At 33.7% G+C, this 72,089-nt stretch overlaps 3 protein-coding genes across 3 annotated transcripts; all 3 read left to right on the forward strand.

The window, feature by feature from the left end:
• Positions 1-25,409: 25,409 nt before the first annotated feature.
• On the forward strand, positions 25,410-31,222 carry LOC120080368 (putative fructokinase-6, chloroplastic). Its single transcript, XM_039035042.2, has 7 exons — positions 25,410-25,923; positions 26,750-26,961; positions 27,856-28,068; positions 28,570-28,767; positions 28,920-29,057; positions 29,993-30,109; positions 30,853-31,222. The coding sequence occupies exons 1-7, from the start codon at positions 25,782-25,784 to the stop codon at positions 30,985-30,987; spliced, it is 1,155 nt and encodes a 384-aa protein (XP_038890970.1). The 5' UTR covers positions 25,410-25,781; the 3' UTR covers positions 30,988-31,222.
• An 11,471-nt stretch (positions 31,223-42,693) lies between these two features.
• On the forward strand, positions 42,694-43,527 carry LOC120067308 (polcalcin Bra n 2-like). The gene has a single exon (XM_039018865.2). It carries the CDS (start codon positions 43,122-43,124, stop codon positions 43,371-43,373), a length of 252 nt encoding a protein of 83 aa, XP_038874793.1. The 5' UTR covers positions 42,694-43,121; the 3' UTR covers positions 43,374-43,527.
• A 7,289-nt stretch (positions 43,528-50,816) lies between these two features.
• LOC120077273 (MLP-like protein 34) lies at positions 50,817-52,433 on the forward strand. The gene is made up of 2 exons (XM_039031169.2): positions 50,817-51,037; positions 51,883-52,433. Exons 1-2 carry the CDS (start codon positions 50,851-50,853, stop codon positions 52,161-52,163), a joined length of 468 nt encoding a protein of 155 aa, XP_038887097.1. The 5' UTR covers positions 50,817-50,850; the 3' UTR covers positions 52,164-52,433.
• The last annotated feature ends 19,656 nt before the right edge of the window (positions 52,434-72,089 follow it).

The following is a 72,089-nucleotide window of genomic DNA, read 5'->3' on the forward strand; positions in this document are numbered from 1 at the left end:
ATTGAGATTTGGATTAGAATTTTGAGGGAAGTAGTAGGAGAAAAGAAAAAAATATGTCCATTACCAAATTCATAGTGATGAAGATTTTGTTGATCTCTTTTGTAATTCAAATTATTATATTTATTGTGATTAATTAAGAAAATGAAAAGTTAAAGGTTAAAAGTATAATGAAATTGTGTCTATTTGTAGGTCAGCCTAAAAGAACGAGAAGTGGTTACTTCTATGATCCTAAGGATAATAAGGTGTTTATGTTGCCAAACGCTACCATTTTAGAAGAGAATTACCTAAGAGAGTATAAGCCCCGCGGTAAGAAAGTGTTGAGTGAAATTTCCAATGAAACTACTAAACCTTCAATAGGAGTTGTTGAAGAACCCAACAACTCAACAAGAGTTGTTAAAGTTTGTTCTAAAGGAGCCTAGTTAGGGTTCTTGAGCGTAAAACATGGATCATCCCAATTTTCTCAAATTTCACATAACATAAATTTTACAGAGAAAGAACATAAATTATGCATTTAATTAAGAATTACAGCATGCTTATAAAAAAATACGGAAGAAAAAGAAATGGAGTTCAGAAACCATACCTTTGAAGAGCGATTCTTCAATCGAATTCCCTCGAACTCCAATTGGGTACTACACAAAGGTGACATCGGTATTCTCTAGATGAGAATCCAGGAGGAGTGGGGCTCTAGCTATTTTGGTTAAGAGGGCATTGAGAAAAAGGATGGAAGAGGGGAAAAAAATCTGAGTTCACAGAACTCTCTGTAGTTTTTCAGGAAGAAGAAGACTGAAAACCTACTCCATCCACTCCTGCACATTGTGGAGAGAAAAAGGAGGAGGGAGTTACAACTCCCTTCCTAAAACTATTTTTTCAATTAAAATTAATTTTAATAAACCTTAATATATATATATATATACATGATAACTACTTTATCATATAATATATATTAAAATATATGTTATATCAAATATAACATATAACCTATAGTTTAATATTGTATTTAATACAATATAACTAGTTTAATTCTCTCAACAACGATATTTAATATAAGTCTCATTTATATTAAATTTAGTTATATGAATCCATTTCACATAATTAATATTTGGGTCATATTCAAATATTTAATTTCTCTCAAATAAATACTTAATAATGCATCAAATACATTATGGTAACCATATCATATAGAATTTAAATTTAAATTAATTATCTCATATATAATTAATTAAATCCATCAATGTATTTGAAGAATTCAAATTAATCCAAAATTTGATTCTCATTAAATCTCGTTGAGCTACCGATGAGACCTTATGGACCTATAGCTTGAAGCTCCAACGGTACATGAATAATTAATTAAACTCTTTAATTAAATTATTCATCATCTTTTAACTATCGGGCACTCCATTAAAGATCGACAACTGCACTATTCGCATTACAGATATATTTCAATGTCCATTGGATATAACCAATCAACAGTACAATGACCCTTCACAAATTGCTCGTAAGTATGTGCCAAAATTACCGTTTTGCCCCTATAGTTACATCTAACTCCTTAAGTACCACTGATCCCTCTAATGAACAATAAATCATAGTCCAACTATGACCAAACCACTCTCAAGCCAGGAGAGGGTATGGTGCCACATTGTTCAAGCCCCGAAATCAGAACTTAAGGGAGTAATTTATCTACTTACCCCGACATTGGGAAATGTGTGAATTCCTTCTTGTGTAGCTGTGTTCCCAACTCTCCAATCAGATGAATCCCCAAAATGGTAGGCTTATTGAGTCGACGATCTGGCCACTCTCACCTATACAAATCAAAAGACCGCCTTCATAGTTAGGAGTTCACAACTCACTCAGGATTCAGGTCATGTTACCTATGGTCATCCTGGTGAAATGTAAGTCTCTATTATGAATAATGTTATATAATGAGACTAAACATTTTGTAGTCTGGTCTTATACAAAATCCTTTGTATAGAATACCTCCACTCACATGTCTCTACATGAATGATTAGGATCAAATCATTTGTAGCTCTTTACAACAATTGTAACATCTACAAAACAGATCATACTCGTAGTGTCACTAGGATAATGTATCCAGCCTTATCCATCTACTACAGATCATTTATTTTATCACTTAAACATGATTCACCCGTATGTCTCTACATACATGTTTAAGCTACAAGATAACCTTAGATGTTAGTTTATTGGTTTGTAGTTAATGCAACTAATTTTGAAATAAAACATCATATATATTGAAGGATCTTGATAACTGGCAGAAATACCAGTTATTATAAGCCTTTTTTTTAGAAATATGAGGGTTAACAAGTAGAAAATGCGGTGATAATACTTAGAATTTGTGAAAATTTGAGCTTTGTGTCGATTAACACCTAAATCCTCACTTACCCCAATATTATGCGTTACTCCAAGCCAAAATGTCTATTTTTGTAACTATCGCAGGAGTCAAACGCATGCGTTTGAAATAAGCAATCGCAGACAAACGCATGTGCTAAAGCCAGGCGATCGCAAAGACAAACGCATACGTTGAAAGTTGGATCGCATGCATCCATCACATGGAAGTTGCGGTGATCGAATGCGTCCATCGCATGGAAGTTGCAGTGATCAAATGCGCCCATCGTATGGAAGTTGCGGTGATCGAATGCGTCCATTGCACGAAAGTTGCGGTGATCAAGCAGATGCGGTGATCATTTGGGAATTGCGGCCACGGAGTGACAACCATAATAGAAGGACGATCGCAAGATGGGAAGGATGCGTTGATGCTTCAGCTGAATCAAGCTCGAACACATAACTTGGGAGTATCAACAAGATAAGACGATATGACATTACCTATACCGCGACAAAAGCAGCAGTGAGCCATAATGCAATCATGATAGCTGTCGGCGTTTAAACTCTATAAATAGCCTTTTGGACCTTTATTTCAAGACATCCGAACTTCTGCCTGCGATCACAGATGAGAGCTTAAGCAAGATTTTTAATGAGAATTCTTCACCTCCACAAACCAGACCGAGTGACGACCGGAGCTTACGTCGGAGATAAAGATCAAGAGAGACATCTCCACCATTCATCCATGGCACCACTGGCAGCCTTGACGCAGAGTCCTTCATTTCTCTTCTAATCTCTGTATTGTATTACATTTTAGCTTGAGTTATTAAGACATTTTGTGATCAATGCATATCTTGATTCCTTCATTGCCGTCATCTTCATCACCTTTATCTCTATCATTGTTTATTTCATCGTTTATTTATCAAAGGCGATCGCATGTTTAATCATGTAGCCTAGAGATAGGACGCATATAGCAACCCACCGAGAGGTGTACGTTGTGCGAGTATAGTGAGTTAATCCTCTTTGCTTGATGAAAGGCTATAGCAATGCTTGTCTATGGGATGTCGCAATGCTTGTCTATAAGTTAAATAGTCGCATCTCACTACCTGAGAAAGTAAGAGATGGAACGCACTAAAGAAAAGTATGCATTGTTTCTAGAGATAGGCATAATCTTATGCTCGACCCAACCATGCCCTATAGAGATATAGTCATGTGGCTGACCACCGAGAGGTGTGCAATGCGTTAGTGCAATGAGCTAGGATTACTCAAGCGATTTAAGATAACAAACATTACTATGCATTAATGGTTGTTGTGTATCTATCTATTCTCATCGCAAGTCTTTCATTGCTCAATCTGTTTAGATAGGAGTAAGAGTAGTGTGTAAATCCATTAAACTTCTTCTTTTTTATTTTTCTTTTCATCGCCTCAAACGCATTGCTTCACAAGCATTATTGAGTGACAAGTCCCTGTGTTTGACCTTGGATTATCCGAGAAACTTGCATTCGCATTATACTTGGCGCGAGCATAAGAAAACTTGTGATAGGAACGCATGGTCATTGCATACTAAATTAATGCATTTTCATTCCGACGCATGACCTCAGACGCATAGGCGTAAATGCATAAGCCATGTCTAACGCATGATTGCGTGCACAACCCCATCCGTCCCTAATGAAACTTTCCCGTTTCTTTAATAATATAATTTTTTCTACCCAAAAAATCTCTTACCGAAGAGTTCCATGAGCGCGTTGGGATCACTCCGATCTTACCATGATCGAAATACACAATATACATACAAACATACAGTTATGCAAACAAACAGTAAATTAAAGGCATGCTTTGAACAACAATAAACAAGGGAGAGAGTTACCATACCAGTTGAAGTCAGTCTTCAAACTTCAAAACTCAACGTAGCGGAAACCTCCACCTGATCGTCAATGTAGTAGCACGCACAACCTCAAACTAACGACCGTAATGGGGACGATAGCACCAGAAATGAGCCCCAAGTATTCTCGGAGTGAGAACCCAAAGCGTGGTCTTTGGTGAATTTGGTAGAGGAAGGAGGAAGCATGGATCGTGTAGGCGATAAGCAAATGGGAAGGGAAAAGGCGCTATCGTATAGCAAAATGTTTATCGTTTAGGAGAAGCTACACGATCGTGTAGATTTTACTGAACGGTTGTTTAGGAAATGGTATATGATCGTTTAGCAAACTCGACACACACTACGATTGTTTAAGGAAGCTATCCGATCGTATAGGAACTAGTGTGCGATCGTTTAAGCGCGAGGTGGATGATCGTTTAGGCGAGAAGGACTATCATATAGGCTCTCGAAATACTTAAGCGATCGTTTACTTTTCACCAGCGCGATCTCTCTTTTTCTTTTTGGACGCACGATTAACCGAATGATTCAAAAAGAAACAATTTCATTTTTATTTCATCGGTTACAATAACTAACGCATTCCCACTAACCCACATCTGAACGTGATAAATTGGCTTAATTATCATATAATTAATCAATTATAATAAATATAATCATATTATATTTTTATCTTATAGTTTGATATCACATATCTACTATATTATTTTCTCCTCTACTTGATATAAATCATATTTATATCTAATTTCCTCTAAAATAATGTATCTCATACATTTAGTCTATTATATCATATATAATTAACCTGTCCAATTATATCATATATAATTGAACTTCCTCTTGTCAATTTGAACATTTCAAATTGACCCAAACACTGATTCTCGACTTTATCTAAGCTACCCAGGAGACCAAATGGACTTGTGGCTTGAAGCTCCAATGGTCCGTGAATCGCTAACTAAACTCTTTAGCCACGATATTCACCATCCATTAACTGTCAGGCATTCCACTAAAGACCAACAGCTTAACTCTTTTTACCACAGATATATTTCTGTGTCCATCGGATATAACCAATCATGAGTATGATGACCATTCACAGTGCTCGTAAGTACAGTTGGGCCAAATTACCGTTTTGCTGTAGTTACATCTCACTCCTTAAGTATCATTGATTCATCTAATGAACAATACAACATAGTCCAGCTATATGTGAACACCTCTCGGGCCAAGAGAAGATGTGTGGCGCCACATCGTTCAAGCCCCGGAATCAGCCTTTAAGAGAGCTATCTATCTACTTACCCCTACCTCAGGGAAGGAGTGAATTCCATCTTGTGTAGTTGAGTTCCCAGCTCTCAAATCAGACGAATCCCCAAAATGGTAAGTTTGAATCGGCGACCTGGTCACTTGCACCCATACAAATCAAAGGACCGCCCTCAATGGCAGGAGTTCCCAACTCACTCAGGATTGAGGTCATGTTACCTATGGTCATCCTAGTGAAGTGAAGTCTTTGTCATGCACGGTGTTAAATAATGAGACGTTAACACTTCGTGGTCAGGTCTTATACAAACGCTTTGTATAGGATGCCTTCACTCGCATGTCCCTAACCGAATGATCGGGATCAGACCATCTGTGACAAGTCACAACACTTGTGACCTCCACAAAGCAGGCCGCATCCGTAGTATTATCAGGATAAGGTTTCCCTCCTATATCTATATACTACAAACCATTTTAGTTATCACTCAAGACATGATTCACTTGTATGTCACCACATACATACTTGAGTCACATACAAATAACCAATGATATTTTGTTTATTGGTTTATGGTAAAGCAAATAAAATAATCAACTGAGCAAAACACAAGATGTTAAGTAAATATCATATATCATACAACACAAGTGTTCATACAAATTGTTTACAAACTACATGACACAAGACTTTAGGGTATCAACCCCAACAGTTATTAAATAAATAAAATATTTGTACAATACAATTACAAACTATAGGACTCTATGAGATTTAGGACATTAACCCCAACAATCTCCCACTTTACCTAAAGCTAGTGGTGTGTATAATGTAAAAGTTAATCTAAAATACAAAGTACACAAATTAATAAACTAGGGCATAACACACCCAGTACAAATCTCCCACTTGCTCTAGTCTAAACGTGGCTTGTCCCATGACCCATACTCTGTAGGTGACCCTTAAACACCTTAGCCATGAGGGCCTTAGTAAATGGATCGACAATATTATGCTCCAAAGCTATCTGCGTCGCCCAATACAAATCTCCTACTTGCCCACGTGTCTTGTCCCATAGACTCATACTCTGTAGGTGACCCTCAAACACCTTAATCGTGAGGGCCTTTGTAAATAGATCAGCAACGTTGTGCTCGATCACACCCCCTCGATGCACAATCTCTCTAATGAGATGATACTTCTGCTCTATGTGTTTACCGCGCTTGTGACACCTAGGCTCTCGGGAATTAGCCACAACACCACTATTATCACAATAAAGTGTGATGGGCTTTGACATATCCGGAACAACTTTTAGATCAATCAAGAATTTCCTGAGCCAAACAGCTTCCTTAGCAGCTTCACAAGTCGCTACATACTCAGCCTCCATAATGGAGTCAGCAATGTACCATTTCTTAGTGCTCCTCCAGACTACTGCCCCTCCATTAAGAGTGAACATTGATACCGATATAGATTTCCTAGAATCCTTATCAGTTTGGAAATCAGAGTTCGTGTTTCCTATAAGGATCAGATCCTTATAACCATACACAAACATGATGTCCTTCGTTCTCCTTAGATACTTGAGGATATTTTTAACGGTGGTTCAGTGATCATATCCTGGATTAGACTAATATCTACTGACTATCCTCACCACATAGTAGATGTCAGGTCAAGTACATAACATCGTATATATTAGGCTATCAACAGTGGATGCATAGGGGATTTGTCTTATTTCCTCAACTTCTTAAGGTGTCTTAGGACACTGTTCTTTAGAAAATATAACTTCATGCCTAAAAGGTAATAAACATCTCTTGGAGTTCTGCATCGAATACTTGACAAGCATCTTGTCAATATATGATGTTTGAGACAGAGCTAGCGTTTTGTTCTTTCAATCTATAAAGATCTGAATTCCAAGAACAAACTGAGCCTCTCCCAAATCTTTCATTTGGAAATGGGTCGTTAGCCAATTCTTAACTTCAGTCAGTAGACCTACACCATTCCCAACAAGTAGGATATCGTCTACATATAACAATAGAAAAGCAACTAAACTGTTGATGATCTTCTTGTATACACAAGGCTCATCAACATTCTAAGCAAAGCCATAAGATTTGGTCACAGTATCAAACCTTATGTTTGATAGACACTCCAAAAGTGCGTTCTTTAGGCTTAGAAATTGGTTAGTTTTATGCTTAATATTGATAGAGTAAATTAACATGCAACGGAGAAAAACAGAATCAATAAACACTTTAATTACAGTTCATTTGAGTTCTAAAAGCATGCCTTGACAGAAATCCGAAGAGAGTTTCATGTTTAACATACCTTTGATGAATCCTTTCAATTCCAAGCTGCTTTTCACGTGATTCAACTCCAATTCTTCTCAGTCTTCAATTTGAGTGGTGGAACTCCAAATTGAGTGAATTTGTTAAGGGAATTTTGTGGGTTTCAAGAGAGAAGAAGAAAGTTGCAGAGAACCTTTCTTTAGCCACTCAATCACACAAGACTTAGCAAAATTTGAAGTCTTTTATTCAACCTTTACATGCAAGCATTTTTGAACTCCACAAATGCCAGCTCCAAGTTGCTAAGTCAGTGGGACTTGTGTGTGATTATAAGAAGAACACCTCCAACTAGGTGTGGTTTGTGGGATATTCCCACTTAAACCAAATTTTCATTTTTCAATTCAATTTTTAATCAATTCCAAAATTAACTAAATTTTGATCTAATTAATTCACAATTAATTAAATAAAAAACACCAAATTTCAATTTCTTAAATTCAATTTGAAATTTAAAAAAATTAATTTGCTTTTTAATTAATTAAACATATTTAATTAATTAAATAATTTAATATCAAATATTAAATTAATCACATACCTAATTTTAAACATGAATCCTATTCATGTAATTATTATTTAAATATTATGAACTCTCAAATTTCGTTTAACTTCACCAAATTAAATGTTTAATTATATCAAATATAATTATATAAAACCCTAATTTTGAATTAGAACTTATTCAAATTCAAACCCTAATTTCAATTTGAACATTTTCAAATTAAGATTCAATTTGAACAATTCAAATTGATATCATTCCAAATTCACTCAATTTATTAATTCAAGGTGTTCATATTTTACGAGCTAGTAGAGGGACCTTATGGACCTACAGATCATGAGCTCCAACGATTTAAGATTAATTAGCTAAAACTCTTTAGACCAAATTAATCAGTATTCGTTAACTATCAAGTCATACTACTATAGCTCGATAGTTTCACTCTCCTCACTGTAGATATATTTGTGTCCACTTGATTTAGCCATAATCAGTAAGTCACCCCTCACAGATTGTTCGTAATAATGGCCGGGTCAATATGTTGTTCTGATTTTACTTCTTACTCCTTAAGTTCCACTAATCCTCTAATGAACAATTGGTTTGTAATCCAGTCACTAAACCGGATCCCTCTCGGGCCAATGAGAGGGTGGGGCCCCTTATTCAAGACTTAGATTCAGTACTTAAGAGAACAACCTTTCTCCTATCCCTAAATCGAGTAGGCGTAAATTCTGTCTTGCACCCTATGTCCCCAGCTATCTACCCAATCTTACCCCTGAAATGGGAGGCTTATTAAGCCGGCGCTGTTAAGCCAACCCTTACCTATGCAAATCTAAGGATAATCCCGAATAAACAGGAGTTCATAGTTAATTCAGGATTAAGATCGAGTTACCTAGGTCATCTAAACGAAATAGTCAGTCTTTAACAGTAAACAACATTATAAAGTAAAAGTGACTTATTTCTTAGTCCAATCTTATACAAACTCATTGCACAGGACGCCCTCACTTCTCATGCCAATACACGAACTAATCAGGATCACTTTGTTTATAGCACCTTTACAACAAATTGTAACAACTACAGAGTAGGCCACATCTGATAGTGTTATCAGAATAAGGCACCCAACCTTATTCATATACTATAGACTGTTTTGGCTATTTCCTCGAACTTGATCCATCTTTATGTCTCTACATAAAGTCCAAGTATTCATACAATAGCCATAGATCTTAGTTTATTGGATTTAGACTTTACAAATGCAATTTATAGGTTCAATAACGGAAGGAACTCTTATTCAAAAGTACCTACGAGTGGAAGCGGATCTTTCTAATTCATTAGGCCAGAATTACCACATAGACATTCAAACATACTAATATACATTCATAATGCTAAAGAGATCAAGAGATCATATCAGTTGAAGACTTCTTCTTCACAGCGAGTCTAAAACCCAACCATCTACCTCGAACAATCATCACTTAAACAGAAGGAAACGAAGATGACATCATCACTCAAAGTCCTCAGTATTCTTGGAGTGAGAATCCAAAGTGTGGGTTTTGTTCAGATTTGGTAGAGGAGAGGATGAAGAGAGACCGTACACAATGATCAAACAAGTGGAAGATGAGTTTGTCTATCGCATATACAGAATGCTTGATCGTTTAGATGAAGTATACGATCATGTAGGAAAAAATAAGCGATCGTCTAAATGATCATGTAGGAAAGAGTAAGCAATCGTTTAAACGATCGTGTAGGAAAAGGTGAGCGATCGTCTAAACGATCATGTAGGAAAATGTGAGCGATCGTCTAAACGATCGTGTAGGAAAAGGGTAAGTGATTGTCTAAACGATCGTGTAGAAAAAACTAAGCGATCATCTATACGATCATTTAGTAAATATCTAGAGGTAAACGATCGCTTAGGAAAAGGTAAACGATCATTTAGTAAATAGTGCGCGAAGGTGTAATCGGTAAGTGATCGCTTAGTAATATCGTATAGGTAAGCAATCATGCAGGCGCTATCGTATAGGCACTGATTTTCTAAGCCATGACACACTCTTTAACACAATGTCCACGCGCGTTTCAAGGTGATCTTTCAACTCACTCTCCTGTTATTAAAACACAAAAGACGTTGTCCCATTTCCCTTTTAATCGTCCAATGAATGTGATCTCATCATATTCATAACATACAAATTAATATCATATATTAATTATAGTATTTTTCCTCCACTAGATATAAATCATATTTGTATCTAATTTCCTCCAAATTAATGTGTCTCATACATAAAGTTAATTATATCATATTTAATTAACTTGTTCAATTATATCATATATAATCAAACTCCCTCTTGTCAATTTGAACATTTCAAACTGACACAAAACTGACTCTCAACTTATATCCAAGCTACCAAGGGGACCTTATGGACCTATGGCTCGAAGCTCCAACGGTACGTGAATAGCTGACTAAACTCTTTAGTCACGATATCCACCATCCGTTAACTGCCAGGCATTCCACTAAAGATTGACAGTTGAACTCTTCTTGCCGTAGATATATTTCTATGTCCATTGAATATAACCAATCATCAGTACGATGACCCTTCACAGATGCTCGTAATTACACCCTCTCCTGGCCCAAAAGGGACTAGGTCATAGAAGAACTATGACTTATTGTTCATTAGAGGAATCAGTGGTACTTAAGGAGTTAGATGTAATTATAGGGGCACGGTTATTTTGACATAACTGTACTTACGAGCAATTTGTGAAGGATCGTCGCACTGTTGATTGGTTATATCCAATAGACACAGAAATATATCTGTAGTACGAAGAGTGCAGCTCTCGGTCTTTAATGGAATGATGACATTTAATGAATGTTGAGTAATTTAATTAAAGAATTTAATGAATTATTCAAATACTGTTGGTGCTTCAATCTACAGGTCCATAAGGTCCCCTCTGTAGCTCAACAGAGATTTAATTGAAAATTAATTTTGGATTAATTTGAAGTGTTCAAATTAATTGAGGGAATTAATTATATATGATATAATTAAATAAATAAATTATATATATGATATAATTAATATAATGTATTTGATACATTATAATATAAGGTAATATGAGAGGAATTTGAATATGATTCAAATACTAATTATATGAATGAGATTCATGTAATTAAATTTAATTTATATTAAATACCATAAATAAGTTGAGAAATTAAATATTTAGATATGATCAAAATATCAATTATATGAATGAGATTCATATAAGTGAATTTAATATAAATGTGATTTATATTAAATGTCATGTATTATTGGGAGAAAATAATATAGGTTATATTGTATTTGATGCAATATAAAACTATAGACTATATGTTATATTTGATATAACATATAGTGTATATATAATAAAGTAGTATATATATATATAAAATTAATTAATTAAATTAAATTAATTTTAATTATAACTCCCTCCCTTATTTTCTCTCAGGTTAATATGGGGTTGTGGAAAGAATACAGTCATATTCTTCCATAATTTTTAGAACCTAAAATATCTCCGTGGAATTGACCTAATAGAAATTGTACAGGAAGAAAAGTTCTTCTCCTCCCTCTCTTCCTCTCTTTCTCCTTCCCTCTTCCAAACCTAAAGGTAGAGCCCACACCTCCTGCCCATTCTCAAACCCTAAGGAGAATATAAGAGGTTCCAGTTTGGTGGTGTCCCAATTGGGTTTCCAGATCGTGTTCTTGATCGAGGGAGTTCTTGAAGAAATTCGTTCTTCAAAGGTTTTTTCTTCTTCCCTTTTTTCTTTAGAAAAGCATGCTGTAGGTTTAAATCAAATGAATAATCCTTCTCTTTTAATTCTGTAATTCTTGTAAGTTCTGTTAAAAACGAAAATTGGGATCGATCCCCACATTCCGCTGCGTAAACCTTCAATGGTTTTTCCTTCAAGTGTCATGCTTCATGAAATTTCACTTGAATACTAACATATATAACATTTATATAATTAGGTAATGAAACATATTATAGCATACATCCATACATTCATTAAACGAAATATTATAACAATTATAATTACATGGATATGCTATTAATGCATGCATGCATATAACATTTTATATGATATGATGCATGAGCATGTTATAAAATTAAATCATGCATCTAAAATTATAACATTTATAATATGATGCATGAAATTAAATGCATAAACTATGGTGGGATTTTATACCATATGAGATACATTATGATAAATAATAATAAAATCAAATCATACATCACGTGCATAATATAAAAACAATTAATGGAGCAAGATTGGAGACCTTTTAAAAAAAACTAACTATAACAAGATAATTTTCTATTTGATTCGAAACAGGTGAATCGGGCCTTGAACCGCTCAAACCATACTAGGAACGGGTCTAGATGAACCCAAAACCACTGAACCACTGAACCAAAGAACCCAGGAATCGGACCAGCAGACCAAGAACCGCCCGTGAATCGGAGTAGAACCGGAGCTGAATTGTGTGAAAACTCTATCTCGAAGTGTCGCGATGTCGCGCCCTACTATTGCGACGTTACGGAGTTTTCCTTCGCTCGCCGCATCGCAGCATCGTGATGCTAAGGTACAATGTCATGACACTGCTGTACAGTCACCCATGGTACAATTTCAAACATCTTCGAAACTCCATCATTTTCATTTCATTTTCTCTAAAATCCGGGCAAGAACCGTCACGAACGACTCAAGGACAATCAATATAGACTCGACAGCGAATTATGCCCCAAAACCATGGGCCTTTACAAAACTAATTTTGTAAATAAAGGCGAATCTAAGACATCTAATCTTGAAACCATCCATTAAATGCAAACCATTCAACACAAAATTCATTATATGAATAAATAGAATGAGATACCCACCAACACTATAAAAAATATATTTTGAAAATTAGGATAAAAACCAATGGCTCTGATACCAATTAAAGGAACCTAGTTAGGGTTCTTGAGCGGAACACATGGATCATCCCAATTTTCCTAAATTTCACAGAACATAAAATTTATAGAGAAATAAATTAAATTATGCATTTAATTAAGAACTACAACATGCTTATAAAAAATACAGAAGAAAAAGAAATAGGGTTCAAAACCCATACCTTTGAAGAATGATTCTTCAATCGAATTCCCTCGAATTCTAGTTGGACACTACCACAAAGGTGACCTTGGTATTCTCTGGATGAGAATCCAAGAGTAGTGGGGATCTAACTATTTTGGTTGAGAGGGAATTGAGAGAAAGGATGGAGGAGGAAAAAAAAAAATTTATGAGTTCATAGAACTCTCTCTCTCTTTATCATTTTTCAGAAAGAAGAAAACTGAAAACCTACTCCATCCACCCCTACATGTTGTGGAGAGAAAAAGGGGGAGTTATAACTCCCTCCCAAAAATTGTTTTTTAATTAAAATTAATAAAATTAATTCTAGTTTTAATAATAACCTTGATATATATATATATATATTAACTAGTTTATCATATAATATATATTAAACTATATGTTATATCGAATATAACATATAACCTACAGTTTAATATTGTATCCAATACAATATAACCTATAGTTTAATTCTCTCAACAACGATATTTAATATAAGTCTCATTTATATTAAATTTAATTATATGAATCCAATTCACATAGTTAATATTTGAATCATATTCAACTATTTAATTTCTCCCAAAAAAATACTTAATAATGTATCAAATACATTATAGTAATCATATGATGGGATGACATCTCACCATAGCTGAGACGATGTGCCCGGTGCCTATTTGCATCATCATCTCACCAACCTCAGTTATCGTTAGGATCTAATCCCTTGAAAAGAAGAACAAATGTAATTAGTGGTGCTCGAATCAGTTATCTAGGCAGAATCATCATTCTTCACTAAACAAGTTTCAAGTACGAGTAAATCATATTTACCTTTATCTGCATTAGCCTTAGCCTTGGTGGCCTTCCTTTCCTTCAGCCAACGAGGACAGTTCCTCTTCTAGTCTCCATCCTAGTTGCAGTGGAAACATTTTCCCTTTTCAACCGGCAGCAGATGTCTTCTTGAGGCGACAGGCGGCGGGTTAGCAGGCACCTTATCTTTCCCCTTATTACCCTTCTCCTGCTTCCCCTTGCATAGTTAGAAGTAGAATGTGCAGACTTCGTTTCTGAGGTCGAACCTTTATGGAACATCTTGGAAGATGAAGCAACATTTGCCTCAGCTTTATTCCTCTCCTTACTATTAAGTAAAGATTGGTAGGTCTGCAACTCGTTGAGGAGAGTTGTAAGGTTGTATTTCACTTTGTTAAGAATCATTAATAAAGTGCAGGAAGCTCCTCGGCAAAGAATATAGGATTATGCTAACCTGGCTACCCTCATCGATGGTAGACCCATTCAACTCCGCCACATTGAAGTGGACCATCATGTTAAGCACATGTTCACGTTCAAAGGTGTCTTCTTGCATTTTGGAGTTGAATATATACTTAAGATCCTCGTGCTGGAGCTGTTCAGACGATTGTCCAAACATTTTCCACAAGGACTCCATGATCTCACGCGTTAAGACCATAGGCTCATGCTTCTTGGCCAAGACGTCATTAAGACTTGCCAAGATATAGGCTTGAGCCTTCTCATTCGCCTGTGTCCATCGCTTGTATGCCTCCCGAACATTTTGAGGGGCATTTGGAGCTGGAATAGGAGAACATACCTCCGTAAGGGCAAACATAAGATCCTTGATGATCAGTATCGTCATGATCATATGTTTCCATGTCGAAAAGTTATCGCCAGTTAATTTCTCGGCACTAAGCAAAGCTAATGTGGTTGTGGCCATTTTAAAAAAATATTGCTGAAAAACGAACAAAAGTTTTATTTTTGCTAGACCACATTTTAACCAATTAATTTTGCAAAACAGTTTCAAGTACCCTAGGTGTAAGACTTCTATTTTGCAATGATGCCCCAATAAGGTAGGAAAAACATCACCGGTGGGGTGATCAGATGCCCCTTCATTGGGATGAGACATTCTCAACCATTAGGCAAAACCAACTATTGGAACTGTACCTAACAACCACCATCTATTTAGTCTATAACTGTTAACCTTTAACAATTCTGTGTAAGTGCGATCCCTCGCTTTCGGTGCCAGAGTCCGACCTTAATGAGCCCACCATAGGGAAGAAGCAGATTAGGACAAAAGACTAAGTAACCTTATCCTCTTTCAGGAGATCAAATAAAGAAATGCGCAAAACTGCCATCCTATAGGGGAACACTCCCAGGGTGCCTCAAGGCGATGCGTATAAACTTTATTCAATCCAACGAGGGAGACCGAGGGATATGCAGTCGTACTTCCTGCTTCCGCTTACTATGAACACTTTTTCCATCCACCTTGATATTAACTTACCCAATCACCATCCTTTAAGGGGACACTCCCAGGGTGCCACGAGGCCGAGGGTAAATCTCACACTATGAACTATATAGGAGAAACGTGAAAGGTTTAAGTGAAACATCATATGCCCCAAGTACTTCCCACTGAATGTTTTACCTAGGGGTTCATTAACCTAGACAATCCGGCTATTGATTTTAGTCTAAGTCATCTTTTTAAGTCCGCTCATAAATAACTTTTGTCTATGAGTTATGAATAAGTTCAAGTAGTCACATTTAAATACTTTAATGGACTATCTTTAACTTGCATGCATGCATTAAATCTATCTAATTCACCTTTCCAGGTAGGGGTGTTACGTTTCCGTCAACTTAAATACCCCAGCCTAGACAGAACCTGCCTTAGACAAAAGGTCCCTTATAGATAGATTTATTACACTTTAACTTTTTATTAGTCAATTTAATCCTATTAAACTGATTAAAAGATTAAAGCCTAATGGTTGCTAATCATATTAGAACCGTGATTTTAGGTCTTTGTTATCCAAGTTTTAAACATTTTAAAACCACGAATTAAACTTAACTGAGCATGCATGTTTTTCTTATTGTTTTTAGTTCTAATTTCTCTTTAACCCTTAAAAAGAAATAACTAAAACACATTGCGCACAACTAGGTGTTTATAACGCTTATAAAGAAACCTATGTGTCATGCTTCATGCAATGTCCGGTCATTACTATACATAACTTTTATATATAAGCATAATAACCAAGAAAACATGCTTTCTATATACCCTTATACTATAACAATTATAATATAAAGATGATGCATGCCAATGTTTTTTATGCATGCATAAATATAACTCTTATATTATATGATGCATGAACATGCTCTTACATAATTAAATCATGCTTCTCTAAATTATAACATTTACAGTAAAAAGATGATACATGACCAATGCATAATCTAAGGTGGGATTTACTATATGTGCATACCATATGACATATAAATAACCATACATCTCATGTAATAAACCAAAGATTAATGGACTGGGATGAACCTTTACAAAAACCGGAATGAAATAATTCTATCTATTACATTTTTCATCGAGCAAATCGGTTCATAGGCGAATCGGGTCTGTAATCGCCAGAAGAACCTTCATTGTTTAGTAAACGCCGTAGATAAACGATCGCTTAGCGCACACTAGACGATAACGCAAAAAGCTAAACGATTGCTTAGACAACAACGAGGCTACGAAGCCTGATCATCTAGGCTATCGCTTAACGCGGCGAAAGGTAAATGATTTACCATGCGATACTCCGCAATCATTTAGTCAGTTACTAAGCGATGAAGCTTGCTGAGCTAAACGATCGTCTAGTGTGCGTGCATGTTAAATGACATCCGAGCATCCGATACTCAGCGATTGTTTACCCCATCTTCTACATGACCCGATCAACCCTTGATTGTCTTCTTCCTTGAAGAACAACAACTCTTGCTCCGAACTTCTTCACGAACAACTCAAGACTCAAACTGACTTTGAATTACAGACTCAATAACAATTAATTATGCCCAAAATGTAGGGGCCTTTACAGTTAACCGAAAATGCAAAAGAATGAATCAAATCAAGGTTACATCCTAGAAAACTCCATTAATCCACACATCCACAAACAATTTAACAATTAAGCAGAGAGCAGATATGCACCCACCGCGAATGTGTATGCAATTCGTTGCATCAATGAAATTGGAATATCAACAACCTGGCTCTGATACAATTGAAGGAACTCTTAAACAAGAGTATCCATGAGTGGGTTCGGATCTTTCCTATTTCATTGTGACCTAATTACCACACACACATTCTAACAAATAGATATGCATTGTACCACTAATTATAGGCATGCTTTAATAATTAAAATACAATAGATTGAGTAATCATACCAGTTGAAGGCAATCTTCACTCGAACTCAATCCAACGGAAGCAACTCCTCTACAGTTCTTGTCACCCAACAACCAGTCGCTTAACAGCACCACGATCGTCTACACGAACGGCAACGCACGGATAAGCAGCAACCGAAGATGACACCACCACTCGAAGCCCTTGGTATTCTCAGAGTGAGAATCCAAAGAGTGGACTTTGATGGAATTGGTAGAGGGAAGAGGAAAGGACGATCGTGTAGTACGAACAAGCAAGTGGGGGATAGTATATGACTATCGTATAGTTGGGTGCTTGCCATTTAGGAAAAGGTACACGATCGTGTAAGTTTTACTAAGCGATCGTCTAGTAAATAGTAAGCGATCGTTTAGATCAACTCAGCGCGCTAAGCGATCGTTTAGAAAAGGTGAGCGATCGTTTAGGCGATGGCACTATATTATAAGCTCTCAACTAAGCGATCGTGAAGTTTCCACATCATGAGCAAATTTTTCGAACTCTTTACAAAATGAAAATAATTTTCATTTTATTCTTTAGTTACAATAACCGAAATCAATCTTCCCACTTTTGCACAATTTAGGAGAAATTCTCGACCATCTATCTTATAACGGCCTATTTAAATAAATAATGAATATAATCATATTATATTCTTAACCTATAGTTTAATATCATATATCTACTATAGTAATTTATCCTCTACTTGATATAAATCATATTTATATCTAATTTCCTCCAAAATAATGTATCTCATACATTTAGTCAATTATATCATATATAATTAACCAGTTCAATTATATCATATATAATCAAACTCCCTCTTGTCAATTTGAACATTTCAAACTAACCCAAAAACTGATTCTCGACTTTATCCAAGCTACCAATGGGACCTTATGAACCTGTGACTCGAAGCTTCAACGGTACATGAATAGCTGACTAAATTCTTTAGCCACGAGATCCACCATTCGTTAACTGCCAGCATTCCACTAAAGTTCAATAGTTGAGCTCTTCTTACCATAGATATATTTCTAGTCCATCAGATATAACCAATCATGAGTACGATGACCCTTCACAGATGCTCGTAAGTACAACTGGATGATGCGTTATTTTATGAGGTGAAATTATGAAATGAATTACGGTGATGGAAATGTGTTAAGCAACAAGTTTTCTTAGCAGAATCCAAGTATAAATTCCGCTGAGTTTCTTGGCAAGTCCAGGGTCGAACTCAGGGACTTGGGAAAATGGTATGCGGTGATAATTTTTAAGAAGACTTTGCGGTAACCAATAAATCAAGAGTTGTTTTTGGGTTGTTGTATGCAGTAATAAAAGTATGCGGCAGAGTTAAGAAAAGAGTTAATAGTACGAAAGATGGGATGAGTATGTGGAGAATGGATTGAGAAGGGGTTCAACTAACACTTCCTAGGATTGCGTTCATGTTATGCGATCATGCAACATACATACAATAGCAAATCATCTCTCAACGCAAATGCTACGGCTTCTAGTTTTAGAATGCATGCGATATATGCGATAAGTCTATAGGGCCTACGCATAAACCTCTATTCTTGTCTATGCAATGACAAATGACACACACACAAATAAGGCGACCACATAATATCATAATCTATCTCTAGGGTGCATGCGATGCATGTCGGCAAACAGAGCTTATCTCTAAGTCCCTATCTCTTGCTTATGAAGATCTAATCTTGCCCTCTCGAGTCTAGATTCTAACCTAGCTCTCTAAAGTCTTAGGTTCTTTCTTTAGACTCTCTCTCGAGTAGCTCTAAAGGGGTGTTGAGCACAACATAAGACAAGACAATCGTATGCAATGAAGATCCTAGGTCATGTTAGCTTAGTTCTTCTCAACCCATTCGATAAATTTAACTACTCATGCGTGCTTCTAAGAGAGTGAACAGATGTAGATAAGCAAGTTACATTTTATAGATATAGATTTGAAATACAAAATAACAATGCGGAATGAGAATAAAGAGCCTGGTAGCAATCTCTTGCTTCCCAAGGCTTTTTACACTGTTTTTCTCTACTCTGCTCCAAAGATAGTCTTGCTCTCGCGAGAGTCGGCCCTCTCTCCACTTTTCCACGCCTTTGGATTCTCTCTCGAGCTGACCAGAGCGATCTTCCGGTGTCTCTTCCCTTCTCTTGCTCCGCCTTAAAAGCAAAACTATTTCTTTCTAAGGGAAAATTGTCTAACTATCCCCCCATTTCACTGAAGGCTGCCTTCGGTATTTATAGAGCTTCGGGGTGAAAGACTGCTTCTCTCTTATGATTGCACTGATGGGATGACATTAATTCTCTGTCTGATGCGCCAAATATTTGTCACCGAAAAGTTGAGTGTACTTGCTACAGTAGTTCATTAGTGGCTTGTCAACTTAATTCGGAATCGACCGTCATCAGCTTTCTGTCCCATTGTGATTTATTATGCTTTTCACCCAAATACGCCCACCAAGTTGCGGCGACTCTGTGTGGTAATCCTTCTTGAGTAGATATTTGTGAGCACAAATCACCGTAAAGCCTTGTGGTAACGCTGCGCTCGACCGTTGCTTTCTTGTGATTGCATTTTACGCTTTGCGTCAACGCATCTTCTGCACAAAAATACAAAAGTTAACTATTTTCATGCAATGGACGCATGCGACCGCAATATTACAAACTTAATACTTTTTGGACGCAATCTTATATATTTTATCAACGCAAACCTTCATTGTTTAATAACTTAGCACTGTAATAACGTGCATTTCTGCCCGTTATCAATGGACAAATTTACCATTTTGCCCCTGTAGTTACATCTCACTCCTTATGTACCACTGATTCTTTTAATGAAAAATACAACATAGTCCAACTATGTATGAACACCTCTCGGGACAAGAAAAGGTGTGTGGTGCTACATCGTTCAAGCCCTGGAATCAGCCCTTAAGAGAGCTATCTATCTACTTGCCCCTGCTTCAGGGAAGGAGTGAATTCCATCTTGTGTAGCTGAGTTCCCAACTCCCAAATTAGACGAATCCCCATAGTGGTAGGTTTACGTCGGCGACCTGGCCACTTGCACCCATACAAATCAAAGGACCGCTCTCAATGGTAGGAGCTCTCAACTCCTCAGGATTGAAGTCATGTTACCTATGGTCATTCTAGTGAAGTGAAGTCTCTGTCATGAACGGTGTTGTATAATGAGACGTTAACACTTCATGGTCAGGTTTTATACAAACTCTTTGTATAGGACGCCCCCGCTCGCTTGTCTCCTACACGAATGATCAGGATCAGACCATCTGTGACAAGTCACAACACTTGTGACCATTCCACAAAGCGGGTCACATCCGTAGCATTATCTCTATATGAATGGTTTGGATCAAATTATTTGTAACAATTATAAAGTGGGTTGTATCCATAATGTCACCAAGATAAGACATACAACTTTATCCATGTACCATAGACCTTTAAGTTATTATTTGAATATGATCCACCTGTATGTCAACTACCTACTATTCAAAATTACATAACCCTAAATTTTTATTGTTTTAATATTGCAATTTTTAAAATAAATTATTATTTAAATAACTAATTAACTATGATGCTTTAGAGAAAAAATCCCAATAGTCATCTAAATAGCAGGTGTGTTTCCATGTCTAAATTTTGGTATAAACACTTAATAATGATTTTGGATTGAATCTGAAAAAAACTATTCATGATTCCTATGTATTTTAAATCAATTTTAAAACTGGTTCTTTAAAATTTTGGGCAAATATCAATCTATACTCATAAACTTTGGGTGTTGTCAATTAAAACTTCAAACTAATAATTGTATCAATTTAAACCCTAAAGTTTCATAAGTGAATAAATTTGGACTATCTATTAGAATTTCACTTTAAAATCGTAAGTTCATAACTTTCACGGTGTATAAGGCTTCTTTAAATAAAATGATTAATGTAAATTAGAGAAATGCAAATAGATATAATCAAATTTTCAATACATTTGAATGACTTTTCATTTGCTCATCTTCCTCTAGCTTTGTCTACTTATTTAGAAATAATTACATGAAAATTTATCTTACACTTTTGTTGGATTTTTTAGAATAAAATTAAGGGGGATTTTCAAAAACGAAAAAAATACAGGAAACTATTTACATAAAATAACAAAATTTAATCATCTTCTTCCTTCTTCCTTCTTCTTCCTCCTCCTCTTCTTTGGTCTGATCTTGATCTCTCTCTCTAACTTACACACTCTAACATCCTAGCAGTCACTACACTCGTGCCCAACCATTGATTCACCGCCGTTTAGGTCTACATCATAGATCTGGTTGTACATCATCGTCAGTGAGCCGATTTTTCTCCCTTTACCCAATTCACTCTCTCTCTTCCTCTAACTCTTAGATTTGTGCAACCCAATCATCGTTGCCGCTATCTTGTCGCCGTTAACGCTAGTGTTTACCAGATTTTTGGCTGTTAGGGGTAAGATTTTGGGCGTTTTGAATTAATTTTGTTTGGTTTTTGAACACCCGTTAAGTTTTAGTGTTAAGATTGATTTACCCATGAAATCAGATGCTAGATTTGAGTTTTGTTGCTTTTAAATAGTGTTATGAATGTCTATCATAGATAGATGTTGATAGAATCAGTGATAGACTTCTATCAGCTTCTATCACTGATAGAAGCTTATAGAAATCTATCATCGATATTATCGGTTATAGAAATTGATATAAGTATATTACTGATAAACACTAATAGAAGTCTATCATTGAAACTATTAGTGATAGATACTGATAGAAGTCTATCATTGATAGAGGTTGATAGAAGTTTATCACTGGTAGAGGCTAACTGAAGTCCACCAGTGTCTATCAGTGATAGAAATTGATAGAAGTGTGTATCATTGGTAGAGGTTGATAGAATTCTAACAGTGTCTATTAGTGGAAGAAATTGATAGAAGTCTATCATTGATAATATAGTGATAGAAACTAAGACAAATCTATCGCTAATAGACGCTGATAGAAGTTTATTAGTGTCTATCAATGTTTTTTTTTCTTGCTATTTCTGTAAATAGTATGACATTTTTTCTATTTGTGAAAATTTTCTTAAAATTAATTTGTCCATAATCATTTTATTTAGGTGATTTAAGCTATTTTTAGATAAATAAATTGATGTGAAAATAACTCCACTAACAAATGGTCTAAATTTGTGTATTCGTAAAACTTTAGGGTTCATATTGATACAATTATTAGTTTAGAGCTTTAATTGATAAAACTCCAAAGTTTCATTTTAATTTTAGTTAAATTACAAATTTAGTACATTCAGTTTTGTGTATATATTATATTTGGTCCATGAACTTTAAAAAGTGCCCAATGGATTTCTAAACTTTTAATTTTATGTAATTATTGAATGAGAAAATTTGAACCAATCATAAATTGCCATGTTATTTCTTAAATTAACGATGAAATAACCAATCATCAAATTTGAGACTAGTTACAAGTTGACATGTATCTCAAATTAAAATAGAAGACAATAAATCGTTTGATTCTAATAATATCACGTGTCTTCGTCACAACTATTGGATTGTGAGGTGGTCACCCTTCATTTGGGACATTCGGTCAGGGAGTCAACAATCAAACATCTATTGAGTCATTTTCATTCACTTAAAGGTTGACTAGGTCAATCAACAGGGTAGAGGTCGATCAACAAGCTAGAGGTTGACCTAAAGTAATCAACAAGCTATAGGTTGATCCAAGTCAATCAACAAGCCAGAGACCGATCCAAACTAATCAACAAGATCAATAAGCTTAAAGATCGATCTTCCAAGAATATCTTCAAACCTAAAAGGCGACAATTCAAGAAGATCAACAAGTTTAAGGATTAAAGTTTATGCAATTGAAATAAAAAATTAAAAGACAAAATTTAACACTTATACTACAAATCAAGAAAATCAAGCTCATTTAGACGTATTAAATTTTATCATCGTTGTAGGTAATACTATTTTGGTCCCTATACTTTGAAGTTTGTTTAATTTTTAATCCTTGTATTTTTAATTGTCCAATTTAGTTCATGTACTTTTAATAAATGGAAAAATTGTACAGATGACCCATGTACCTAAATGAAAATTAAACTCAAGTTTCAAAACCAAAGAATTTTGACCTTCTGCTTATGTCATCATCATGTGAAATTACCACAGTAATCCCGAATGCATCCTTTTTCCTTCTTCGTTTTGCAGCATTTCTTCCATTTTTCTGCGTTTCTTCTTCTTCCATTTTTTGATTTTTTTTGCATTTCTTCTTCCGTTTTTGTTGCGTTTCTTCTTCTATTTATTTATTTTTTTGCATTTCTTCTTCCATTTTTTCACATTTCTTCTTCTTCCTTTTTTTTCCTTTTAGATTATACGTTCTTTTGAGCATCGAGCATTGAGTGCGATCATAGAGCATAGAGCGCAGAGCATCAAGCATCGAGCATAGAATGAGCTTTTGAGTTGAGCATAAAATATAGAGCATGGAGCATAGAAAATTGAGTATCGAGCATTGAGCATCGAGTAGAGAGCATATAATATATAGCATAGAACATAAAGCATTGGGTATCGAGTATCGAGTACTGAGTATCAAGTGAACTTTTGAATCCGTAGCACGTAGGTTCTCAGGGTCGAATGGGTAAATTCACAACATGTTGACGCAAGCAAAAGATCATTTTCCCTTCATATCTCAACTTTGGGCTATTTTTCATTTGGGCCCTACAAAAGATTTATAAAAAAAAACCTTAATAAATCTTATATTTAGTCCTCACTACTAGTTTATATTTAATTTTAAAAAAAAAAATTATTTGTTATCTATTAACTTTTTAACTATAAATTATAAAAACATATTCATAAATGGTATTTTCTTGTATGAAAATTATTATTATCTAAAGGCTAAATTATACAAAATACCCTTAAACTTTGGACTTTGTGTAAAAAAAATACTTTTGAACTTTCAAAAATTTAAAAAATATCCTTAAACTTTTAAAAACAATTCAAAATACCCTTGCCGTTATTTTTTAATGGAAATCATTATTGTTTTGTTTAAAAAATACCATTGAACTTTCAAAAAGTTTCAAATATATCCTCACACCTTAAAAATTCATCAATACCTTTATTGATAATATATGAATACAAACGGTTAATACCTATTTCTAAAATATCCTTGAACTTTTAAAAATTGCATTAATACCCTTAACCTTACAAAAAAAAAAGTTTATAAAAATACTCCTATTAGTATAGTGATCAGTTTGTTTGAAGTTTTCTATAGTACAAAAAGAATCAAATTTAGAACAAGTTATATATATATATATATCAATCTCCTCTGATTTAACCTATTTTTACTGATTTTGTCAACAAAATACAACCAAACTTCACGTAAAAGCATAAAATCCTATAAAAATAAAAATAAAAATCTTTCCTTAAAGTTCACCAAAACAATAAATAACCAAATACAAAAAGAACGTATTTAACTATTAACACACACTTAATACTAACGAACGGTCTTGTGAAAACATATTCTCCTTCTTTTTGTTATAACTGATATACCTTAATTGAATAAGACAGTTTTTTTTAATGAGATAAATAAAAGGTCAAATAGTTAACAAGAAGGAGAGTAGGGGTATATTAGAAATGGGTATTAACGATTTTTGTTCATATACTAACAATAAAGATATTTTTTATTTGTTTTAGGTTTAAAGGTATTTTTGAAATTTTTTGAAAATTCAAAGACATTTTTGAAATAAAACACTAACGGTTTCAATTCAAAACTAACTATAAATATATTTTTTGATCTATTTTTGAAAGTTTAAAGGTGGTATAATTTAACCTTATTGACGAAATTAGGATGGTTAAAAGAACACTAAAATGGATTAAATAGTATTTTACCTAACAACCTTCTGGTCCATTGTGTCACCTGAAACAAAGCTTAATTCTGCTGTCCCAAAATGCACCCACACAGTTAACGACAACCGATACACAACGCAATTTCCCCATCGCTTTTTCCGCTGAACAGTCCCGTTGCTTCTCTGCAACTACTTCTTCCTCACTCCAAACCACAATTTCACCTTCTTTTTCAATTTTCCCCCCGACCCATTTCGTAATCAGCCAATTCTGACCCCCCAGCTGTTTTTTTGAACCCCTTAACGGGGAATTAGGTGGGAATCGCTCTGTTCTAAGTTTCACTGATCCACTGTTTTATACTTCATTTCAAGTTCTCTCAGTTGGGTCGAGCTTGTTTTACATCTGTTTTGGGTCAATGGCCCTTCATTCTGGCGCATTCTGCTTCCATGGTGTTCCTACCGTTACTCATGAATCTTTAAGACACAAGCAATGGGCGGTGAAATCTTCTGGGTTTTCGCGGCCCCGTGTAGTTTCCAAGTCCCAGTTGAAAGTGAAAGGTAAGTTTCACTGTAATAGGTTGTTGGGTTTGATCTGGAGTGGCTTTTGTTTTTTCCTCTCTTTAGTTGTAATTTCAAACTAAGCTTGTGTGTTATGTTAATCTGTGAAGTTAATTCATGAGAATTTGATGTACTTCTGAAGCGTAAATGTCGTGTTCAAATTATGTTATGTTTTCTTTATATGGGATTTCTTCTTAATTGTCATTTGGGAAATGAGTTCACAAGTAACGACATGGGAACAGTGTCGAGAATTAGTGAAATGGAATAAACGAGATGGAAGTTTGTTTTTGTAAATTTGGATATTGAAGACCAAGTGAAATTTGCTTAGAAGCCTTATAATTATTCTGTGGAATGTGAAAGGCATTACAAATGCCGTGGCATTATATTGGGAAAGCGAACTATTTACTTACCAGTGTCAAATGGTAAACGGATGAGAACTGCTAATGTTAATTTGACTTTTCATGTTTTTTCTACCTCGATGGGGTAGAGCATATTGTTATTGTTCTACAACAATTTGGTAGAACAACGGATGAGAACCATCGATCTTTGGGATGACAATAGGTGTCTTAGCTGCTTGGATTGACGACTTTCTTTGGTCTCTCGCATGTTAAAAATTTATTACAAAGCTTAAATGTACCCTAACCTATTAGTTTAAGTGTTATGGTTGGTGATTTAATGCTATATCAAAACAAGAGGTACTGTGTCTATAGGTTTGGCGTGTCAAGAATATTGAAAAGATTAAATATATGCTCACGTATTGACTTAATTTTTGAGCTCAGTGACATTGCATGAGCTAAAACCTTCTATTCTATTTACTTGCTTTTAGTGAAGGCATTTTCTGGAGATGGCGGTTTGGTGGAGTCAAATGATTCATCTCTTGTAGTTTGTTTTGGAGAAATGTTGATTGATTTTGTCCCTACTATTAGTGGACTATCTTTAGCTGAGGCACCTGCATTCAAAAAGGCTCCAGGTGGTGCACCTGCAAATGTTGCTGTTGGCATAGCTCGTCTTGGAGGCTCATCTGCTTTTATAGGCAAGGTAATATAAAAAATCTATAGAAACAGTTAAATTGTAAATTGTCAATCATGATCTATTAAAATAAATGTTTCCTCTAGTGTTTTAGATGAGTACAACTCTCAACTAATCTTATAAGATAACCTCTTGATCCTCAATATTTTATTTGAATTTATGGTGCGTTTTTAATCACGATACAGACTTATGGCTGCCTATTGACTTAAAAAAAAGGAAGTATAATATTGCAATCTCAATATTAGGGGCATATTGCTGCATATGAGTCATGACACATTGAAGATGTCACAACAGCTCATTGTGGTTACTCTAATAATAATCATCTGATATTCTTTACCATGTTTTATTAGTCTCGGGGTTTAGTTGGATTTCCGCCCATATGTTGCTAGCTTTAAAGGAGGCACCCCCTTTCAATGCCCTGCTCAACTGAAAAATATGATATTCCATAGTAAAGCTGCTCAATGTGGTCGTTCCCCACGAGTTTGTCCATTTTCTTTTGCTCAATGGTTTTGACTTAACACAATGGGTTCTTATGTCTATTCATCTTCTTGTTACGAATATGGAAAGAGAGCTGTTAATTAGTATGTAAAACATTATCAGCATTGATATGAAGAGTAAAGTATCATGTATATTTTCATCCAAAAGAATCATACATGACTGAAATATGATGGTTTTAAATCTATATTTTGGAAGCTTATTTACAATGTAAATAGGAGGTATAATTTATTTTTCGAGGAGCGACAAAGCTTTTAATATTTTGCTTCCAAACGATTTTATTACAGTTTTCCATATTGATGCTCACTTTTAGCCATACTTCAACATTTGGAGAAAATAAATGCACTAAATAAAGGGAGATACTTTTCCCGAGCACAGTTTCACAGGTTTTCTTAACAACATTCACAGGTTGGTGCAGATGAATTTGGTTACATGCTTGCTGATATATTAAAGGAAAACAATGTGTGCAATGAAGGGATGCTGTTTGATCCTGGCGCACGAACTGCTTTAGCATTTGTTACGTTGAGGAATGATGGGGAACGTGAGTTCATGTTTTATCGTAACCCCAGTGCTGACATGTTACTTCAGGAATCTGAAATCAATTATGATTTAATCAGGAAGGTAAGAATAATTTAAGGTACAGTTTCCAGAGCACAGCAGGAAATCTAGTAGTTTGTATGGATCATACAAGTGTAATTATAGTTTGTTTAATATTCAAACCTCTATATCCTAAACTACCAATAACCTCAAAAGCCCGAGTTGATAGGTTAGGGTATATTTAATCTTTTATACATATTTTCAATGCTCCCCTCACTAGTCAATTGTAAGCTTGAAAATTTACATAAGACTCAACAAGTGACTATCAATATTCATTGGTCAAAAAATGACATTGCAAGGGTTTGCATGTAGGACTTTATGCTTTGATACAATGTTAAACTATCACAAACTCTAAAAGTTAAAGCCAGTAGATTAGGGTGTATTAATCTTTTATAATCTTGTACGCATATTTTTACTTTACCTTTTATTTCAATTTCCCCCCTTTTTAGCGTATCTGTTGGGGGAGGGGAGCGGGGGGATGTCACTGAGCTTATATTTGATCTTCCTTACCATCTCCCTTCACAGGCAAAGATCTTCCATTATGGTTCTATCAGTCTTATCACTGAACCATGCAAGTCTGCTCACATTGCTGCCGCTAAAGCTGCAAAAGATGCTGGTGCTGTTCTTTCCTATGATCCTAATTTGAGGCTCCCTCTGTGGCCTTCTGCAGATAGTGCAATTGAAGGGATTCTAAGCATATGGGATATCGCTGATATTATTAAGGTAGATTTCATACTTTTCCCATGAAAGCATCAAGATAAAAATTGTAGATCTGTGGGCATAACTAACCTGTCTAGTCAATCTGAAATTTTAAATCAGATATCAAATAAGGAAAAAAGGAAAGCTGACACATATATTCTACTATAAATTTGCAGATAAGTGAAGAAGAGATTAATTTTCTGACAAGAGGAGAAGATCCATTTGATGATGCTGTTGTTCGTAAACTGTTTCATCCAAATCTTAAATTGCTTCTGGTCACTGAAGGTCCTGGTGGTTGTAGATACTATACCAAGGTAAGCACCTCGTACATTGTGCTCATATTTTGCGTACAACAAACTACCATATAAAGAAAAACAATTTTAAAAAAGAAACTAGACAGCTGAGGTTAAAATCTTGAGATGATGGTGCAGTGCAGATTGTTTCCATTATGGTAGTTTAATTTGGTTATTTACTTCCAAAATTGATATTGATTGATTTGGTTTGAAAAGAAAATGATACTCTTCATTGATAAAATGAAAAAAGACTAATGCTCAAAAATACAAAATTTCAAAGGAGGAAGATAAAGAAAATAACAACAAGAGATATAAGAAACAATAACATCTGAAAGTGAGTGGAAGCCAAATAAGGAGAAAAGTCGGAATCTAAAAAATTGAAAACCACAAAAAACTTGGAAAGAGAGCACAATAAAGGAACCAAAACAAACTAAGTCAATGTAGCAAACATCTAACCAAAAAACTGCAAGAGGGAGGTCAGCGTAGTACACCATAAAACTCTAAAAAGATGCTCATCCCTTGGCCATTTCTTCTCTGCTGGGTTTGAATGCAGCGGCTAGGGTTGGGTAATTGATTTGGTTCATTAACCAAGAAACATGCTCATAGCAAAGACTGTTGATGAGAGGCTTGATAATTCTTTTGTTGAGGGGAGGTTGAAAAGGAGTTCTCTTTCTTTTTTTTCCTCAGTACAATAGAGAAATTCAAACCACGGACCTTTTAGTCGCTAGCACATTCATATGCCAGTTGAGCTATACTCGCTTTGGCGAAAATGAGTTTTCAGTATCCGATATCCTATCGTATTGTACTCTAGTCGTCATGACTCATTATTCTATCATACTCTAGTGCTAGTGACTAGTGAGGGCCTAACAAGTGCCCTCATCCCTACTCAGAAAGATAGTCAGTAACTGATCACATAATGCGTGAATTGAAAGTACATGGTGATATGTGTTATGCAGGAATTCAGTGGAAGAGTGAAGGGTCTAAAGGTGGATGCAGTTGACACCACTGGTGCAGGGGATGCTTTTGTTGCTGGCATTTTGTCTCAGCTAGCAACTGACCTCTCTTTGCTTCAGGTACCTTTTCTGAATTGATAAGCTGTGCATATTTTAAAGAGGTCATGACCACCTCCCACTGTTTTTAAAATGCTGAAGGTGCTTTTGGTGCACTTTTCTTTTAACATGATAAATGTTAAACTATTGCTGCTGATGTCGACAACTGCTTATTAATAATTCGGAAGCAAATGACTTTGAAGAGGGCGTTGTGCTTTGAAACCAAGTAAAACTACCTTTAAACCCTAAAGCTTAAGCCCGATGATTTAGGATATATTCATTTATATATATATCATTGTAATGGCAGGGATGCATAGAACTGTAACCCTAAAAGGCAAGGAAAATATTCAGAAATGTAAAAATTGATGGATTATATTATTTTAAAAGACGACAGTTGAATGGTCAGCATCTAAGTGGTTCATAACATAGAGAGGATGCCATGGATCAGATGCTAGATTATTATACTTACTATTATTAATTTGTAAATTTGGAGAAACAATTAGACTTCTTTGTTCAGTGTAAAATACTTCAAACAGATCAAACTTACTCAAGTTTTTCGGTTTTAGCTTACACCCTTAGATTTCACTATACGAACTATGGAAATCAATTTGAAACATCATGAAGACAAGAAATTTGTGCTTATTGAGAGGCTTTGTTTTGTATCTCATTTTCTGCAGTTTTCAATGCTTCGTAGTCATGTTACTGAGTCTTGTCAGAAGGGTGACAAGTGAAATAACAGTTTGTGTGTCTGTTTTTGAACCTTGTAGAAAGAGGACAAACTTAGAGAAGCTCTCCTATTTGCTAATGCTTGTGGTGCATTGACTGTTATGGAGAGAGGGGCCATCCCTGCTTTACCAAACAAAGATGCTGTTCTGAATGCAATCTTCAAAACTGTGCCCTAAGCCATTGTTTTTCTGTCTAGATCTGTATGTATAATAATTAATAACCAAGACTTGATTTCCACAAATTTTGGGCAGATTTTAGTTTCTCTCCCAATTGTTGCTGCTGTATGATATGATTTAGCAGCTTGTGAAGTTGTTTAATTCTGTAGATTGGATCTTCCATTGCATTGAAATGATCATGTCTATGCCATTTATGGCAATGAAACAACGATTGATTTGGCCCTTGTTGCTGAAATGTTCCTTCAGATTTTGATTCTAGCAAATGTTAAGCAATTAAGGTGGAGCAAAGAAGGGAAGAAGGGTAATAGCTTCTCTTTAATTTGTCTTAGATTAAAAAACATTATGTAAATGATAAAAGATCCCATTTTCAAGGTTATAGAAGGTAAAATATTTGATGTCATGCTTCAGATGCCCCATTTGAGACGATCAAAGACTAGATTTATGCTACCAACTTGAGCGTAGCTTGACTGGTTGAGACAAGTTGTCATATATCTTCAATCAAATAAACGTTCATATATTTACTCCACATGTTTGTTGTTCTTGTAAAAGACTTGACTTTCCTCTTTTCTCTTTTATTTTTTAGAGAAAGAAAACCAAGACCCATTTGATTGGACAAATTTTTTTGGGTTCGGTAGATTTTACCTTTTGTGTGAAAAATAGTGACCAATTTGTTGGTGTATGCTGTAACTTGTAACTGATTTTTTATCACTTGAGAGCCTACCTCTCACTTTATTTGTTGTTGAACTAAAAAACAGAAAAATATCAATTTTACCTTCCATTATGTTTTGTTTGAAAAAACCTTGTTTGAAGCATATAATTTTGTATAAACGAAATTCCTAAACTTTCATAAATGAAGCAAAGTAGGTTATGAAATAAAATTTCCTTTGAAAATTATTTATGCATTTCTAATCGTCCATTTTGTAAAGCCGACATTTAAAGAAATCTACACACGTTTGAGAACTAATGCAGACATGATTTTCAAAAGCAATTGTAATGAAGAGTCTAAATTGGTTGAGTTATGAAAATTTAGGAGTTTAATTGACATAAATTATAAGTTTCACACAAATACATGATATTGGTTTAATAAAATTTGAAAAATGGTGTAAATTAATACATTTATAAAAATTTAGAGTTTAAATTGATACTATTATTAGTTTATAGTTTTAATTGATACAACTCTAAAATTTAGGACTATGAATCGATAAAAAAAGTCAGGAAGTGAAATGCACAAAAAAAGCAAAAGAGGGTGGAGATGAGCACAGATATTTTGAACTTTTTGGTTAAGAAAAAGATTGATTACAAAATTTTGTTTAGACGTTTTGATCATTGTGTCCAAATTTTCACAAAGTATAAATTATAATTAAAATTAATGCATGTTTTTTTTTTAAATTCAACATATATATGGGAGGACTCAAGTAGGTAACCACTCGATTTATGATATATACTTAGAGATGTCTATAGAGTAGGGCAGAGACGGGGAAGCATTCCCTGTCTCCATCCCCACACTATATTTTAATCCCCATCTCCGTGAAATTTTTCATGGAGACCGAGTTCTCCGTAGAGAAAAATTTTCCGCTTATTTTTTTATGTAATTTATTTATTTTTAATAATTTTTAAATCTACTCTCAACCAAATAAAATATCATATATAAAATGAGTTATTTTCAATACACTTTTATTCAAATAAAATACTATAGCATTTTATTATAAAATTAATAATATTTTATATAATTAAAATATTTAATTCCACAATTTGTAAAAGGTAAAATTTAAGTATTACAATATTATAGTCTAGCCTTCAATTTATATATTACAAATTTAAATATTACAACATTCTTGATCTTAAAAATAATATTAAAGAAATATTTTAGAAATGTATCAAACTATGAACAAGTTATGAAAATTAGAAAATAACTATATTACTCTACTATGATTTTTTTTAAAGAAAATAATAAAAAAACAAAAGAAATATATATATATATATATATTATAAACTCACATTCTGTAACGTATGACTATTATTATTATTACTATTATTATGTGTGTATGTATATATGTATTTATGTGTGATACTCACCGGGGCAGGGCGGGGACGAGGGAGGTTCCTGTTTAGTCAACGGGGAGAAAATTCTCCCCTCTCCTTACCCCATTTCTCGTCCAATCAGGGATTTCCCATCCTGTCGGCCCTGCAGGGAGAATGGACATCTCTATATATACTTTATACTAGTTAGATTATGTTCATATTAGCAATTAATATATGTGTTTTCACATAGTAATTAATGTAGGTTAATAGTATTTCTTCTTAAGAGTAATGATTACACCTAATCTCATACTCACCCTCACCCTTACACACAATATTTTTTTTTTAAATAAAAAAATGTCACATGACACATTTTTATTGGGTGCTAGCAAGGTAACACAGATGATGAGTGCAACCCCAGTGCAGTTAAATTTCCCTTCTTCTTAATATATTGTTGAGTGACATTTTATAACTTTCTTGTTTTTTTGAAACATGATATTTAATTAATTAATCATACATATTTAAAATGAGATGATGCGACCTAGTTAAATAAATTACAAATAATTGAAATTAACTAAATACAATCTTCGGAAGTATATAAAAAAATTGAAAAGTTTGGTCTATGAGATTTGAGTTTGGTAACATCCATCTTTGAATTTCTAAACTTGAAGTTTTAACTACTAAGGTTTGAAAAAATGGTTTCTTTGGATCTTGCTATCAGTTTTTCGTTATTGTAGTTGATGGAAAGTTGATGTGATATTTGTTTATAAAAAACAATATTATTTTTTAAAATAAAATTATTTTAAGACATTTTTTCTTTCTCCTCCATAGGCATCTCATTGGTTAACTTTCTTTTTGAACAATACTTAGGTACAAAATAGGACACCTAAGTTCCATGCAACCCTTCTTCAAACGACATAAAAAAAGATATATATTTTTTTCAATATTTTTTAAAAAACAAAAAAATTGACACATGTCAGTTTTTAACGGGATGTAACAGGGATTGCATAAAAGATGGGTGCAACCCAACTGCGTCTAAACTTTTTTCCTTTCTTTTTCCCAAAAGGGAACACCCAAATCTGGCATCGTCCACCTTGACACTATTAACTAATAGTTGGTTAGTCTAGTTTTAGTTATTTTTTTAAGTACAACAAATATAGGGTATGAAGATTTGAATCTTCAACCAAAAGAGTATGCTATCTATAAAAATGATCAAAATACCCTTCACTACTTCATTTCCCCATGGGTGCTACTACGTGTCACAATCACACTTTCGGAAGCTTCACTTAGCGATTGTGGCACTTGCTTCCGCTCACGAATAAGTTAGCCAATTCGAATTTGGATCGCTAATGCACACTGGTTTTAGAAAACGGGTTTAGAGGAAAAGGTTTTCGCAAGCATTTGAAAGTATGAGTTGAGAGAAGAAAGATTGTAGTAGGCTAGAAAGCAATAAGCAACAACAACTTTATAGCATATCACTACGAGTATGAGGATATGATAGTTAGTTTTATCCCTATGTAGTGCATTATAACAAATTTGTGATTGTCACTCTTGCATATAGACACAGGCGAGTGGTCACTTACAATAAGACGAATTAACAAAGCAAACTAACTTACAGAATGAAATACATAAGATGAAAGCATGATAAAAAGGGGTTGAGATGGGCATGCGACCATGGGCAACAGGCCCTGGACAAGCATGACCGTGACATTCTCCCCCACTTAATTTGTTGGCGTCCCCATCAACCAACTCTGCTTGAACTCAGTGATTGTTGGAGTAGCATTCTTCAGGTCTTCCGAGTGCTCTCAACTGATTTCATCATCAGAGAGGCCTTTCCACTTCACCAAGAATTCTGTCGGCTCCCGTCTTGGTCTTCCAATACGGCGTGTACGTTTGTCTAGAATCCGTTTGACTTTCTTCTTAGTTGGATTCTTCATCATGACGGGTGGATGTGTCAGCATGTTATATTGCTCATCATCGGGGTTGGGGTGATAGGGCTTTAGTATACTCACGTGGATGATAAGATGCATCTTTATCCATGAGGGTAATTGAACCCTATATGATGTTTTCCTGACTTTCTTAATCACTTCAATTGGTCCTTCATATTTTTGTACGAGGCATTGGTCCTCTGGCCCTGAAAATGGAATTGTTTTGGTCGTAGCTTGATTAGAACCTTGTCCCCAGCTTGGAACTCGAATCTATGCTTCATATTAGCCCACTTTTTCATTCTCGTAAATGCTTTCTCTAAGTAGGTGCGTGCTATCCCAGAGGTTTGACTCCACTTTGTGGTGAAGTTATGCGTTTGAGGGCTCTTGCTTGCGTAAGGGTGGTCCACCAGGTGTGCCATGAGTGGCTATCTGACATATACTATCTCGAAGGGTGTCTTTTCAGTTGAGGAGCTTTATTGACTGTTAAAGCTGAATTGGGCAACATCTAACAATTGAATCCAATTCTTCTGTCTGGCGTCAATAAATTGATGCATATATTCTTCGAGTATGCTGTTAAAGCGTCGGTCTAGTTTTCTATTTGAGGATGATAACTGGAAGAAATATTCAGCGCAGATCCCAATATCTTAACCAATTTTGTCGAAAGGTTCCAGTAAATCTCCCGTCACGATCACTAATAATGCTTGCGGGAACACCCCATAATTTCACGATATACTTAAAGAACAGGTAGTCATCATGGTCGTACACATCTTCGATGTTAGGATGAATGTGGCATATTTTGAGAATTGGTCGATAATAACAAGCATTAATTCAAATCCCTAACCTTGTGTAGATGGGTGATGAAGTAGAGGGATACACTCTTCTATGGTCTAAAGGGCACAGGTAGAGGTTTCAACAGACCCGCTAATTTCGCCCTTTCGATTTTATCTTACTAGTAAACAAGGAAAGTCTTGGTTAATTGCACGACATCATCTCAGAGACTCGGTTAATAGTAACCTTGTTTTAACAGCGCATAGGTCCTCTACCAACCATTGTATCCTACCCACGATGTGTCATGACACTCTTTCATTAGTAATGTTCATAGCTCATTGGATTGGGGAATGTAAAGGCGATTACCCTTGGCATAAAGTAAGTCATCTTCGACCCAAAATTGATGCGTCTTCCCTTCTTTGGCTAACTGCATAATGACTTGAGCCGATGTGTCATTTGTCAAATGTGTCTTGATAGTTTCACACACAGTTTCACACAATGTGCTTGCTTTCAGATGCGCAAACATGCACATGGCTGCATGCTCGCTCTTTCGACTAAGAGCGTCTACCGCTTGGTTGTATTTACCCAATCTATGCTTAAACTGGAAATCAAATTCTGCCCAACATTTTTGCCATCATGCCTACTTTGACGACAATTTTGACTGGTTGAAAAAGTAGCCGATGAAACTGTTGTCTGTCTTGACCATGAATTTGGCCACTAAGAGATATTATCTCTAGGCCATCAGACAATGTACTACTGCCAACATTTTCTTTTTAGAGGCTGCATATCTCCTTTCCGCATCATTCAGATTTCTGCTCTCATAAATGATGAGGTGGTTGTCTTGAAGGAGAACACCACCCAATGAAAAATTAGAAGCATCTATCTCAACTTCGAAAGGTTTGGTTAAGTCGGCAATTTCGAGGATTGACCCTTCAATTATCGCTTTCTTCAAGCCTTCGAAGGCAGCTTGACATTCAGAAGTCCAACTCCACTGGTTGTCCTTCTTCAACAACTCGGTCAAAGGTCATGCCTTTCTGGAAAATCCTTCTAGGAACCACCTATAGTAATTGGCTAGTTCGAGGAAGGAACATAGTTATGTCACAGATGTCAACAACTTTCAATCTCGTATTGCAATGATTTTGCCCTCTTCCATGTCAATTTGACCATACTCGATTATGTGGCCAAGGAAGTTTATACGCTCTTGGGAAAAAGAGCACTTCTCTCTCTCTCTACATATAGTTGGTTCCTCTTCAACTTTTCGAAGACTAGTTGGAGATGGCATCGGTGATCTACTATTGACACACTATAGACCACGATATCATCTAGATATACATGAAAAATTTGTCGAGGCATTCGTGGAACACCTGATTCATCAGTGTATAGAAAGTTGTTGGGGTGATGGTGAGGCCAAAGGGCATCACGAGAAATTCAAAGGCACCATACCTCTTAACATTAGGTCGTCTTTGGTTCATCTCCTTCAGCAATCCAAATCTGGTAGTACCCCAACCGAAGGTCTAATTTTGAGAAATATCTAGCACCATGGAGATGGTTAAATAAGTCTGTGATGATGGATATGAGGTACTTGTTACAAACAGTGAGCTTGTTTAAAGATCGATAGTCGATGCATAGTCGAAGGCTTCTGCCTTTTTTCTTTTGGAACAACACTGGCTCCCCATAAGGAGCTTTCACTGGTCTAATAAACCTTGTGCTCAACAACTCATCTAATTACTTTTGAAGGTTGGCCAATTTTGGCGGAGCCATACAATATACGTTCTTGGTGGGCGGCTTCACCCCTGGTAGTAGTTCAATCTCATGGTTGATCCCCTTCGTGGAGGTAAGAAGTTGGGCAAACTATCTGACATGACATCACGATACTTTTCCAAGATACATAAGATGTCTTGAGGAATGTTCTCTTCTACAGTTTTGACTGATTCAATCAGAATGGCCATAAACGTGGGTTCGTCATGGGCAAGGCCCATTTTCAATTGAAGGTCTGAAATCATTCTTATCCCATTCGACTGTTTGATGTTGGCTTGAACTACGGTGAGCATAGACCCGATAATTACTAGGCACTTGGCGATGGGCATTGGTATAACTTTGTGTTCGAGTATGAATCCCATCCCCAACACTACGTCAAAATAATCCATCTTAACAATTATGAAGTCGGCAAGGCCTTTCCGATCCCATAATTTCACTGGCGTTCTATTGCTATCCCCATAATAGGTAGGGCTGCGAAGTTCATGACTTTTATCTTCCCAGTGTCTTTTTCCCAAGGTAGGTTTAGACGATGGGCCTCCATTTCAGTTATGAAGTTGTGGGTTACCCCAGAGTCGACCATGGTAGTCTTGGCCGATCTTTGGTTGAGCCATACATCCACATACATGAGCCATTTTTCAAACGGTTCCTTTTTCTCTCCCATATTCTTCTAAAGAGCAGACAAGAATTTCAACCTTCCCATCCTGAGATTATCATTCTCTTCAGCCTGTTCAGGTACAAGCTTGACCTTTTCAGCCTCGTCTTCTAAGTCCGAGTCTGATGGAATACACAAGCATGCAACAAAAGCAAACAAAATCAATAAACACTCTAATTACATTGAATTTGAGTTCTAAATGCATGTTTTTGCAAGAAAAACACAAGAGGGTTTCTATTCACATACCTTTGATGATTTCTCCTAAATTCAAGCTGCTCTTCATGTGTTTTCAGCTCCAAATTAACAGTGAACCACTAAGAGATTTTCTCTACTATTCTCAACCTTGAATTTGAGTGGTGGAACTCGAATTTGAGTGAATTTATGAAGTGAAATTCTGGGTTTTAGAGGAAGATGAAGATGAACTTCAGAATACCATTTTTTTCAACCAACATCCCTTCTTTCTCTTCAATTCAGAGAGCTTTTATCAACCTTTAGTATGCAAGCCCTTCATCAATGGAATTGGCCAATAGCTGCTTCAACAATTGAAGTGGGAATTGTGTGATTACATGAGGAACACACCTCATGCTTGAGAAAAATGGGAAAAACCCACTTTCTCAAATTTCCAAAAATCTAATTAATTCCAAATTAATTAAATTTTATTTGATTAATTCCTAATTAAATAAATTCAATATTTCAATATTCTATTTCTCAAATTAAATTTTAAAATGAAATTAGTTAAACAAATTTAATTAATTAAATAATTTAATATCAAATATAAATTAATCACACACCTAATTTTGAACATGAATCCTATTCATGCAATTAATATTTAAATCAATATTAAATATTATAAACTCTCCAATTTTGTTTAATTTCAATAAATTAAACGTTAAATAATTATATTAAATATAATTGTACAAACCCTAATTTGAATTTGAACATTTCAATTTGATCACTTCAAATTGATATCATTCAAAATTCACTCAATTTAATAATTCAAGGTGTTCATGTTTTACGAGCTAGTAGAGGGACCTTATGGACCTACAGATCATGAGTTCCAACGATTAAAATTAATTGGCTAAAACTCTTTAGACCAAATTAATCAGTATTTGTTAACTATTAAGTCACACCACTATAGCTCGATAGTTGCACTTTCCTCAATATATATATATTTGTATTCACATGATTTAACCATAACCAGTAAGTCGACCCTTCACAGGTTGTTCGTAATAATGGTTGGGTCAATATTCTATTTTAACCTCGATATTACGTTTTGTTCCTTAAGTTCCTACTGATCCTCTAAAGAACAATTAGTGTATAATCTAATCACTAAACCGGATCCCTCGGGCCTGTGAGAGAGTGGGGTCCCTTGTTCAAGACATGGATTCAGTACTTAAGAGAACAACCTTTCTTCTATCATTAATCGGGCAGGCGTGAATTCCGTCTTGCACCCTATGTCCCTAGCTATCTACCCGGTCTTACCCTTGAAATGGAAGGCTTATTGAACCGGCGCTGTTGAGCCAATCCTCACCCATGCAAATCTAAGGATAATCCCGAATAAACAAAAGTTCATAGTTAGCTTTGAATTAAGATCGAGTTAACTAGTTCATCTAAGCGAAATAGTCAGTATTAAATAGTAAATAACGTTATAAAGTAAAAGTAACTTATTTCTTGGTCCGATCTTATGCAAACTCATTGCATAAGATACCCCCACTCCTCATATTAATACATGAACGAATCTAGATCACTTCGTTTGTAGTATCTTACAACAACTTGTAACAGCTACACAGTAGGCTTCATCCAATAGTGTTACCAAAATAAGGTACCCAACCTTAATTATACTATAGACCATTTTGGCTATTTACTCGATCTTGATCCATTTCTATGTCTCTACATATAGTTCAAGTATTCATATAATAGCTATGGACCTTAGTTTATTGGATTTAGACTTTATGAATGCAATTAATAGATTCAATATCTTTATTGAAGAAATGTTGAATAACATCTTTATTCATAATAGAATATGTTTAATTTTTACAAACTGTGAGTTTTAGAACATAAAACCTAACAGAGGATAGGGTGGCTTGGAAGACATTAAAGGCCGTTCGATTCAGGCATTCACCTGCTCTGTGTGGTCATCTATTTATGTAGCAGGACGGTGGACGATTATAGTTGTTATACTGCCATGACGACCCTCGCCAATTGTTCCCAGATTTCTGTTGGAAGGGCTTACGATCCCCACTTATATTCTTATCCCCACACTAGGCTTAGGAGAACTTAAACACCTGTTTCTATTTCCTCCATTTGAGAAAGTTGGTTGCTTTCTCACGTCTTGAGAGTACGTACCAAGGTCGTATAGTCGTTTCGCCGCTGAATAGGCAGAGGAGATATCTTGTACTCTCTGTTCATACAGCTTCGTTTTTGCCCATGGTTTCAACCCTTCAACAAAGTTTGCCGCATATGTCCAACATAAGTCCCGTAAATTGTTTCACATAATCTTAGATGTTGCTTGTATGTTTCAATTCTTAGAGTTTTTGCCAGGCCAAAATCTCAACATTCTCAGGAAAGAACTGTGAACGAAGTTCTTGTTTCAATTTATCCCAGGTATCTATGGTGCAACACCCTTCTTGCATGTCCATGAATTGTGATGTCCACCACAATTTTGCATCTTCAGTTAGATGCATGGTACTAGCGTGACTCTTGACTCCTCTATCACGGTGTTCGTCGCCTTGAGTATTGCTCAAGGTCGAAGATAAAATTCTCCAAGGCATTTGCATTCCGCACCCCATAGAAGGGTTTTGGTTTCAGGATCTTTATCCTGTTAACTTGGATTGCTCCCCCAGTTGGGGCTTAGTCCCGTATCGCTCGGATAATGAGATTCACCCTTGCACTCACATCCGCAATCTCGGCTCTGATGACATCGAGGGCCGATAAAAAATCTTCGGACAGATTAATTACCATATGAATTATTACTTTCTGGGAGCTATCTAATTCTTCGACATGCTCCTCTATATGGGCAACAGAGCACGTTGAGCTATCCCCACGCTCGAAACTGCCAGATCGTGCAACCTTTGTCTCTAGGGTCTCAACCCCTCATCATTAATTCGCTGACGAGTAACCCTCTAGGCGGCCAACTATCACATTTCGTTGGCTTTCTCGATAACTTCTTGCAGTTGAGTTTCCAAGAAATGAATACTATCAGGGACTTTTCTTAGGTGGAACATTTTCTCTTCCATCTTTACCAACTTGTCCGCTTGGGACGTATTTAAGTTCTTTGTCGCCAACATGATTACTGATTTTTCCCCAATGAGCCGACTTGGCTCTGATACCAACTGTCACAATCACACTTTCAGAAGCTTCACTTAGCGATTGTGTGGCACTTGCTCCCGCTTACAGAAAAATAAGCCAATTTGAATTTGGATCGTTGATAATACACTAGGTACCTCTCGCAACGTCTACCCCTGTTTTGGAGAAAATGATTTTAGAAAACAGGTTTAAAGGAAAAGGTTTTCACAAGCGTTTGAAAGTATGAGTTGAGAGAAACAAGATTGTAGTAGGCTAGAAAGCAATAAGTAACAACAACTTTATAAAATATCACTACGGATATGAGGATATGATGGTTAGTCTTATCCCCATATAGTGCATTTTAAGCAATTTTGTGATTATCACCCTTGCATATAGACATAGGCGAGCGATCATTTACAATAAGATGATTTAATAAAGCAAACTAACTTACAGAATGAAATACATAAGATGAAAGCATGATAAAAAAAGGGTTGAGATGGGAATGCGACCATGGGCAACAGACCTTGGACAAGCATAACTGTGACACTGTGCACTGCTGACAACCACTAGTGATCGTTGTCGAAAATTTTCGCCCCTAACTATTGACAACCGCCACTATGGACCATTGCCTACTACTGTTAGGGACCATTTTCTCTCATTTTTAACAACAAAATCGCTACCACCACATTGCAACGATCACTAGTTGACAACCCATCAACTAATCATAGTGTTTTAAATATAAATTTAAAGTTATTAGCTCATTGTGTATAATAGTGTCGATTTTTTAGTTAGAAGCATTTTAAATGAAAAATAAATACTATAAACTTGTGTATAAAAATACTTTTAATAAAATGTAACCAAAAAATGCAAGTTTTTTATTAATTTTTATTTTTTATTTCTAAATAGTTTCTATACAAAATATTTAAAAGAAAATGCATTTGAAAACAATTTTTTAATGCATTTGAAAACAATTTTTTTCATAGACAATCAAGACATATCCATATTCAACCTCTTTCGACAAATCTATTAGACATAAATTTAACTTCGATGGCTTTATGAATTTTTTAAAAATGTTGAATTAGTCGCACATCTATTAAAAACAAAATAAAAACTTAATACTTATAATTCAAAAACAAAAAAATTTAAAACTTCTTAGAAACTTTTTAAAGTTTAGAAACATATTATAATTTCATATACCTACCGAAAACTTTTTTTAATATACTTGACTAAAACTCGAGACTAAATTTTTAATTTACATAAATTTATTATTTAATCCAGAGAAAAAAAAAAGAGAAGACATGAAATATAAGTTCAACTTACAAGTGAATTTATACAATTAAGAAATCTAAAAAGAATTTTAGGAGTTAAATTTAAACAAAACCACTAAAAAAAAAAAGACAACAAATAATTGAAAAAAATTGCCCAATGCGATCCGAGAAACTCTTGGAGGGGGATGGATGAATGAAGAACACATCGCCCATTGGCTTCGCAAAATCACAAATCTGATAGCTCTAACTTGAGCAAAAATCAGTTGAACAGAGCGATTTCGATGAACAAGGAGACGACACCAGGTGGTTCGAAAGCCAACAATTTAGGGCAAAATAGCCATTATTAAAGGAGGAAGGAAGGGGAAGAAATGAAGAAGAGGAAGAAGAGGAAAGAAGAAAGAAGTAGTTGCCCTAACTTTCAGATCCATAATCCAAATAAAAAATTAGCTGCAGAAAATGGCGGAGAGTGGCGTAAGCGCAGCCGATTGCGAGAGGATTTTCAAGCGATTCGACGCGAACGGCGACGGGAAGATCTCCGCGACGGAGCTGGGCGATGCATTGAACGGATTCGGAGTGAGCGCTGAGGACGCCAAGAGGATGATGGACGCCATTGATAAAGATGGCGATGGCTGCATTTCGTTTGAAGAGTTCGCCGAATTTGCTAAGGATAATCGCGCTTTGATGAAGGATTTTGCCAAGGCGTTTTAGGTTTTTTGTTCTTGTTTTTCAATTGAAGATCTGATATATGATGATGAAGAAAATATGATGAATATGGTTACAATGAAGGAGATGCTTCTTCTTCTTCGTTTTGTTTTTTATGTACCACATATATTTAAACATATAACATTCTATGCTTCTCTTCCATGATTGTTATTATTTTCAATTAAATCTCATTTTCATCCCTAAATTTTCCTAAATTCTAATTTGAAATTTAGGAAAATGGTTTTCATATTTATTTTGTCTCTTGAATTTTGATTGACACGTCCCTCTTACTATTTTAAAGATCGACAATTTTTATAGGAGTTGCAATGATTTACGAGCGATTCGATTCTTAATATCATTATTTTTTTTTCATTTTCTCCGATTTGCTTTTATACAAATCTACTGTCACTTTATTTCGTTGGATTTTTAGTATAAGTGAACTAAAACAATTTCCAAATAGAGTCTAAAATGTTTCTATTAAAAAAAATTAAATATTGTGTTTAAAAATATGACAAACACATTTAAACATGTAAATTTAATAGTTGTGCATGTAGATATCTATTGATCACTAAATAATAATAATATATGTGCAAATGTTGTCAATTTGAACATAATTTAATTTATTAAGATGTATAAATCACAATTCGAAACAACTCAACATTTATGGAAAATCTCTATTCTATATATTTTGTAAGGCATAAAGACCAATTTATACAATAAAAACGCTAGAGCTAGTAAAGAATGATTGAATAATACAACAAATGAATCTAATTGCTGTAAATTAAAATACAAATGGATCAATCACAGTGCAAAGAGACTATTCCTCTGACGTGGCTTCGACAATTTGACTTGGCATCGTGTTCGATATGTTGGTTGTGGCCAGCTGTATGTGTTCTGTAACAATACGTATAGATAAATGATGTTAGAAGTTCAAATTCTCTAGAACATCTTTCTAAAAATTAGCGCTGTGTTAACAAGCTCCACGATTTTGTTGATATCATCCGATTTGTGATCTTTATTGTAATGTGTTATATCATGAGCTTTCTAATTGATAATGGTAAGTAAGATATCGTAGTCCATGAGTTTGCCTCCCATGATTTGGTTGGAAGAACATCATCTTTTTTCGGTGTATGATTTTGTTTTAGCTGATTTTAATTTTCTTTAATTCTGTCTATTTTGTTCGTTTGTTACTAAAGGAGAAAAAAATAAAAAAATAAAGAAGTTAAAAAATTCTCACATCTATACAAGTTGTTGAATTCAATAAAAATAAAAAAGGGAATTCTTATAAATAAAAAATTTTTAAAAATATTTACATTTTATAGTAAAAATTCAAAAAATGCTTTGCACTTGCTATAAAGTATAAATATTTTAAAATATATTTTTTATATTTAAAAAGACCCTAAAAAAACGCCAATCTCACTAATGTTTGAAACCTAACACGTAACCTACTCTATGTGTCTTCATACTAATGTTGCAATTTTATTTATGTTTTATTTATGTTTGTACGGATGTTTGAAGACATATGGTAGGTGAGGTGTTAGGTTTCACATTATAAAAAATAACAATAACAAAAACAAACGATATCTTATAAGCATATAATTAATTTATAGCTTAAAAATTATTTGAGATTTATATAAATAGGCAGATTGCAAAAACCACATCTAAAGTATGATGGTAGTTGTAATTATACCCTCAAACTTTTAATGTTGTAAAAATTGAGCTCTCAAACTTGTACAAGTGTTAAAATTGGACCCTAAAACTTACATGATTGTAGAAAGCGTAACAATTGTATAAGTTTGAGGGTTTCATTTTTTTTTTTTTATCATTTGAGGGTTCAATTTCTACAATTATTGTAAATTTGAGGGTCAAATTTTAATACTTATAGAGGTTTGAGGGTCAAATTTTGACAGCTAATAGTTTATGAGAGTGTATAATAATCAGACTCAAAGGATTAGTAGATATAACACAATACAAAAAAATTTGCAAATATAAAAAAAACTAAATCCAGCTGTTGAAGTCTATTAGTATAGATTATATTGCAAATAGGACTCTATCAGCGAGAGAGTCCATCACTGATAGATTTTCCTATATTTGTAATTCTTTAAAAATATTACTATATACTTAATTATTAACCTTAAAAGTATTACATATTAAAATTATCCAAAATTACTCATATAAGTGTTAAAAATTTAGAAGTACTCAAAATTTGTGAATCAATTTGAATTCTAGATTGTCTTGAAAATTAAATATCATTTGACTTATAAAAAGCATCAAAGTTTACAGAAAATAATATCAATCATGACAACTTTTAAATGTTAATGGGATATTATTGAAATTTATTTCTCTTTTGCCTTACTTTTATACAATTTATATCATTGCTATTTCTCTTCTAGGTATATCTTTAAAAGTGCAAATATATAAAATCTATTCAAATTCAATACCAACTTAAATAATAACTAACATAAAATATATACTCTTGATTTTATACTTCGATCAAAAGTAAACTGAAAAAAAGGCTTCTCAAATGACAAACACACAATGTCAATAATATTCAAAACTACATAACAAAATTTCAAAACTCAAACTATATATAAATAAGTCAATATATGAATATAATATTATAGGTCTGTTCAAATCTAACTAATGTGTGAGTAATTATGTTATATTGACTGTTATGGAACCGATAAATAAAGAAAATAGAAAACGTAAAATAGTATAGAATCGACACAAAAGTTTAAGTGGTTCATTAATAGTGTATTAACTACGTCCACGAATAAAGAAAAAAAAATTATTATTTTATAGAATAATTCAAGATAAATAATTTAAAGAATATCTTAGTTCTATATTTTATCACATCAAACGATAAAAATATATTTTTCACAATTTATTTTGGCAAAAAAAATCGTTTTTGGAATAGTTTCATAATTTACTTTCAAGATCTTATTTTTGGAAACGAATTCAAAATTCAAAAATGGAAATAAAATTTTTCAAAATGTGCCTATTTCAAAGTTTAAAGTTTAAGAGTATGTTATATAACTTCAACCTCAAGAAAAGTTTTTAATATTATAGGAAAATTAACATCACCATTTAGAAGTGGGAATTCCATTACTCTATAGTGCCAATAATTACAATCCAAATAGAAATAAAAAAATGTTATTTTATATTCAATTTCATACCTAAATACAGACTGATCTCTAACACTTGCAAAGCTTCCTATCTCAAAAGTAGCCTTGAAAGCAAAAGCTATTTACACTCCTTTGGAAGCAAACACAAAATATACACAACTTTAAAAAATGTCAATTTCAAAATACATTCATCTCTCACTTACAAAGAGTGAATAGTTCACCAACTCAACTAAAGCAAACTAGCTACCTAACCCATATACAAAGAATAAAATTATGTTAATATATATAGAAGGATTATTAAATATTTATCTTAGTCTAATTTTAAGTTTTTGGGTTCATAGTAATTTAATATGATATAAGCTATAACATCCTATAAGTTTTTTTTGGGTTAAAATCCTAATTTTGGGTTATCAATCTCCGTATCTCATTATCTCTGTTATTATTATTTGATATTATCATATTTTGTTTGTCAGTCTATTGTTATTATTTGACTTTTGTATTTTATGTTAGATTCATTTTAGTTTTTCATTTATAATGATTTAATTAGCCCTATACCTAACAAAAACATAAGGGTTAGATCCATCATTGGATATATATGCCCAACCCCCTTAAGGCAAGGGCTCTTTTAAATACCCGTTTGGACCTCACGAGGCTATATAATACTATTAGATAGATAATGGAGCTTTATCTCAAAATCAATTGATCATAATGAGAGAAGTAATTCATATATTTTATTAAAATGTTGTGAAGTTTCTTTATCTTTCTAATGTGAGATCTTCAATATAATCGAGTCATATTGATGATAAAGTGAGAATTAAAAGTGAGTGAGATATATGAAATTCACGTTAGTTTTCTTTAATAATAATAATAATAACAATAAAAATAAATAAATAAGTAAATAAAGAAATAAAGAAAGAAAGAAATAAATAAAAGAAAGTTTAATTTGTATTTAGATCTCTCGACTTTCCAGTGTTTTTTTTTCTTTTTTCTTTTTTTTTTTTTCATTTTTGTTATTCAACTTTTAAAATGCTAATTTTTAATTTATTGAACTTTAAGAAAAGAATCATTTGTCCTTATTTAATTTTTCCATTTAATACTCGCATCCAACTTTTAATGTTGTTAATTTTTTTTTTTTTTTTTTTTTTTTTTTTTTTTTTTTTTTTTTTTAGAATAGGTGACATTATTATACAACAACAAGGAAGATCCCACAGCTCGGGATCAAGACATCAAAGCAACAACGCACAGGCAAAAACAGGGTATCAAAACCAAAACAAAGTCAACAGGATAAGACTAGAACAAAACCAACGCATAGATGCAAACTCGCAAACCACCCGAAGGAAAGGTAGAGAAAAGAACCTAACACCCCAGAAACTAGGAGCTACAGCAAAACAGAGAACAATGTAAAGTTCAAAAGGAAAAAACATCCGTACACACACTAAATAAAACCAAGAAGGTCAACCCGCAAGGAAGTAGCACGAGCACGAACCGTAGAGACCATAAGGTGAACCAGAGCAGATACCGACCTCGATCGACCTCCTTGCAGCCACCGATTACCCTCCTGCTAGATGTAGTATATGGACGTACACCAGAAAACATGGAATAACTTACTACGCACCCCCTTATCCAACCCTACTCAGTACAACCAACTTAACTCTACATCCCAACCAGCCACCCGATGTGTCGAACTCAACTGACGCAACACACTAGACCACACCTTTCTCCCAAATCTACACTCAAAAAATAAATGATCCCGTAACTCCACAGCTCCCCAACACAGAAGACACCCCCCCTCTGACAACATACCCCAACTCCTCAACCAATCCCACATACCCAACCTGTCCCTCATTGCTAACCACGCACAGAAGGAATGACGCGGAATACCACCCCCCGCCCACAAAATACAAGCCCAAGACACCCTAGGACGACGAGGACGTATACTCTCCCAAGCACTAGCGATAGAAAATCGACCACTAGCATCCGACACCCAAACCCAATAATCCTCTCCCCTCACCTTAGGCTCCACTGCCTGGATAAAACCCCAGATCTCAAGCAGCTTCCAAGACACTGTAGGCCACCTCCAACCTCCCTCACCATCCAAGAACTCCGACAACCACGCTTCCAAACTACTCCTTGCATCATGAACCATCGTAGACCTGTATGAATCCAAATTCGCGCTCCTCAGCAGCCAAGGATCCCACCAAACAAAACAAGACCGTCCATCGCCAATCATTAAACGAACCAGATGCTTGAATCTATCTCTACTTCACAAGATAACCCTCAAGCACCAAGACCTCCTAGCCTCACTCCAAACAGCCCACAACGACCGCTCACGCAAAACATATGCCTCTACCCACACCACCCAAAGTGACCCCGATTTAATTAAGAGAAGCCAGAGCAGCTTCATAATAGCAGCCTGGTTCCAAGAGGCCATATGTTTCACACTCAACCCCCCCTCTCCCAACGGCAAGCACACCTCATCCCATGCCACCTGTGTACCACCCCGACTCACCACACTACCCTTCCATAAATAACTACGTAACAGACGATCAATCTTATGAGTTACACACGCAGGAAACACGAATATGCTACACCAAAAAACCTGAAAGGACTGTAAAATAGATCTAACAAGCTGCAACCTCCCAGAAAAGAAGAGGGACCTCGCTGCCCAGCTTCTAATATGAGCTGTAATCCTCTGTATCAAAGGTGCACAATCCACAACCCTTAACCGACCTGCCAATAAAGGTAAACCCAGATACCTAACAGGTAACGAACTAAGAGAGACTCCCATATATGCAGCTAGTTCCTCCGCCTCCCCGGACTCCACACCCACAACAAACATGGAACTCTTCTCAAACAAGGGATCGATTACAATACATGTTTATTTAAAACGTATTAATGTACATAGACTTTAAGCTAAGTTAACCGTTTATTAAAAACAAAATATATAGATAAAGATAAAAAAATAGTTTATTAATGTACATGTTTGGAATCGATTACAAACAAGTGATCGTGTTGCAAAATTTGTGCCATAAGTTATATATTAGGCATATATTTAAGTTATAGATTAGAAAATTTGATTATCATCCTTTGTATACATTCCCTATGTAAATATCAAGTCAATGAATCAAAATGTTTACTTAAATATCAATTTTTCACACTATTAATTAGTAAGTGGTGTCATGACATCTTAGTTTCTTTGTTTTTTACACGGGTGGAGCTGAGCCGTGAGGCTATCTATTCATTGATGGTTCTTTTTTAGCCAAACTATTTGGGAATGTATTTTTGTGAGACCCCTAGGATCTCTCATTGGGGATAGAAAGCTTGACTGGATTTTTCATTTTAGGGTAGATAATCAATTGCAACGTATGATTTGAAGAGTAGCATGATGTGCTAGTATTTATCATATTTGGAGCAAGTTTAATCTTTGTGTCTATGAGGCTATCTTTTTGTTCTATGTTTGACTTGGGCCTTCTATATGGAGGGGATTCATGTAGGCTTTTCCTCTTAGGACTTTTTTCCTTGAGTTGGGTGTTGTGTGATTTTTTTTTTTCTTTGTGTTTGACTATTTTCTTTGTCTTTGTGTTTTGTTTCTGTCTGAACATAAGAACATAAGGCTATGTGATCCACTTTCTTTCTTGTAATTCAATATTTAAAAAAAGAAAAATTGAGAGACCAAAAAATGGGATTCAACTTAACATAAAGTTAGCTATAAAAATCAACATTAATTTTGTTTTTTTTTTTGGAGGTTTAAGGACTAAGAAAAATCTTGAAATTTCAAACCGTAGATGAGACTTAAAACCAACCACAAAAAATAATAATAAAACATATAACAAATTATCACAACCTATCTACAGTAAATTACGATAGATTACTGTCAGTGTTTATCATCACACAAATAGATATAGGTAATAGTCTATTGAAGTTTATCGCAATCTATCATAGGTAGATCATGAAATTTTACTATATCATGTAAATATTTTGGTTCATTTTATTATATATTTGAAAAAAAACACTATTTATTATTCTTTATAAAAAAGAAAAGAGAAACAAAAAAGTTACCCAATAACAAGTATCAATTAGTTAAGTGGATGAGCTAAAGTGAACTAAAAAAACAAATAAGAGATTATTTTACACAATTGTGGTGATCTATCCAAGAGATAACAACTCCAAAAACTGGATTTAAATACAGAGTTAGTGGGGAAAAAATGTGTATCATGAACTAGCATAAGAGTGTTAAAAAATGTTAAAAAGTTAGCAAATTAGTGAGTGATAGTTCAAAACATTACTAAAATATTCACCCAAAATCACTATAAAAACCCTGTGTTAGCCTAAAGTTTTATTTATCACAACAAAAGAAAATGAGCCAAAGTGATAGCATTTGGGCAAAGGTTCCCCTAAAATCTCCACCTGAGAAGTTCTATGGCTTCTTTAGGAATCATATGGGGGATTTAGTCCATATGTATCCTGACCACTTCCAAAGCTTTCACTTTCTTGAAGGAGAAAGCTTCTCTACTGGCAGTGTTATGCATTGGCAATACCACCTTGGTGAGACACATTATCAAGTTTTTGTTTTCGTTCTTGACCTTTCATGTTTGTTCTATTTTGATTTTTCGACTTTTAAAATATTACTGTATTTGGTTTTGATCGAAATTTCACCAAAATTATATTAAAAAAATATTTGAGTGCATCCTCGACTATTCATAAGTTGTCACGTTTTTTTTTTTAATAATAAAAAGATGTATTTTTATTTTGGTTTTTTTTTGTTTTTTTTTGTTTTTTGTTTGTTTTTTTTTTTTTTTTTTACTTTATGTTTGAAGGGAATGCATGGAAACAAGTGTTTGTTATTATTATTTTTTACCTCTGAGTTATGGGTCGAAGTTATGCATTAGTTGATATGTTTATTTTTAATCTAAGCGTCTTTTTTTTTTTTTTTTTTAATTATATATATATTTTTAAATATAGCCGTTTTGGTATTTGCTAGCTACTATTTTACAACCAAATATTTACTCATTCAATATGTTCCCGTCTCATATGTAAAAATAATGGTATTCATGAATAGTCCCGTTTCATAATTAATTGATTTTTTGTTTTTAATTTTTGAAAATTATGTTAACTACTTTTTTAGTTCTATAAGTTAGTTTTATTTTTGAAAACATTGATAGAATGTAGATAACAAAACTAGGAATTTAGTAAAAACTAAATACCAAAAACTCAAATAGATACCAAATGGGAACTTAGTAAAAAAAAAAAAAAAAAGAAGAAAAATTTGTATCAAACGACGTCGAATTTTGCTCGACATTAGTTATATAAACATGCTCATTGAATATTTGATTGATGCATACATGAACAAAATAAAGAGAGAGGGTTTTGAATTACGAATAAATAAACAGGAAGTCCAGCAGCTGCAAAGATAAAGATGAGACTGGTTGATGATGCGAAGAAGTTCATAGTTTATGAAATTGTTGAAGGAGATGCCCTAAAGTTTTACAAAGTATTCAGAGCAAAACTTGAAGCTGTTAATGGAGGCTTAAACAAAGTAGAAGGAAACTTTGCAAAATGGACTATTGAATATGAAAAGGCAAATGAAAATGTTCCTTCACCAGAAAACTACTTGGAATTGGCTGTTAAAGTCTCCAAAGGCCTTGATGCTTATATTTCCAAGAACTACTAAAACCCTAATTACAACAACATAGTTGATCATGGCCCTAAGTAATTAAATGTTGTTTCTACTTGGTTTGTGTTCTTAAATAAGAAATTTTATGTGTAATTCAATGTGTTGTGTTGTATAATCAAGGATGTGGGCTTTGGGGAAAATGTGTGTTTTCATATGTAATTGAAAATTTTATCTATTGTGTGTGTGTCAAAGCTCTCAAATGTGTCATGGATCACCATATGTATTCAACGTGAAACTTCAATTTAAGGGTGTTTAAGATTGCTTTTATTCATGGTACTTTTAGTTGTAAGCAATTTATTGAAAAGTGATTTAGTAAATTATAATTTTATTGTTTGGTTTTATACTCTCTTAAAAATGGTTTTGAAGTGAAAACATCAATGCTTTGACATTTTTTATTAGGAAATTATTTTAAATGATAAAACTGTTAAAAATATTTATAAAATATAGCAAAATTTTAGAACTATCAATGATAGGTGCTGATAGATACTGATAGACTTTTAATGGTGTCTAATACCAATAGAAGTCTATCAGTGTCTATCAACGTCTATCATTGATAATTCTAAAATTTTGGTATATCTTGCAAATATTTTCATTTATTTTCTATATTTAAAAATGATCGTTTTTTTTTTAAAATTTTTAAAAAGGATTTTTCTGTTAATTTCCCACGTTATTAATGATATAAAGGGAGAAGGGCTTTTGGGCATGTTGGAAATAGTGATTTTTTTTTTTTTTTTTTTAATAATAATGCAAAAGCACTCGCAGACTTTTAAATAAATAATTCATCATATATATAACAAGAAAAGATAATCATATCTGAATTTGAATTAATGATATATATGGAAGGTATAACAAGTTATACAAGATTGACCAACTTTCCATCCTATTTTCTCTACGTTCTTGACAACCTATTTTTGTCACAATAGAGTTTTTGAGTGACATATTTCGGTCCTCTCCCCAATTGTTTAGATGTATAAGCCACTGATTCAGATATAAGATACTGTCATTATTGTCTGGACAACAATTAGACATCTAACTTGTAATTACAACGACCTAATTGCAAGAGCGGAGCTCTATCAATTGAGCTATATCCCCAGATTAAGTGGGACCTATATAAAAGAGTCGGATGCTTCTTCTATTCTTTGAGTTAATAATATACTAAATAATTCATCATATATATAACAAGAAAGAATGATCATATATGAATTTCATATCCGAAAAAGTAGACATGTTGAGAGTTATGCCTTAAAGTTGCTTTGTAAACTAAGATTTATTATTTCTAATATAATTTTGGTTTTTTATTCTTAATATACCATTATCCATTATACGAAAAATTTAAAGTTATCAATAGTGTGATCGTGAATAGTATATAAGTTGAAGATCCCACATTAAAAAGTTGGAGAAACTTCACGATCATTATAAGATACATGATTTACTCCTCTTATTTTCAATTAATGGTTAGGTTCGAGATGACACCTTGCATACTTATCTAATATAGTATTAGAGCCATGAAGTCCCAAACCAAAAAGATACTATCTTAAAAATGGAGAAATTACCTCACACTCTTTATAAGATAACACTATCGATATGTGTTATATCCTTGATTAGCATAAACGAGGGTGAGATTTTGTAGTTCTTTTAATTCTATAGTAATAACGAGTAATATTTTGATCATATTCATGGGACATAATTTGTCCTACAATATACAAGAGTAGCTTAGACTTAATGCATGAAAATCAAATGGATTAATGAGTTTGATGAAGTAATTTTGTATCTTAGTGCTTGATTGAAAAAATTGCATAATAAGTGGGACTAATTTGTGCTTCATATTGAATATTGGAGGGATTTTTATGAATGGTTTTCTGGATGAAAGAAGAAGGAATCTATTAATGGGACTTCATGCATGTGTATGACTACATAAATATTCTTCATGAAAGGTTTGTGATAATTGCTCTCCTCTATTACTATATTGATGTATATTTGGACTTAGAGTGAGATGCTTTGCTGGGTGAGAGCCAACCTTACTAATTGAATGCCAACTAACCATCAATTGGAGTAAAGTCTGATCTTGCATGGCCCATTTATGCACCACTCATAAAGAGTTGGAAGGAAGAGAGATTATGATATAATGAGTTAATTGTCTACCTTTAACAAAAGAGACAAGGTAAAAGGAAGTTTTTTTTTTTTTTTTTTCCCTTCTTTTTCTTTTTTCAAATGATGAAAGATCTATGAAAATTTTAAAGTGAATCTAATGTAAAACACACACAAGTCAAACACGATGTTGTAACAAAACAATCAACAAGTAGACAAGTTGATTAACAGAGAATAAATAGAGACAGAGATGGAGATAGATGTTGGTAATCCAATTTGGTGCAATATCACTTACTTTAAGGAACATTGTACTAAGTGGAAAGAAACTTAACTATCAAAAGAATTAAGCAATTACAACGAAATATTTATTTGTAAGATAAGTTCCTCTATAATGATTCACGTATAACCCATTCTTCAGTTTTAATTTAGACTCTCCCAAGTTCGAGATCCTCTCACTTCCACAAGTATAATTCTTCCGAGCTTAATTTGAGATCCTCCTCTCAATTATATTAAACTTATAGACTAGGGTCCCTCCAAGTGTGAGTTGCCTCACTTTTATGAAATAATTTCTCTAAAGCTAAGTATGAGATCTCCTTAATACAATGGAATTTATGCTCCCCATGAGTATGAGATAAATCATTTTTCACCCATAATGACAAATAGTAGACCAACACACTTCAACCTAGTTTAGATGACCATCGATAACAACCTCAATAGTGAGATTCACAAGGTTTTCTAACCGTACATGAATAAACTCTTTGTAAAAACTTTTTTTTAGTAAAGTATAGCAAGTTAACAACAATCTTATTCAAAAGGACCAACCCTAGTATAGATGAACCCACACTCTATATATATATAAATAATGCAACATTGAGAAGATCTTCAAGGATGAAAATAATCTTCTATGCAATCAAACAAGGAAAGTAGCTCTTGTGACACAATTCCTCGCACTCTAATAATTAAGGAAAATATCTTCAATCAGATTCGATACTGCGCGAAAGAAGACTTGACATTTAACATGACAAGTTATAAAATATTTTGCATATAACAAAAATTAGCCAATCAATTTGCAGTAACAATTAGGTCCCACCAAGTTTAAAGTATCAAAATTAATGTTATGTATGTGTTTCTACGTTTGATCCCAATAGTAAGGATACTAATGGGTATTTTTAATAGTCAATTGTTTAAAAAAACTTTGGATAAAATATAGTTTTGGTCTCTGCGAGGTTTGAGGGTTAGTATCTATTTGGTCTCTAAAGTTTCAATGAGATTTAGAAAGTAACTCGACCGTTAATTGACTAATGAAAAAGTGACATGACATGTTGAATCAGTGAATTTTAAAATAGGTGGTGATTATTTTACTAATTTAATATTTATTTTTTGGATGAGGTTGATTTTTCCTTTTATCATTTTCTTATTTTCCTTCCCTTTCTCTCCTCCCTTCTTTCCTCTCAATTCCAAATCTTCTATTATAGAGTTTATTGTGTCCATCTAATTTGTTTATTGTCCCTTTAATTTGTAATAGGGGCTTGGGATGGATTGAAGTTGGTAATGTGGGGGAGGAGCATCAGCCAAGCCTAAGCTTAGACTTTTCATTTAAAATTATCATAAAAATTTTGAAATGAATAAATTAAATGATTTGATTCAAAATTATCATAAAAATTGATCCATACAGTTCACGAAACAACCACTAAAATAGAAAAAATCACATACTACTCAAACCTAGACATTAGTAACTTGTACTCCAAACACAAGATTTAGAAATCGAAGCTTTCAAATCTTGCACTCCAAACACAAGTATTTGTGATTCATAATCTTCATAACTCTCTCAAATAAGTTCTGATGCATCTGATTCCCAAACTTTTGATTTTAAACCTACGTGCTAAAACACCTCCTTAATATCTCTAAATAGGATTGAGCAAAAGTGGATGAGAAACCTTCAAAAATAAAAAATGTTATGAAATTTGTTAGGGAATCCATGTTAGAAAGACGATAAAAATACCTCACAATCTTTAAAAAATATATGAAATACTTTTCTCATTATCAATTGATTATGAAATGAAATTACATAGATATTTTTAATATGATATTAGAGTTTAACGAATATTCGGGCCAACTTATACCTAACTTCAATATTAGAGGGGGCTTTTAAATTCCTGGACCATTTTAAATTAAAAAAAATAGTTATTTTGATAACTATTTTAAATGTTAGGTGACCACAATATAAAAATCTTAAAAGGTAAAAACAGAAAATGAGAATTAAACAAGCAACAAGACAAATGATCAAACATACTTTTTGTTATTTTATTGTAAATTTGAGAAAGTGGATTGAGAGCCAAAGTGGAACCAACAAACAAACAACATTATTTTACACATCTTGCTGATCTGAAACAGATATAACAACTCTAAAAACTTGATTTAAAATACAGTTAGTGTTAAAAGAAAAAAAAAATAATAAGTGTCCATCATGAACTAACACAAGAATGTGTTTAAAAAAATTAAAAAGCTGGCCAAATTATTGAGTGGTGTATTTTAAATTTTTCCTAAAATAGTCACCCAAATTCACTATAAAGTCCAGCTCTTAGCCTGAAGTTATTCTTATCACATCAAAAGAAAATGACTCAAAATCAAATTGATACCATTTCAGTAAAGGTTCAGCTAAAATTTGAGCCATCACACGGTTTGATTGATTTAAGAAGAAAGTATTTTTAAAAAAATCAGTTTTATTTAAACATTTTTTTTTATCAAAACGGTTTAAAATACACTTTAAAATCTATTTTAAGCCGCTGCTAAATATTCCAATTTTTTCTAAATGACTTATTTTTTAAATTAAAGGAAAAAAAATACATTTTTGGTTCCTAGGTTTTAAGTATAGTTTCTATTTAGTCCATAGGCTTCAAAATATTACACATTTAGCTCTTAAGTTTTGAGTTTGATTTCAATATAGTCCCTGAGTTTCAAAATGTTACAATTTTACCCTTGACATTTGAGTTTTGCTTCAATTTGGTCCTTATGTTTCAAGTTTTACACTTTTAAACTTGATTATTCACTAAATATTCATTTTCTGTCTTTTATTAATTTATGTTGACAGATTACAAATCAATAAAGGAATTGTAATTAATTAAGTTTTACTATTTTTTTATCATTTGTAAAATTAAATTGAAGATTTCACTTCATAATTATTTTTAATTAATTAATAGAAAATTATGTCAATGATTGAAAGTGAGTATTTAATGAAAAATTGAGGTTAAAAAGTAAAATCTCAAAACTTAGGTATCAAATTGAAATGAAATGCAAAATCTCAAGGGTAAAATATTATAACATTTTGAAACTTAGGAACTAAATTGAAACAAAACTCAAAACTTAAGGAGCAAATGTATAACATTTGAAAACCTAGGGATTAAATAAAAACTACGTCTAAAACCTAAGGACCAAAAAGTATTTTACCCTTGAATTAAACACTTAAAAATGTATTCCAAACACACTCTTAATCTCCTACTGAGAAGTTCCACTTAATTATTATGTTTTCAAAAGTGCTTCATTAAAAAAACAAAATTAGCAAATTAAGGCACATAGTACACAAATTAGAAGTAATTTGGTATAATTTACCATTAAGAAATTCCACCTTTTTAATACATGTTTGGGAGTGGTTTTTCTATTTTATTTTTGACAACATGTCTTTAATTAATCATTCAAAATTAATTTAATATACTGTAATTTTATACGTTTAAATGCAGTTTTAATATTATCAAAATTATTTTCAGATGATTAAGTATGTTATTAAGTAATTTTTAAAATGAAAAAAATAATTTTAACCATTATAAATACCAAAAAAACAAGCTGTTTTAAATAAAGCACATGCATTATGGGCCACTTTTTATAGTCTATTTTTTTTTTTTTTTTTTTTTTTTGGCTCGGTGATTTTCAACCTATTTTTACATGCATATGTATTTATTTGGTAGAAAGTAGGCCATTCAAATAAAATAAGGGAAATTGTATTTATGTTAAATACATTTTAAGAAATCAAAGTCATGTCTTTAGTTTTTCTGTAATTACAAATGTGGCAATTAGATAATAATCAGATAATAATCACATATAAATCAGATAACAATCACATAACAATCAAATAACAATCAAAATTTCAGGCGAAAGTTTTTTAACATGTTTCTGGAAAAGTAAAATCTAGGACCACACACTCAATATTCATTTTTTTTTTCTTTTAACAAAAGTTGCAATTGTCTCATAAAATAAAGACTTTCAAGAACTACACCAAGAATTAGTCGAAATTGGGGCAAAAAATTGACAGTTAAACAGGTGCCAAAATTGAATTCTATCTACTAAACTATAGAAAATATGAAGTGGATAGCTGTTTTTCCTATTTAAAGAGAAAGGAGAATTGGAGAAGTATATGTTTTTATTACAAAAAAATTAGGTGCAGTTCATTGTGTAGCTCAAGACAACATCCAATGAAACTATACGAAGTGTCAATTTTTTTTTAAATGAATTTTTTAATTTTAATTAATGAAATTAGACTACACCTAATTATTACTTTTTTTTTCTTCGATCAATTTTTCAAATAACTAAGTTGACATCATAAAACCAACACCAAACTCGTCTAATTGAAGTCTAGCCACTAACACAGATACTGAACAACTTTTCTAGAAATTAGAAATTAGGCCCCGTTTTTAACCATTTCACTTTTGGTCTTTAGTTTTTAAAAATTAAGACATTCCTCTCGATTTCTTACAATAATTTGTATATTTCTTAAGTATAATAGTTGAAATTTTAGCTAAATTCTAAAAAAAAAAAAAAAACTTTTGAAAAAATAATTTTTTTTTTTTAGTTTTCAAAATTTGGCTTGGTTTTTTAAACTATTCATAAAAAGTGATAACAAAATAAGAAATTTGGAGGTAAAAGTAGTGTCCATAGGCTTAATATTTAACAACAAAAACAAAAAATAAAATGATTACAAAACGAAACCTAAAAGATTTAAATTAGATTATTCCCTTCAAATATGTAATCTAATTTTTCACTTAATATAAATCATCGATTCATTGATTGACTATCATAGTGATTGATCGCTATATCTTGGGGTCACAAGTAGACATGAGCTGACTTAAATTGGTATACATTGGAATTATTTGTCCTTTTATCAAGCGACGTGTAGTCATACTTCATATATATTTTATAAAAAATATTTAGATGCATTTTAAGTTGGATCATCTTTATACAATTTATCTAAGTGTCAAATCACAAATTTTCATGCGACAAACTTTTTCTTAAACGGGTTTCAAATATAGCAAAATATCATTATCTATTAGGGATAGACGGTAACATTTTGTTATATTTGTAAATAAGTAGATTTATTTTTCTATATTCGAAAACAAACATTTTTTAATCTAAAGGGATGCATAGAAATAGGTGCAACCTGGATTGGGGCCAAATATTATTATTTTTATTCGCAATTGCCCATTCTCAATCTCTTTGCTAGATGTCTTTTTTAGTTCAGTTTTTTTTTTTTTTTTTTTTTTTTTTTTTTTTCAAGATTTGTTATTATAATTTGGGCTTTCTTTGCCATGTTGCCTATAATATACAATGGAAGTAATCTTATTAAATCTCTGTTGGTTAAAATTTTGTGGAAAGATCTGTGAAATAAAAGCATGATTGTTCAAAATTATCCTAATTGCAAGTTGTGTAACCTTAGAGTTTAGGGAATTTACAATGGGTTGCAATTTTAAAATGGAAATTTTCAAGTCTGTCTTTTATATATTGAATTTTACATATATGACAAAATATTCAATTTTGAAATTTCGAGAAGGAAAGAGCTAGAGAGAGTTAAGATCTTGAAGTGTTCGTGGAGGGTAACGATGTTGGGGGCTTTCGAAGACTGACATCATCAACGAGGCTGATGGCGCTGAGAATGGAAACCCCACGGTAGCGGCAGCAGTGGCGTTGGTGATGGCGGTGGCGATGGTGGTAATGGTGGCGATCGTGGTAGTGGTGGTGGTGATTCGAAAACTTTTTTTTTTTTTTTTTTTTTTTTTTGCCTTTTGCTAAGTCTAAATATAAATTGAAACTAATAGAACACAAAAATCAACAACGAAATCATCCACCTTCAAGGATAAGGAGAATAACAAAATCTAGGAAGACCTCATTCCAGACGTAGGAGAATCTGAGAGAGGAAGACAAAATATCTAAATTATGAACTACTTTATTCGTCTATCGAGAGACTAAAAAAAAAACGTTGATTCGAGTGTCTAGGACTTTAAAGGATTGTGAAAATATTGATTTTTTCTTATTGTTTTTCTTTTTTTCTTTTTTGTTTTCTAATGGGTGATGAAATCTTTGATGCAACAAACGTTAGCTTCACTTGAATCTAGGTCCTATTTCATAGCCGTGCTTTCAAATTCGATTTCAAATAAAGATGTGAATTTAATTGATTTGACATAACATCGTGTTCATATACCTGTGGGAAGCTATCAATTATGTTACATTAGATGAATTAGAAAAATGTATTAGATTAGATTATAATTAAGAAGTGTAGACCTAACAACAGTCAAATATTTCAAAAGTATATTAATAATATATCAAATAGTAATCAGATGTAAATGTGATAATAAATACTGTTGGGCTTAATCTGATGGACTTTTCTATTTCCTACCAAGGCCCAAACAATGAAGAAAACTAGTCTTGAAAGCTAAGTGAAACCACGGGCTTTGATTTCTGTGTGCTAAAAGCACAATCTATGTGAAGCTCAAATCTTACCTTACACGTTGAGGGCTGAGATTTAATTGATCCACTTACCTCAATCAAAAGCTTTCTAAATGACTAATCTGAATTTTTGTGTTTGCAAGCCAATGTGAGCTCGAGAGAGAAAAGAAAGGTGAGAGGGGAAATACTGTCCGATTTCTGATGAAATTTTGAAGAAGATGATGAAGATTTAGCAATGCATGAAGAGTAAAAAGAGGAAGAAGAAGATGAACACCAGTTTTAATGCCGATTAGCAACAAAATGGCCTACATCCACGGAGGAGCTGGAGTGTTATTCAATCTTGTAGAGATCTTGAAGAATACAACAGATAAGTAGCTAGGAGTTTTTCTTTTTCAGTTCTTTAATGATTCTAGCTAGGTTGTATTTATAGGACTTTACAAAGAACAGTTGTAACAAAATGTAAAGTTTATTTCATACATGTTTTCTTAACAAATCTCCACTTTGAAATGAACCTTTACAAGATCCAACTCCTCTTTGCTAACCTTTCTTTTTCACCCTTTGTCTTTTAGCTCAAACCTAATGATGTCCAGACATTTTTAAAGTTTGAGTTGGGTCACGACTTTGATCAGCATGTCAGAGGCATTGTCTGAGGTATGTATCTTCAACATTTCTATCCTTTTTCCTTCAATCTATTCATGTATAAATTGATACTTGACATCTATATGTTTTGTTCGATTATGATACTGTGGATGCTTAGATAAATGTATGGTACTTTGATTATCACAATAAATCTTTACTGTGTTCTATTTAATACCGAAATCAAGTAGTAATCCCTTAAGCCATAACCCTTCTTTAACAGCTTCTGATAGGGCAATAAATTCTGCCTCTATGGTAGAAAAGGCTACCATTGACTATAATGTAGCCTTCCAACTAAGAACACAACTTCCATATAGGAAGACATAACATGATAGAGGCCTCCTTATGTCTAGGTCCCCTATGTAGTCTAAGTCAACATAGCCAATTAGCTCAGGTTCAGTATCAAAAGTTTGTTAATATAGAAGTCTAGCATTCATAGTGCCCTTTAGGTACCTCATAATCTATTTTGTAGCCTCCCAATGCCTCTTTCTAGGTTAGCCATGTACCTACTGCCAAACTAGTAGCATATGCAATGTTTGGCCTTGTAGAAATCATAAGATACATAAGACTTCCCACAGCTTGGGAGTAGGGAACTGTAGGCATTAGTTCTAGGTGCTTGATATCTGTTTCTTTGGGTGAATTCTCTAATGAAAGTTTGCAATTATGTGCTATTGGTGTGCAAACTGTTTTAGCCTTTGTCATACGATACTTTTTGATTAATTTCTCACAATATTGTGTCTGATCTATGCATAACTTGTGTGTTGTTCTGTCTCTTTTAATGTCTATGCCAAGAATTCTGTTTTCACTTCTCATATCTTTCATTTCAAATTTTGATTTCAATAAATCTTTGACTTGTTTCAAATCTTTCATGGTAGTTTCTGATAGCAGCATATCATTTACATATAAGAGTAGATAGACAAAATTTGTATAGGTCTTAGTGTTTATATAAACATAGATATCATAGGAACTTTTAATAAACCCATTCTTCTGTATGAATTCATTGAATCTTCTATTCCAACAACTAGGAGATTGCTCAAGTTCATAGATAGATTTCTTAAGTAAACAGTAATGATCTTCTTTTCAACTAACTATATAGCCTTTAGGTTGACACATGTTAATGGTTTCATCTAGAAAACCATGTAAGAAGGCTGTTTTAACATCAAGTTGTTCTAGCCTCTAAGTCTTGTTGTGCCATTATAGATAGAAGTAGTCTGATTGGTGTTTATTTGACTATAGGAGAAAATATCTCATTGTAGTCAACTCCGTGCATTTGAGTGAACCTCCCTGCAACCAACCTAGCCTTATACCTAGGTTCTTGAACATTAGGGATTCCATCTTTAAACTTGTTCACCCACTTTGATGCAATAGGTTTGCTCCCTTTCGGTAAAGATACTAGGTTCCATGTGTCATTTTTCATCAGGGACTCAATCTCATCATTCATAGCTTCTATCCATTTTCTTTCTTCCGCACAACTTATTGCCTCTTCAAAAGTAGAGTGTTTTGAATCACTATCTAGTTCTGAGGCATTTAGAGCTATGTTGATGTAGTCATCATATCTTGAAGGTGGTACTATAGTTCTCATTTGCCTATCTCTAGCTAGGGTATAATCCCTTAGATTTGGTCCCTCTTCCTCAGTGTCAGAAATTGCCTCTTCATCTTCTTCTTCGTGATGAGCAACTAACTATTGAAATTATTAGAATTTGAGTTTGAAGGATCTATTGTAGGCAATAGTGAGTGCTCCACTTCAACTGTTTCTATCTTTTCTTGAGGTGTTGAATCAGTAGGGTTAGTTTTATGCATAAACATTTTTGTCTCACTGAAAATAACATCTCTGCTTGTTACACACTTCTTCTCAGTTGGATGCCATAGTCTAAACCCTTTCACTCCTTCTGTGAACCCCAAAAACATACATTTAACTGCTTGGGCAGTTAGCTTTCTCTTATTCTGATGCATGAAACCAATACATCCAAAAACCCTTAGATTACTTAGGTTAGGTGGATGATTGGTCCACTTTTCCTCTAGAGTGAGCAAGTCTAGAAAGGCATGAGGACATCTGTTTAGTATGTAGACAGTATAGAAGGCTGCTTTAGCTCAAAATTTCTCTGGTAGAATAGCATCTGATAAAAGACTTCTAACCCTTTCTATAATAGTTCTGTTCAGCCTCTCTGCCACCCCATTTTGTTGAGGTGTATATCTCACAGTTCTGTGTCTAATTATCCCTTGCTATCTATGAAAAAAATTGAAATCTTCTGCACAAAATTCAAGTCCATTATCTGTTCTAAGGCATTTAATCTGACAATTAGTCTGTTTTTCAACCATAGCCTTCCACTCTTTGAATTTCTCAGACACCATATCTTTAGTTTTAAGAAAATATATCCAATATTTCTTAGAGAAGTCATCAACAAAAGTTAGAAAATACCTGGCACCACTTAAGGATTGGAAAGGTGAGGGGCCCCTAGTTCTGAACGCACATAGTTAATGATAGCTTTAGTTGTGTGTTGAGCCTTAACAAAGCTTTGCTTGGTTGCCTTCTCTATCACACAATGCTCACAAAAAGATAGGTTTTGATGAACCCCTTTTGGTAAGATCCCTTGTTTGGCTAGAGCTTGAAGGCCTTTGGTACTAATATGTGAGAGTCTTTTGTGCCAAAGGTCTTCTTCAGTAGGCTTCTTAGTAGTCACAACTAGAGCTGATTGCATCTTCTGAACTCCTTGAACTACATAGACACCATTTATTTTGACTCCTTTGAAAATTGACTTACCATTCTTCAAAATATCACAGTAGCCTTCTTTCCCTCTGTATTCACAACCAATTGAGTTAAGCACACCTAATGAGATCAGATTTCTCTTTTAGGCACATGTCTGACATTTCTGAGTAGCTTAACTGTCACATCTTTTAGTTTAAGTGAGACTGAGCCAATTCCAATAATTGGACATGAGTGATTGTTACCCATGTATACTGAGTCTCCATCTAAATCTGTATAGGTGCTGAACTAGTCCATGTCAGGGGTCATATGAAAAGAACACCCTGAATCAAGAACCCAATCTAGGTTCTTAGTTGGTTCTTCATTTTTCGCCCTTTGATTTGAAGTGGCTAGGGCATTTGAGTAGAATAATGAATCTTCTCCTAGTGAGGCTTCTCTTGACTGAGTGGACTAACCTTTCTGTTGTTGTTGATGTTTATTTTTCTATTTATTCTTCCATTTTAAAATTCTACAATCTTTGATTAGATGTCCAATATTTTTGCAATACTTGCATCCAATCTTTGATTTTTCCTTGCTTTGTTCTGTGGAGGTTGTTTGCCATTTTCTTTGTTGTGGTGTTTAGACTTGCGTTTCACAAATAACCCTTCAACATAGGTTTTTCATCTTTATTGGTTAGCAATTCCATTTCTTTAATCCTGAGTACTAAAATGATTATATCAGTAGTGACTGAATCTCTTCCATACTTTAGGGCTGTTTTTACATCTTTGTATGTGTCTGGAATTGAGTTTTAAAGCATAAAAGCTTCATTGTCTGCCCCTATGTTTTCACTTTGAGTCTTGAATTTTGCTGTAATCTTTTTAAACTCATCAAGATTTTCTGTCAAGGTTTTGGAAGAACTCATTTTAAATGTAAAAAGCCTTTCTCTGAAGAAAAGTTTATTAGGTAGATCTTTGGTTTCAAAAAGTTCATTTAACTTTGTCCACATCTTAAACGCTATATCTTGATCAATAACCTATCTAAGCACACTGTCTGAAAGATTTAAGACAAGCGTTCTATGAGCAATTAGCTCCATATTCTCCATTTCTTCTTTTGTTGCAGTGGTAGGTAGTTTTGATGGATCTTCAAGTGCTTTGTGAGCCTACTATTGTCCCAAAACAGCTCTGATTTTAGCCTTCCATAAGATGAAGTCTCATTTCCCATTAAATTTCTCTATGTCATGTCTTGTGACAACCATCTTAAGCTTTCTTTTAATGTTCTCTGTGCTTTAAAATTACATTTTCTTGATTCTTGACTAATCTTTCTCTTGTTCTTGCAAGCTCTGATACCACTTTGTTAGGCTTGCAAATAATTTGATGGGCTTTTCTATTTCCCATCGAGGCCCAAACAATGAAGAAAACTAGTCTTGAAAGCTAAGTGAAACCACTGGCTTTGATTTTTGTATGCTAAAAGCACAATCCGTGTGAAGCTCAAATCTTGCCTTACACGTTGAGGGCTGAGATTGAATTGATCCACTTACCTTAATCAAAAGCTTTTTGAATGACTAATATGAATTTTTGTGTTTGCAGGTCAGTGTGAGCTTGAGAGAGAAAAGAAAGATGAGAGGGGAAATGCTGTCTTATTTCTGATGAAATCTTAAAGAAGAAGAAGATTTAGAAATGCATGAAGAGTAAAAAGAGGAAGAAGAAGATGAACACTAGTTTTAACGTGGTTCGACAACAAAATGGCCTACATTCACGGAGGAGTTGAAGTGTTATTCAATCTTGCATAGATCTTGAAAAATATGACAGATAAGTAGCTAGGAGTTTTTCTTTTTCAGTTCTTTAATGATTCTAGCTAGGTTTGTATTTATAGGACTTTACAAAGAACAGTTGTAACAGAATGTAAAGTTTACTTCATACATGTTTTCTTAACAAATACAAAATACTTAGTGTCAAATAAGAATTAAATAACATTCACATGTTAATCATATATTAATACATGAAGTATCCAGAAGATCAGAAGATCCAATCCGTGGTATTTATGCTCACTGTTAATGTTGAAATCTAGTGGTAGATGGTAGAGAGAACAATAGACACTAGTGTGAGACTAGTCAATTGGGATAAGTTCAAAGAATGCTTCTACGAGTAGTCAACACAAGGTATAATCAGCAGGTAGAATTCTTGAATATGTAGCAAGGAGTCGTGTCGATAGAGGAGTGTGATCAGGAGTTTAACAAGTTATCCCATTTTTCTCCCAAGCTAGTGGCAATAGAGGCAACTAGGCAAAACAAAAATATTTGTTCAAGTATTGAGGAATGGAGTGCAAGGCATTGTACAAACCTTTGAACCGACTAGCTATACAACAAGACTCTGTGCAACGACACAGATAGATTTCCCGGTAGGTTAAGTACTTATGGTCGATAGGACCAGGATTCCCTTTGGGTAAAAAAAAGAAAGGTGGGTTAAAAGGCTCTCGAGCATCAATAGAAAATTCGAACTAGATAGACTATCATGCCACTTTAACCAACGGTCTTCTGAATTAGGACTAGTCGTGAGAGACTGATAGCTCTTCAAATAAGTTATCTTTCTTGGCCTAAATCATGCTAGATCCTAGGAATAAAATGTTTATTTTAGTTTTTAGACAGGTTATCAATCATAAGAAGTCTTCAAATGTTATGGATGCAATTTGACCTTAAATGGAGCAAGGAATCGTGCATTGGAAGGCATGACATTATATAGCACTATAGCGCTTGTGCATGGCACCTAGGATAGAGGCAAGTTGAGCAACAAGAATTGTGGCACTGCTTGGTGCCACAATGCTATCCATCCATGCGTGTGCGTTATGAAGCACAACGACACAACGCTCCAAGGCGCAACAGCATGATGGAGAGATTGAGGAGGAGGCGCCCATTTTGAACATTGAAATTTTATATTGGCTAAATATATTTGTTTAAGATTTCTGGCGTTGATTCCTTAGGCTTTTAGGAGTTTTCTATGTTTTTGTCAAATGGATCTTGTCTCAGAAAATGTTCTTCAGATGCCAAATATGCAGAATATTTCTTACCTTATTTAACTTATTCTACAGAATACTTTATTTGGGATGTTTTCCATTTTGGTGAGTTGACGATTTTATGTGGGATATTTTCTATTTCCACTGTGTTATTTATGTTAAAAAGGTTCTCATGCTAGGCTTTCCACACATATCATTTGAGAGATCATTGTGAGAATTCTATCAAATACATATTGCATTGCATTAATTTTAAGAAGAATGTGTTCATGGCAGTGTGTTTTTCACTTACTTTTACAGTAAGCATAACACAACAACGAAGGTTGCTCGATCTTAGAAGGAGCCTAAGACTTTGTTGATCGAGAAGGATTTCTCAAGTCGTAGGGGGAGCCTAAGGTGTTATTCATCGAGAAGGGAGTTCTTAAGACTTAGGGTGAGCCTAAGTTTTTATGTGAAGGGAGTTCAGAAGTAGAAAGAACGATATCATCAAGAGAGAGAGTCTCAGATCTAGGAGGAGCCTAAGTGATCAGCTAAGTCAGGCTGTATAGGTATTACTGTAATTATTGTTATTTATAGATAAATACAACATTATAATTACTTGACTTATTTATATATTAGTGAAATATCTTTCTTAAGCACATTGCCCCCTAAACATAGGTGGTTTATCACTAAACTGGTTTATCAATCTCGGTGTGTTTATTTTTCATTCACACTTTGTTGTTTTCATGTTGTCTATGAAATTGCTAGGATGTTGTATGAGACAAGTGTTGGATTAAGGAAGCATGCAATGGATGAAAAATAGGATCATTAAGCATTCCAATTAATTAATTTTGGCTTCAAATTCAGCATGCTCATAAACTAAAAAGAAGGATTTCAACATTAACCTTTGAAGTACCTCTTGAATCAGATTTTCAGTTGCAATCTCCTTTTCCTTTGGTTGTGAACCACCATAAGGTCTTCCCTACTATTTTCTTAGAGCATTAGATTGAGTTGTGGGACTCAAAACAAGCTTGAATTAGGGATATTGGAGGAGAAGGACTGGTTTATCAACTTTTTGAAGAACTGTTCTTCAACAAAATTTTACAGCAAATTTTGCAACTGTTGCATCACCATTTCCACTCAAATCTCATTGTTATATTGCATGACTTTCATGCAAATCAACATCCTTCATGAATTCTAGCTCCACCTTCATTACTGAGCTAGAATTTTAGTGCAAATATGAGCAAGATGCTTGGTTCCAAAAGTGGAAAAATCCCACTTTTGGTTTTTCATTTTTCTTTTCATTTTTTTATTTTGAAAACTATTTTCAAAATTAGAAAAAAAAATCAATTTTTAATTCAAAAAAAAAAAAACTGGAATTTTATTAATTTTACAAAAAATAATTCAAAATTAAATTTTCTAATAAAATTAATAATTAATAATTAATTAAACAATTTAATTAATTCTATTAATTTAATATCAAATATTAAATTAATTTAACACCAATTTCACCTATCATGAATCCCTATTCATGAGTTTAATATTTAAATCATATTTAAATATTAATCGATTCTCCAATTTTGCTTAATTTCAAAACTAAATGTTTAATTATATCACATATAATTACGAATTTCCTTAATTCTAATTTGAATGTTTCAATTCAACTTATCATGCTACTCTAAGGCTAATCCGTTGGTGAGCTAGTAGGGGGACTAAGTGGACCTATAGATCATGGGCTCCAACGATCTGAGATTAATTGGCTAAACTCTTTACATCGAATTAATCTCCATTTGTTAACTACTGGGCCACTTCACTAAAGCCTAGAGTTGCATTCCCACTGTAGATATATTGTGTCCACTCGGTATAATCATGATTAGTAAGTTAACCCTTCATAGATTGTTCATAATAACGGCTGGGTCAAAGACTGTTTTACCCCCAAGATTACCTCTTGTTTCTTAAGTCCTACTGATCCTCTAATGAACAATTAGTTTGTGATCCGATCATTAAATTGAGTCCTTCTCGGGCCAAAGAGAGGGTGGGGCCCCTTGTTCAAGACTCAAAGTTAACACTTAAGGGAACAACCTCTCTACTATCCCTGAGAGCCGGTAGGGGTGGATTCCATCTTGCACCCTATGTCCTCAGCTATCTACCCGGTTTTACCCCTGAAATGGGAGGTTTATTGAGTCGACGTTGTTGAGCCAACCCTTACCTATACAAATCTAAGAATAATCCCGAATAAAGAAGAGTTCATAATTAGCTCAAGATTAAGGTCAAGTTACTTAGGTCATCTTTTTGAAATAACCACTCTTAAACAGTAAACAACGTTGTGAAGTAAGAGTGACTTATTTCTTGGTCTGATCTTGCGCAAACTCATTACGCAAGACGCCCCCACTTCTTATGTCACTACATGTACGAATCAGGGTCACTTCGTCTGTGGCACTTTAAAACTCCTTGTAACAACTACGGAGTGGGCCGCATCTGATAGTGTTACCAGAATAAGGCACCCAATCTTATTCATATACTGTAGATCATTCAGACTATTTACTCGAACCTGATCTACTCTTATGTCTCCACATAAAGTTCAAATACTCATGTAATAACCATAGATCTTTTAGTTTATTGTATTTGTTTCTAAAATGAAATAAGCAATTCATATATTCAATATAACTTTATTGAATTAAACTTCAATAACAACTTTACTGAATTTATCAGAATAAGTTTATTGTTTAAAACCATGAGTTTTGGGACATAAAACCCAACAAACTCCCACTTGGACTAAAACTCTAGAGGTAACATAAATATGAATATATAATGTTGAGTTTTTTAGTTTTATGGAGAAAAACAATAAACTAGGGCATCACATGCCCATGGTTTAATTTTAGGTACCACAAACCCATGAGGTTTTCTCCTACTTGCCCTAGGTTATTCAACTCGTAATTCTAGTCGCACTAGGTGATCTTCAAACACTTTAGCCGAGAGGATTGTTGTAAACACTTTAGTATACTATGGATTTCTCATTAAACTATATAGGGAATGCATCTTATTTTCACAACTTTTTGTTTCTCGATACTGTCACCGTGATTTGGTGACTTGAGTTTCCACTCAAATTATGGCTAGGCTATCATACATTCCTCCTATTACATCAAGGTATCCTCAACTCTTTGAGTAAGATGCATCTGACCTGTCTAAACAACTTTTGTTACAATATTAACTTTGATCAATAACTATTATTGATATACACTTGCTTTTATGGAATATAAATAATATATGGTGATCTTGTATAATTTTCCATAGAATTTGGTATTTTTCCACACAAATACTTAATTTTCATCTTCTTGAAAAGTATACTACTTTTGGATTGCCTACAGATAGGCATGCTATTTGAACGATATTCCAATAATTAAGGTTTCGAAACTAACATATGTGTCGATCTATTTTAGATTTCTGAACTATGTAAACATCTTTTACATATCATAAACAATTTTTATGAGCTCTCCACATCGAATATGGAGTTCCCGAAAAAAACCTTAAAATTGGAATGATGTTCAAAAAATTTAAGGCAACTAGGTGTAGAGAGTTTTCACTGGATTTCATGTTGTATAAAAAAACCCCTAGAAATCTCAAACTCTCTCTATTCTTTACTTTGATCCAATCGAAGTATTTCAGATTTATTTTACCTAACAAGTTTTATATACCTTGAACTCTTCAAATGTCTTAAACTTATTACTTATGTTAAATAACAACTTGCCTTTATTGATTTCTAGCCGTTTTTAAATATCTAAATATTTGCAAATGGCTTTTAACTTGGTTAGTTCTAACAGAAATTGTTATAGGGTATAGCAGATACAACTTTTACTAATGAATATTTCATTTATAACAAAAGGTTTATACAATATGGTCTTTACAAAAGATAAAAGATGAAGGAAATCGGATGTGGGGATTTCCATGAGCAGCGAAATGATCATTCCAAATTTCAATCATATTTGAACAACGACAATTACAATCACAAAACGGAAACTAACTCGTCATAACACATACAAAATTACAACATGCTTCTCTATAAGATCAAGGGATAAATTAACATACCTTTGAAGACTCATCTTCAAACACCCTCGATCACGAACGCTTGAACAATCTCCAAGACTGCAGTCACGAATGTTCGAACACTACGACCGCAACACAACACGATCACAACAATCACGAACACAACGATCTCCAAGATCATGAACACAACAACCACCACACGAACACCGCGTACAAAGCGAACGACCTCCAAAAACCTCGACTATGTCGAGCTGAGTATGACACCAACACAATGGCTAGCTTGGTATTCTCGATGTGAGAATTCAGAAGTGTGGGCTCTGTGTGGACTGGGTTAGAGGAAGAGACCGGAGGAACAATCGTGTGAAAGATTGAGCAAGTTGGAGATGATAAGGTCTATCATATAGACGATGCATAATCCTTTAACAAACGCTATGCGATCGTTTAGCAAAAGCTCCGAGATTGTTTAGCTAATCGGCCAGCTGAATGATTATCATGTACTGTCACTCCATAAAATTTCCAATAATCTCCCACTCAATTGGTTATTAGAGAAAAAAAATTAATTATCATATAATTAACATATTATAAATAAATATGATAACCAACTTATCATATTATATTAATATAGTTTTAATATTTCATCATATGAAACATATAAACCATAGTTCGTTTTCTATTTTATGGTACTTAATATAAATCATATTTATATTAATTCCTTCAGTTAATGTATCTCATACATTACACCAATTATATCACATATAATTGAATTTCCTCTTGCT

The sequence above is a fragment of the Benincasa hispida genome, chromosome 1 (assembly GCF_027475165.1).
Source record: "Benincasa hispida cultivar pf3 chromosome 1, pf3_genome.v1.1, whole genome shotgun sequence".
In the NCBI taxonomy this organism is placed as follows: Eukaryota; Viridiplantae; Streptophyta; class Magnoliopsida; order Cucurbitales; family Cucurbitaceae; genus Benincasa; species Benincasa hispida.

Bases quoted from the DNA above. Each gene is read 5' to 3' on its own strand.
- LOC120080368 (XM_039035042.2), top strand. From the start codon at position 25,782: ATGGCCCTTCATTCTGGCGCATTCTGCTTCCATGGTGTTCCTACCGTT. The intron at 25,924-26,749 runs GTAAGTTTCACT...ACTTGCTTTTAG, and splicing joins GTCCCAGTTGAAAGTGAAAG to TGAAGGCATTTTCTGGAGAT. The intron at 29,058-29,992 runs GTAAGCACCTCG...TGTGTTATGCAG, and splicing joins GTTGTAGATACTATACCAAG to GAATTCAGTGGAAGAGTGAA.
- LOC120067308 (XM_039018865.2), top strand. From the start codon at position 43,122: ATGGCGGAGAGTGGCGTAAGCGCAGCCGATTGCGAGAGGATTTTCAAG.
- LOC120077273 (XM_039031169.2), top strand. From the start codon at position 50,851: ATGAGCCAAAGTGATAGCATTTGGGCAAAGGTTCCCCTAAAATCTCCA. The intron at 51,038-51,882 runs GTGAGACACATT...ATAAATAAACAG, and splicing joins GCATTGGCAATACCACCTTG to GAAGTCCAGCAGCTGCAAAG.